This window comes from Nicotiana tabacum, chromosome 1 (assembly GCF_000715075.1).
Source record: "Nicotiana tabacum cultivar K326 chromosome 1, ASM71507v2, whole genome shotgun sequence".
NCBI lineage: Eukaryota > Viridiplantae > Streptophyta > Magnoliopsida > Solanales > Solanaceae > Nicotiana > Nicotiana tabacum.
This window is the reverse complement of record NC_134080.1, coordinates 90,219,235-90,291,323: the sequence shown is the minus strand read 5'-3', so window position 1 is coordinate 90,291,323 and position 72,089 is coordinate 90,219,235.

Genomic DNA, 72,089 nt, shown 5'->3' with positions numbered 1-72,089 from the left:
CTAGACATGTGTCTGCTATACTAACTTCAAAACTGCAATACAAGACCACATCATGGGCGACCACAATACTAGGAACAAAGTGAGCTACTTGCTATGGGATGTCCAAAATTGACACGAAAGTTATACTAAGATGGCGACACAAGAACTTCCTATGACGAAAGTCTGAGGATCTCAATTTTCAGAGAGACTTTATGCACAAGGTGACCATTTCGATTGACATGTACTCATATGATAGGTGCTAAGTCCAAGGTATGCTCTTATATTACTAGAAAGTGAGAGGGTTTCATGATGATACTCACAAGAGAGTAGAATGACTGTTCAAACCATATAAGCCATATACACCAGTGAGAAAAAGACGGACTTGAGAAGGATCGCAACACTAGGATGCTTTACATGGAACTTGACACCACATAGGCAAATTTTACGACGGTGCATGCATAGGCACAAATGAGCATATGTTGTCCATTTAAATAAAAAGATTTTGTAAGAAATTAATCGGATACAGTCCCTTGTTGAGAATTTAGGAAAGAAAATGGGAAGTATTAATACTAGAATTATAACTCCATTCAAGGACATTTTTATAGAACTTAATTCCACAAGAGGATGTGATAATTTGTGATAGAGTGGATTCAAGAATAATACGTCTTGTTCAAAGAGTAGGTGCATGCAATGTTTTGTGATTCAACATCTTGTTAAGACCTTGTTTATGAGACCTCTTCACTATGGATGTACATGTACAACAAGTAGAAATTTTGTGTTGTTCATGTTGATGTACTAAGGATTTACATACCTGGTGACTTTAGGTTGATAGGGAAATAGCTTAATCGATACCCCTCGACTCCACATCCCTAACATACGTAGGTGACACACTTATATACTACATGATCTGGTGGTACAGAGACATTAATAGGAACAAGGGTACTCCCCTTACCAACAAGTTCTACAAATCCCCCCATGGCTCGATACATTCTTCTAACAAACTCTTGGGCAATCTCCCACAGATTCAATGGTGGGGTCATTCCCTCCTTACTCCTTCAAACTCGTGGATTATGGTTTTAAGATTACTCATCTTGATAGTAAGACATAGCGAGCAAATTAGCTCCCTATCTTGGGTTCTAGTGCACGATCTAGAGTATCAAAGAAGGGTGAAATTCCCTAATGTCCAAATAGCCTCTAACTTATAGATGTGGTCGACAACACACCGATAAGAATGACTCTACTAGACATAGCTCTGAGACATCCTAGGACACTTTAAAACCTTGGACTCTGATACCAAGTTTATCACGCCCCAAAAATCGAGGAGCGCGACCGGTACTCAACCGAGTAAACCCAACTGAGCAAGCCTGTTAGGTTTCATTCTACCCAAACTAATTCATGAAAAAAGAGGTGATGAACTCTATTAACCATATCTTGTAAATATATCATTAACGACTTCCATTTCATTTCCATTAGTAACTTCGTTCATAATCTTCAAAATATTACAACTTTTATACATCTTTGCCAAATATAAATATTTCTAATTCAATTCCCCATTATCAAACTCCACCCACAACCTGTCTACGGAGCCTCTAAATACAACTGAAGACTAATATGGAAATGCCGACAACAAGGCTCCGGCTATACCTCAAAATACAAAGTACATGATAAACAATGGTACAGGACCCCAAGATGAAGTGGGGCTTAGCAAGTTAGTTGAAATGAAGATACGTCACTAGCTGCGACCAACACTGCATGCTATGGAACCGCCTACATCCATTTAAAGGTGTAGTGCCCCCGGCAAAAGGGACGTTAGGGCCGTTGAATAGCCTTAGTATGTATAACTAAACACCATCTCATTAGAAAGAACTATCATATAAGAACAAAGAAACTATCATACAAGAACAAAGAAATCATAAACACCATCTGAATAGAAGGAACTATTATACAAGAATAAAGAAATCATAAACAACATCTCAATAGAAAGAACTATCATACAAGAACAAATAAATCATAAACACCATCTCAATAGAAGGAACTATCATACAAGAACAATGAAATCACAAAGATTCAACAAAAGCTTTAAACAATCACCACCTCATCAAATAACGGGAATCACATAGCTTTCATATAATTTCCATAGCTTTAGGTTGGGACATTTAATACTGTTGCACCATCATTCACAATACCACCGCCTTCTTGCATAGAGTCTGATCTCAGCCCGATAGGCTAAGACATCTCATTTAAGACATATACATCAATCATAATTTCATTCTCACTTTCCGGTTTTAATATCAGCACAATACCACCATGTGTGTAGCATGTCATCTGATCACGGCCCGATCGGCTAAGCTGTCTTACCAAGGCGTTACCCATTTTTATTAATCATCTCACTTCAATTTTTGTTTCAAATATATTAGTTCATCGGCACTTGAGGCCACAATAATCACATACTTGGCACTAGGCCACATTTCATAATTCGAGCTCTTTTCCCCAACATTTCACATCGATATCAATTTTAACAACAAGCCATTCAATCCAAGATGTCAAGTACATACGAGAGGAATCATGAATCATGGGCATATACAATATTTCATAAATCATACACCTCATATTTATTAGCAATGGAACTTTAAACACAAAGGATTCTTCCAAAAAGGAGGGGACACACCAAATAACAATAGAAACACACATCGAAGGCATAAACAAGCTATTACACCAATTATTCTTGAATTACTCTTTTCCAATCACGACAATATACAATTTCAACATCGAAGTATGTGACAACTCGGATCACATTGGATGTACTTATAAGCAAAACATTTTCTCGAACAACCACTTATGGGCATAAACTGTGTACAAAGCCTTTAGGTCACTTTATAATTGAAGTCATTTATGGAAAGCAGAGTCGAGGCTCATTTCATAATCTGTTTCATATTTTCTCATGCCATAGGCATCACCAGCCACAATTATAATTCAAGTTCTCGGCACGTTGGCCACACTCTATTTCCCAAATTTATTTGATTTATTTCAAACATCTTTATACATAGAGGATTTCACATAGTTAGGCATAACAAATTCAATTTAAACTTGACTTGAAATCTAGGCATTTTAGCACATAGTTCACATTCTTCACAAACCCTCAATTTACCAAGAATAGCATACTTAACACATTGAGATACACCTTTCAAATATATCTTGCAACACCAATTCCTTTGAAATAACAAGTACTACATCAATCAAATTTCGGACTTAGAATATTTGCATGGACACCATGGGAGCTCGATTTCTAAGAAGAGGGGGTTTTAGCCATACATACCTTGTTTAAGCTTTTCTTAAGTTACTATAATGCACCAACATCTATAGTGGTAATAATCCGGAAGATATTGAGCTAGAGATTAGCATGCTTGATCTTTGAGGGTTTGTGCAAAATTGATGATTAGGAGGCTAGGTTCCCTCTTTCTCTCTCGAAAATGCTCTCACCTCTCTCTAGATTTAGTATAAAATCGTCCCAAATGAAGCCCTAAAGATTATTTATCAAAGTGGGTTCGGATATGAAAATTTCTAATAATGACCTCCGATGTCAAATATATGGTGCAATTATGTTATAGCATAATCAAAATATGGACAACATTCTTGCAGCAAAATCATTATGCGATAGAATAATCGATCATGCTACAACATAATCAACATGAGACAACATAATATTTTGCCTCACACTACTTCATTATGCGATGCATATGCAGTCCGCATGGTCGTTTTGCGATCGCAAAATTGGACGCTAATCCAATCTTTGGCAATTTGACCATAACTTTGCGTAGGAATGTCCAAATGACGAACAGTTTAAGCGTTAGAAACTAGACTCGAAGACCTTTCATTTGACAGGTTGTTCACCGCATAAAACCTTATATATGTATAGATATTCTCGTCCAAAGTGTGGAATTGTGCGAACTTATTTGGAATTTTAGCCTATTATGAAATTTTCCAATTTGACTTAGACTTAGGCCTGCCATTAGATCCCACATTACACATTACAAGACTTATACACTTATTTACCAAATCCAATTGATGCCCCTCATGTTAATAGCACATAAATATTATAATTAGCGTGTCTGGCACTACGAAATCCTAAATTACTTAGTGAAATTTTTTGGGGCCGTACACTTTGAACATATCCTCCAGTGATAGAATGGCATTATAAAAGCATGTGGAACACATATTCACCATATATCTTTCGACACAATTTTACTCGGTATAGCCAATTTCACAATGATCAACTCGGGTCTTACATAACTTACATGAATGTCATGGAATTCAATTATAAGAAAGGGGGTTTAGCCAACATACCTCAATTGAGCTTCCTTAAAATCTAAAATATTCTGAAATTTCTTAGCAACTTTAATCTATTTTAGAAATTTAACAAATTGAACCAAAATTAGGAAAATGATCTTTGCACATTTTATTAAACATTAGGTGTACATTATGGTTTCAAGGTCCTCCTATAGTAGATCCACCATCCCTAACCCATTATTTTACTAATTACCAAATTCTAGATAAAATTCGAAATTGAGGGTTAGGATGAAGACCTTGTGGGGTTTCCTTGTTAATCTTTCAAGATTGGAGAAAGAATTGAATATAAATTGTTGGGGAACACTTTTCCACTACAGGACACTCTCTCACTCTAAAAACATTAGATTTTAGCTCAAGAAATGGTCCATTACTTCTATTTAATGAAATGAGGGTGGAGTTATAAAGAAAACATGAATTTGAAATGGAGATACAATTCTCTAAGCATTTCATTATCCTTTTTCCTTACTTTGAAGAGGTCCGACTTCCTAGTTTCGACCTTGATAGCCCCAACGTGTGCTTTCATAAAAGTGTATGCAAGCATAGCAAATGAGCCAATAGAATTAGGGGTAAGTTATACTATATCATAGCTCCCTTTGATAGGGTTTCTCTGAATTTCTTCAGCAAGACATACTCGATGTCATCATCCTCCAAGTCATTTCCATTTATGGTGCATGTGTGTGAAGTGACATGCTCATTTGGGTCAGTCAATCCGTTGTACTTAGAAATCTCGGGCATGCGGAATTTTTTGGGGATCGGTTTTGGAGCTATACTCGGAGGGAAAGATTTCTGTACAACTTTCTTGGAATCCAACCCTTTTAGTATCGACGACTCCCGGAATCTGGTCGACCATGGAAGTGTAGGTTTCCACCTTTTGGTCGTTTGCTTCGATTTTCTTCTCCCCGTATTCCATTTGTTTTGTCAGCCACTTGAGCATTTTTATGATCTTGAGGTTGCCCGACTCATTTCCATTCGGCCTCTCTGTGACCATTTCCTCCCTGTGGGTGATCTCTCGAGATGGACTAGGCTCAATTTTTCTGGGTACGCGCCTTTGGTTTTATAACTAAGCTATCACCAATTGTTGAGCCTATAACATTTCGAAGACCATCTATAGATCGATACCCTCTCCTCCATTGTTTTGTGTATTTTGTGTTGTCGACTGGTATCCACCACGAATGTTATTCTCGGGGTCAGAAGGGAAGCTTGTGTTGATAGCCACATGCAAATTAGCGTCCAACGGGTCCGCAATTGGAATTTCGATGGCATCAACGGGAGGTACATTATTACAGGCCACTATGTTATTGTTTTCACCGTGGTGACCTGACTCGTTGTGAGCATGTAGAGGTGCTAATTGTGAGTTTGACATTTTGAACATAATCCTGAAATCAGAGACACTTTAAAGAACAAGTGTAAAATAGTGTGTATAATGAAAATTTGTATCAAATTGTTACACCCCATATCTTCGAATGAAATAGTATTTGTAAGTCAATTGATGTAAACTTAGAAATGAGATCATCTTTGAGAGTACATAAAGTAAGTTAATCATGTTACCGTGGAGGTTACAAATATTTATGATCATGAATACCAAGTGTCAATAGGGTTTGAAGGCTTATAAGCTAAACGAATTGAAGAAAATAAGTTTCGTCGAATGTCGACAAGTTGGGAATGTTATAGCATGTACTTTTGGTGTGAGAATAGGGTTCTTAAAATTTTAAGGAGATTATTTTTGAGTCATTTTAGTCGTATGATAAATGTGTGTTATGTTTTTAAGTCAAGCGAGTTGTGGAACAAAATTTGAAAAGGTCATCACAAGTTATATTCATAAATGAGTTGAATCTTAGGTCAAATGTAGCTGAGTTTTTCTCCCAATATACTTGGAATTTGGGGATGATCTACCTACCAAATTGAATATCTATGAGTAGATAGATATTTGTTGTTTTGCGAGACTACGCAGACTGCATAGGTGACAAGTAGGTCTGTCACTAAATCTTTTTGAGCAATACATTTTGTATGTTACATAAAGTCTTTTTGGGACATATTATAAACCAAATTGAAATTCTTGTAATGTAGTTTCTACCACTCTTAACCGTTTGTTCATACGATATACGGATAAAAATATATAAGCGTCAGAAGAAGGGCCAATGCCAAGGTGTCAAGCTAGAACCTCTTCGACTTTTCAAAAGTTGATATATATATATATGGTTTTAAATCCTTTTTCTCTTCATTTTTCGTAGAACACGACCAGAGAATCCCCAAAAACATACCCATAAGATCTGTACAAGGGTTCCAAAGAAGATTAACTTTACGGGTACGAAATCAAGAAGCGATAACATTAGAACGATCCCTACGACGTAAGTATCGCTATATCACCTCTCTTTTTCTTTGTAGTTTGAATTTTGAAAGGTACTTCATAGTTATGAAAATGCCTAATTTCTTTATTTAAGCTTTTTAATTTCAAGGAATGTTGATAATTCGTTTCCTAATAGTTAGAATTTACGGGACAGTGATCGGAAGCTGTGAGTTCGATTTATTTCACTTTTAGTGAATTGTTTTGTAGTCCACTTGTGTTGGCCACTTGTTCTTGTGTTTTATGGAGTTTTTGAGGAGAAAACATGTGTACAAACACCATTTTAATTATGTAAAGGTGGGTTGGTCGTTCAACGTTACATTGTTTAGGTTTTTTGGCACTACTTTGGTTGTCGTTTTATATATGAAATGATTAGGGTGTGTGCGCTATTTTGTGGTATATTCTGATTGAGATAATGTTTGAAAATGATGAATAGATGTTGTTATTGTTGTGTTCTTTTTTTTGTAGGTATATGGTATTGGAGTAGGACCTTGTTATAGGGGAGACACTATCCAAATTTACATACAACGAACTACTAGCTTAAGTTACAGACTTAGCCTTTACTCGACACTAATTTTAAATCCCCTTATGCTATGGTAGACTAAGTTGAGTTGTTAGAAGAGTCGCTCTAAAGATATTAAGGATTCAGCGAGCGAGCCTACTACGGCAGCGTAGTTACAAATACCGAGACTTATAAGGTCGGACATCTATTTTACTTACTATATATAGAGAGTTGAGTTAGTATCAACAAGTAAGCATATCTCCAGATTATCTTTGACTCCCAGTTACTTACAGTTATTATATTATTGGTTCAGTTTCAGCTTTCAGTTATTCTGTTTCCTTACATACTCGGTACATATTTCGTAGTGATATCCATTTTGTCAGGGACGTTGTATTTCCTGCTTGCAGACCCTGATTGAGAGTTGGACAACCCTCAAAGTAGACACACTCAAACATTAGCTTGGTTAGTAAGCTCCACTTCCTCGGAGTTACCGGGTCTATACCTTGGAGTCCATTTTATATATACAGGTTTGATGGGTAGGCCAAGGCTTTGTCCCGACCATGGTACAGTTCATTTATCTCTAGAGGCTTGTAGACGAGTCCTATATATTTTGTATATCAGTAGATGTTCATGGCGGCTTCGTCGGCCTGCATAGTTATATATATCAACTTTTAGGTATGTTTACCCCACAGATGAGAGGGACATTATTTTCAAACTATTCAAAATATGGCCTCATCGGCCTAAGTTGAGGGTTACCCTCCAGAGTTCACAGTTACAGAGTGGTACGATCGGGCCAAGTACGGCATCGGGTGCCCGCCATGCCTCTTCAGGTTTGGGGCGTGACACAAATAACCACTATTATCCTTATCCCCACGGTGGGTGCCAAGCTGTTTACCCTCAAAATCAGATAACGATTGAATTTATAAGTGGTTTTAAGGATATGTGGACTAATTTCACACAAAGCGATAAATTGAATTATAAATAAAGCGGACAACAATAATGTAAATTAAAATCGTGTGACTTGAATAATTATAGCCTTGGAAAATAAGACTTACTCGAACTGGATGTAATTCAAATGATATCAAATTCAAAAGAACAGTAGCTTCCAGAAAGAAAATAATATTATAATTCTTTGGGATGCATGTTACAATGTACTTTACAAATAATTAGACCCTCTTTATATAGTAGGGGAGTCTTACTTTAGGTACAATTCTATATAAGGTAAAAAATCTCATGATTTTCTAATTAATCCATTTCACATTGACATGTGCCAAGATTCCCGCCGTAATATCTGATCGGTTAAAGATATTTCATCCTTACGTTACTTGGTCCGATAATATTTCCTCAAGATCATTCGTAATTGGGGTCGGTTCCGCAGTAACGGACTCGATGATCTCAAAGACGTATGTTCTAACCTTGTACCTTGGTTCGATGGAACCGGGGGTCGATCTTCAATCCATTACATTTCAGTCCCGATCTGTCATGTAATAGAGGAGCCCATTTTTGACCATATATATATGTGCTTACAATGTTAATATTATTATACCTAATTCACATGATTCTCAGCCCAAAACCTCATAAGAATAATCTTCAAAATAGTCCACGCCCCTAGCACCATAACTTTTATTGTCAATCATTTGTTTTTCATGTTTTGTCCTTCAGTCAACTTAATTAACACCTAAATAAGCTTTACAACAGCGGTCATAATATTATTAAATTATTTCTCATAATTTATAGCCACCAGAAATCATATATGTAACCGCAAAATAGTCCAAAAGAAAAAATAACCATGTCTTATGTTCTTTCAAGTGCTATCTTATGATTTTTTACTCAAACAACACAACCAACACATGATTATCTTAGGAAAAATCAAGAAGATGTTATTCATAGATTGGAAAAAATATATAATTTGAAACCTCGGCAAAACATAGCTCACAATAGCCCTCAATCACACCACAACGTCATGGAAGCATTCTCTTGTAGTCTTTAACACTTTTGATGATGATTTGAGTTATTTTCCCTTTATATTAGTTCTTTTATCTTGGAGATATATTAGAGAGGGTTTTTAAGATATTGTGTAAACATTTTGGGTGAAAAATGACAAAAAGAGTGGCTGCAACATCTTTTAAAAGAAGTAAATTCGGTGGCGGCCTCAAGTTGGCCCCAACAGAACTGCCTTTGTAGTCACACAAAAACGTGAATATCTCTCTATTCTAATGTTTTATTGACAATATGTTTAATGCGTTGGGAACTAGACTTGTATACCTTTAACTTTGTGGTGGTTCACCTTGTAACTACAAGAATATTGTGAGAAATACTCAGTGACATTAGACTTACATTTTAGTAAAATTATGAACGTAACTTGCAATAGCTTTTGCCGACTTTTGTTTTACAACATGTTTGACTTCAAAACCTAGCATACAATATTATATGATTAAATTACCTTAAAACACGACCTTCTTGGAATATTAATTACTCGTAGTTTTACCCCAAAAGTATGGGTTATAAAATCTTTGATGCATCTAGCCTCTAGCCCTCATGATACTTCCTTAACACTTGTTTTAACCCATCATTATCTTCGTAAAGGTCCTTAAACTCTTTAGCTCATAATGATTCACTCAAGATGCATTCTAATATGAAAGTACGGGGTGTAATATGTTATTCATGATACGGGTAGACTTTAGGCTATCATGCATTGTTTTGCTAACATGCCCCTTTGTTATTATGTTTTCTCCACTTGTATGACTACATGAGCTATTATTCATTATAGGAATCATGTATAGGCTATGTCCTTACATGTTTGAGAAGTTGTAGGGCAATGATTTCTATGTTGAATTTTTTGCCTTAGTTGTAGTCATACCCTCCGTCATGATATTATTTCCTCGTGTTATATATAATGTTTTCAAAAGGCTGATCTTGAGCCGCCATCCAAGCATGATTACCTTCGTATAAGAGAATATTTTTGGTTTAGAAAGTCTCAAATTCAGGATCTTTCTCTACGCGCATTTCTTTAGACACAAAGTCATAGGAATGTAGGTTCTAGAAGTTGATTTGGTACCTTCCTCAAAGTACTCAAACACTAGAGTCATCTCCCTTTCCGCTTTTAGCTTTAGTCGATCAAGTAGCCCGCCCCTTTAATTTATGTACCGAAGGAAATGATATTTGGTCCCATAATACAATCTTATTCTATATCTATTTAGCAAAGCAATGGCATAAGCTACTTAGCCACATTTCCAAGTTGTTGATTAGAATAAAATTGGATGTGTCGGGCTTGGTTGCTTGCTCGAAGGAAGGGCTAGTCTATGTATCTGTGCACTCTTTATATGTTATCTCACATGTTTTTGATGTACTAATATGTGTGACACATTTGAGCTAAGTATTGTGAGACATAAGCATTAAAGACTTGAGTGGTTGATGACTGATCTTGGGTCGTATAGCCGATTTGAAATTGATAGTTAGGTGACGCGTGCAACAGGCACCACATTGGGCTGAGTGGTATTAATTGTAAGGTGACGCATACTCCAGGCCCTTATATTAATCTAAGAATGGGGTAGGACCCGCCCATTCGGGGTAAGGTATTAACTAGTTGGTGTAGGAACATTGGTCATATATGTGTTTGGTGAGGGATTCATGTCATGCATTCATACAATGCTAAGTGTATTTGTGTGTGATAATTGAAGGGTATTTGTTCCAGGCATTATACATATGTTGATATTTTTTATACTTGATAATCTAACTACGATATTGTTGATTTTGGCATGTATACTTACCATGCGGGTATATCATTGTGTTTATTCCCTCATGATAATTGGTACTTGGTGTCTCTAAATGATATGTGTAACTTTGAGCTACAATTAAATTTATAAAACCATGTATAGGTGATTTATGTAAAAGAATTTATGCCTTAACTGTTATTCTTGAAAAGTATGCTTATTTCTCTTCTTATCTTGAAACAATTGATTTTGATATTACTTGAGCCATTTTTCCTTTTACCGTCTTTATAATGTTCTTGTTGCTATTGGTTAATTGGAAATGAATGTTGGACCTTGCCAAGCTCGTCACTCTTTCAGCCCGAGGTTAGGCTCATTACTTATTATTACATGGGGTCGGTTTTACTCGTACTATACTCTGCACTTTTTTTGTAGACCTAGGTGCTGCTAAGAGAGGTGATTGCTAAAGAGTGGCATTAGTACCAATTTCGGAGATTTTGAAGTAGCAGTTGATCTATTCGCAATCGTTCTATCACTTTATTCTGAAAACTTCAACAAAACATTATTTCACTTATAGCTCCCCTTGCTTCATCTTACTAGCTCTTTAGGATGCCTAAATTTCTCTCCTTTTCCTTACTAGGGAGGGAGTCATACTAAGGTAAATATTTATCCCTTCTAGGATTCCACTTCATATCTTCTGAAATTTCTGAACATTCTAGTATTCATATTTGACTGTTCTATTCTAGAGTGCACCATTTGGGTGTCTCACAAGGAGATCTATTATCACATTTTCACTATCCTTCGAAAATGTTAGCTAATGATAACAATCCATCCACACTTTTAGGTTACTCTAACCCAACCAAGATCCTGATATCATATTTGTCTCTTAAACTATATTTGTTAGCTCCAATAGGGTATAAGTGAGATAGGTGTGGTTAATTGTATATATCTCTGTTACTGTTGAATGTAACTCAAAATGTTTATATTTCTCTGCCTGAATTGTAAATACTGATAATCTTCACTATCTCGGTACCTCATACCCTTCTTTATCTTGCTTCTTTTACTTGTTGAAACTTGTATCTACCTTTTGATTCTCTCGTTGCTTTAAACCATATGGCTTTATATATATTTATGCATTAGGGATCATTATCAAGAAGCTTACACGTCTTACTACACACATGATCTAAAAGAGACATCACATTTACTCACCACAAGCATGATGCAAAATTGAGTTCCTCAGACTCAACTATTCCACAGCCACATTCAATGTCTTACCAGTTGTCTTTCTGGTGTAGGTAACGTTGGATTCGAATAAAATAAAATTTAGGTGTTTGAATTCATACAATTGAGCTTTACCGGATGATATTGAGTAAGAAGAAATAGTGACAGTCCTATATGCGTTGTATCTTCCTGCTTATAAGTGTGGTGCACAAAACACCCATAAATATGACTCTACTAGTCACATCTTGTAGACTCCCTAAGAATGAATTGCTTTGTTACCATTTTTGTCACGGCCCAAACCGATAGGCTGCTACGGGCGCCCAGTGCCTTACTTAACTAAGTACCTACGTAATGTATTTTTCTTATCATACTATAATCGGTAAATTAGTCTGAAGGGCCATCATGAGATAACCAGGATAAAATATTAGGGAATACTCGATATAAGACGACCCAACATGGAATACAAACTTATAGATGTAACATATGAGCCTATAAGATCAAAATGATCATTTGTACACTCGAAATGTAGGCTGACAAGGCCATACAATCATCCATATACATAGCATATGTATTCAAGACTCTAAGAGTACATAAATGTAATAAAAGTCGGGACAGGGCCCTGCCATACCAATATATACATGTCCAAAGCATACTGGCCAAATAGGCAACTCCGAAGCAAGTGGACTGCACCAACACCTTTCACTGAGCTGATACCCTACTAGGAGGATTGTAAACATGTCTATCGAGACCTTTAGGCATGAAACATAGTGTCCCCAGGCAAAAGGGACGTCAGAATAAATAAAGTACTGAGTATGTAATGCAAGAAAGTAGTATATAAAAGAGATGGAAGAAACATGAAGTAAAGAACTCAACCTGTAAGTCTGAATAGCTCTGTGAATCATGAAACATTTATAATGTCATGCATATGCGTATAAATTTCATATCATGCATAGGTGTATGTGTAGATAACACCAACAAGCCTTTGAGGGCATCCCATCATATCATCTCGGCCTCTGTGGGCAAAATCATCAACGTATACTAGTTGATCAGGTGGTGGTGCACATATAATAAAATAACCTTTCCCCATACCCAATATACATATAATATATGCGTATATAATTCCATATGGTCATGGGTCAATGTACATGTATAAATTAATGCAATGCATAAGAAGTAAGTCAATAAGGTCTCTCGGGATGTCATAAGATCATTATTCCTTCGATTAATATCATGAAATAAAATATATAAAATTACGTATTTTTAAGACCTATTAACAAATAATATAATAATAGGACACATGGGGAATCAAGAACAAAGGCACCCCTAATACTTCTATGAATAGAGTCATCTGTAAATGTTGCGTGTTTGCTCGTTTCGTTTTTATCATATGGATCATGCCAAAAGGAAAAAAGGGATAACCTAAGCATATATTAACTCCATTAAGTCCTTAATACATTCCAAGCAATTCTTCAAACAACTTAACTCATCTACCATAGCATAAGGAGATTCAAAAGCAGTGTTGAGTAAAGGCTACGTCCGCAACTTAAACTAGTAGCTCGTTTATGTAAATTTGGGCAGAAACTCCCCTGCAACAAGGGCCTCCACTAATACCATATACCAACAACAACAACCAAAGCCATGCAATAAGAACAACGTTAACAATAGGGTAACACATGATGGGGTGTAACACATGATGTTTAACAAGTTTCTTGATATGCTGAGCCAAATTCAATTAAATCTCCCATTGGTTGATGTGTTACATGAAATTCCAAAATATGCTAAGTACATCAAAGATTTATGGATAACAAAAGATGGTTGACTAAGTTTGAGACAATGGCACTTACTAAAGAGTGCACCTCAAGAATTCAAAGAAAGTTTCCCCAAAAGTTGAAGGGTCTGAGGAGCTTCATCGTACCTGTTCAAATTCCTGAGTAGATGTGCCATGGACACTCTATGATTTGGGGGCTAGCATAAATTTGATGCCCATTTCATTTTTAGTCAATTGGGGTTGGGCCCCTCAAGTCCAACCACTTTCATGTTGCAGCATGCTGATAGATCTATTGTCCATCCCGAAGGAGTGATATAAGATGTGCTACTATAAATTGGCAATTTATACTTCTAGCAGATTTCATTACACTGAACTATAAAGCTGATGAACACATCCTCTTCATCATGAGACGATCTCTCTAAGCCACCACGGATGTTGTGATAAAAGTTTGTGAAGGAGAATGATTCTCCGAGTTGATAATGTGGACGCAGTCTTCAATATGTACAAGGGAATTCAATTTCCAAGTCATTTTGAGGATCTAGCTATGATATCTGCGATTGAAAAAAATGATGTGGGTGCATATCTAGAAAGTACTTATGTTGATTGACATCATTGACTTGGACTACGAGGTGAAGGAGATGGTGCATCATCTGGATACATGTGCTTACCTCAAAGTATTGATCAATTTTGATCCTCTAGTTATATCAACTAGGCCATCCCCCAAGTCGTCTATCAAAGAAGCTCCCAAATTGGAACTCAAGCCCTTACCTAGTCATCATCATTATGCTTATTTGGGTGCTGATGAAACGGTCACAACCCAAATTAAAGGGCTGCAATGGGCACTTGGTGCCTTACTCAACCCAGTACCAATGTAACACATCTTTCGTATCATATCATTATGGATTAATGAGCCAGAAGGGGCGTCATGAGATAACCAGAATAAAACAAAAGGGAATACTCTACATAGGATGACCCAACATGTAATGCAAACTTATACATATGACATACGGGCCTATATGACCAAAATAATCGCTCGTACATTGAACATAGGCCGATAAGCCCATACAATCTTTCAAATACATAACATATATCTACAAACCTTTAAGAGGACATAAATGTGATAAAGGTTGGGGCAAGGACCCACCATACCAGTCAACATGTCTAAATTATACTGACCAAATAGGAAACTCTGAAGCAAGTGGAGTGCACAAACACCTTTTACTGAGCTGATAACCTACTAGGAGGACTCTCAACTTGCCTATCTGGACCTGCGGGCACGAAACGCAGTGTCCCCAGGAAAAAAGGATGTCAGTACAAAAAATGTACCGAGTATGTAAGGCATAAAAAGCAGTATATAATAGACATGAAAGAAACATGGAGTATGTGTACGGTGAAATTGGAAGACCAATTTCTCATTGGTAAATTGCTTTAGGAGGTCGCCTCGGAGGCTCGGGACCTCAAGCTGGTTACTTCCCTCAAGATTTGTCGATAACCAGCCAGGATAACATCGACCGAAACCCCAACGAATACGGAAAAACTCCGAAGAGTGCATCCATAGTCGATCAAGTCAAGCTAGGCAGCCTAACATTAACCTACATATACATCATAAATCTAGTTATCTTTCCCATCCCGTTTTCTTTATCACTCAACGTATCTTGTACTAAATTTGTACTCTCCCCTTTTATAAAAGGTGAGTCGTTAACACTTTGTAAGGAAGATCTCCAACTATTCCACACAAGATCAATAATATCTCTCTTTCTCTTTCTCTCTCTCCTTCTTCTGTTACTCGCTCGAGGCCACTCTTAGCACTTATTGTATTCATACTTGTTCTTCATTTTGCTCGATATTTCCCATAAAGAGCCTTCTTTAATTATATTATAACTGTTATCCCTATTCCGGCTACCCCCGATAGCTCGAGCTCGAACCAGACATCGACCCCGAGGCCCCTCATCGACCATTTCGAAGCCCAGGCGGCAAGGCCCTCAGTTTGATTACTTCCCCGTTTTAGCTCGTATCTCATCGTTAAAATTCACATTATTAGCATCAACTACTCTAACAACTAGCATAAAAATAGATCACATATTTTTAGAATCCCATTTACAAATTTTATTGTTGTTACCATTTTCACGGTAAACAGTTTGGCGCCCACCGTGGGGCTAAAAATAATAGTGATTATTTTCTTGCTAGTTTCATTACACAAACACAGGTTATCTTTCATGTTTTTTCTTGTTCGAGATCTTTGATTTTAGGTCAAAATCTCTGGCTCGGTAAACAGATTCGAGAACAACAACCTCGAGAACCACAGGGAAAATAACGTGGCTGTTTCGGCTATCGGTGCACCACCACAGAAAGCCGATAATGCGCCCGGACCGATTCTAGCAGACGCGGATTCACAGGATGCACAACAGGTCGATGAAACCTCACACACCGATAGAAGCATACGATATGGCGACCGACAGGGAGCCCAAAAAACCCCAGCCCGGGAAGAACAAGAAGTTAGTCTTCATGTTATTTTTGAAATGTTACAGGCACAACAGTTGGCCATCGCTCAATTACAAAGCCATCCGAAGACTCCCAGCACAGCAGTGCCGGAAAAAGCTCTTCTTGCCAAATAAGTACCCAAGAGGTCAAGCAATAACGGATCGGTAGCCGACCCTGCCATAGTAAAGATGCTTGAGGATCTCACCAGAAGGATCGAATCGGGTGAGAAAATGATAGCAGCTAATGATAAGAAGGTCAAAACCTACAACTCTAGGGTTGACCAGAATCCGAATGCACCCCTGATCCTCAAGGGCATGGATTCGAAGAAGTTCATACAAAGGTCGTTCCCCAAGGAAGCGGCCCCGAAACCCATTCCAAAGAAGTTCAGAATGCCCAAACAACCTAAGTACAACGGGACCACTGACCCTAATGAACATGTTACTTCCTTCACCTACGCGGTAAAAGGCAACGATATAAAGAATGACGAGATCGAGTCCGTATTACTAGAAAAATTTGGGAAACACTCTCGAAGGTGGACATGATGTGGTATCACAAATTGGCTCCTAATTCCATAGACTCATTCGCCATGCTAGTAGACTCCTTCATAAGGGCGCACGTCGGTACCATCAAGGTTACGATGAGGAAGTCCGACATTTTCAAAATCAAGCAAAAAGAGAACGAGATGCAGCGGGAATTTGTGTCTCGCTTTCAGATGGAGCGGATGGAGCTACCACCAGTCTTTGACGATAGGGAAGTGCAGGCCTTCACGAAAGAATGAAGCTCGGTGGCTTCAAAACAACTGAAACAAAACCTGATCGTGTATCCAGTCATAACCTGGTCGGACGTCCACAACTGGTACCAGTCGAAGATCAGGGCCGAGGATGACTAATTAGGAGCCCTTCGGGCTCAGTATACCCAAACAGGCTCCTGGCAAAGGAACCGAAAAAAAACAAAAAAAGGTATCAACCATACCTCGAGGATAGGAGGAACGCCCCGAGGCACAACCTACCTCGCAATGATCGGAGAGTGGATCGAGGATAGGACCCTCGAGGGCTCATCAACAGAGCTAGGTTCGACCGAAACGTGGTCCCAACGGGTGCGCCCCACCTGCCAGAATACAGCTTCAACATCAATGTGTCAGACATCGTGTTCGCCATCAGTAAAATCAGAGATGCCAAGTGGCCCAAACCTATACAGTCAGATCCTTCACAAAGGAATTATAACTTAGTATGCGAGTTTCACAACATACACGGCCACATGATCGAGGATTGTCATCAGCTACCGGAAGAGGTAGCTCGGCTGCTTAACAAAGGACATATTCGGGAATTCCTCAGCGTCGAGCCAAAAATTAGTTTCGAGAAAGGGAGGCAGCCAAGAAGAACGAGGCAAACAAGCCACGACATGTCATCCACATGATCATGGGGGGCACCCATACCCCGTAAGAACCAGTAATAAGAAGAACAAAAATATCCATCACTAGTGAAATTCGGACTCGGGGATATGACCGTGAAGACGCCCTCACGTTCAGCGAAAAGGACATCGAGACCCTGTCTCAACCCCACAACGACGCACTAGTAATCTCCTTCCTTGTAAATTCTTTTCAAATAAAACATGTACTCGTGAATCCAGGTAGTTTGGCTAATATTGCCCGGTCGAGGGTGATAGAGCAGCTCGGATTGCTCAACCAAATTTTGCCCGCCACTCAGGTTCTCAATGGGTTCAACTTTGAAAGAGAAACAACGAAAGGAGAAATCATCCTCCCAGTTACCGTGGCCGGTACGACCCAAGACACTAAATTCTATGTCATCGAAGGAGACATGAGGTATAATGCCTTATTCGGGCGACCATGGATACACCGCATGAGAGGAGTGCCATACACCCTTCACCAGATGATAAAATTCCAACAAAGGATGTAATTAAAACTGTCTACAGGGAACAGCACGCGGCGAGGGAAATGTTTGCAATACACGATATGGTACCAACGTTCGTGCCTCCGCCCCCGAATAAACCAAAGGGCAAATCGGGCCTCACCCTCGGTTGAACTTGACAAAACAAGGTAAAGAACCATACCGCATCTTCGCCTCAGGCAATTGCAACAGATCAGCCCTCACGATTGTAACAAATCAATCCCGAGGCATTGCCAACATATCTCACTTCAAAGTACGACCACCTCCCTTTTTGTTTCAAATTTAGGACTAACCCTTATGCAGGCACTCGACCGGAGAAGTCAGAATGCTAACATTGCCCGAAGACCTTGAGGCTCTAAAAACGCACCCGTTGTACTCTTTTTCTTCGACCGAGTTTTTGTCCCAAAAGAAGGGTTTTACCTGCAAGGTTTTTAACGAGGCAACGTCTGTGATCTGCCTAAGGAAAATTCCACAAATGCTCAAAACTTTTTTTGCAGACAACTTTGAACGATGAGGGGCATTTCCCCAAAAATCTACCTGCTCGGAAAGGTCTTGAAATGCCAAATGGGGTTTTTATAGGAAAGTAATATACCGGGCCAAATGGTCGAACGAACTGCGTCCATGTAGCTAGTCTCCTGTTGGCAAATATGTGTACTATTGTACCGAGCAATCAAAGAATACCTTTTGTCAAATACACCTTCGCAAAGTAAGATAGAAATCACTTCATCAAAAACGTCCCGAATACCTGGGGACTCACGCCAGCAATTTAACACTCGGACGGCCTCCGGGTGGAAGATCCAAAATCACAAAATTTCAGGTAAGGCAACGCAGAAATCGCCAAACATCACCAATATCAAAGGTACCTTGAGTACTCGGAGACTGTCGACCAGTCACCACACACTTAAAAACTCGAGGTGATAAGACCCTGAGCGAGTAAACTCGGTCTAGCAAAGTTCTATTCATACACAACAACACGTATTTATGTCAATCAATCAAAGAGTATCTTTCACCAAAAGCATCTAGTACTCAAAAAGAAAGTCCGGCATGCTCACGACAGGGATCCCCCTACCAAGTACATCCCGGAATAATCAGAGACTTAGCATCAACAATTTGTCACCCATACAGCCTCAGGGTCAGAACTCCAGACTCACAAGGCTCCAACAAGGCAATTCCAAGCTCACGAGTAATGGCCTTGGAGCCTAAACAAACTCGATGACTCGGAAATTACCATCAATCACCATACACTGGAAAACCAGAGGCCTTAAGACCCCGAGCGGGCAAACTCAATCTAGACAAATCCATTTTTCATAGCAACAAAAACTGTAAGACCTCAACATGGATGACAAAACTGTAAGACCTTAACAGGAATGACAAACTGTACGACCTCAACATGCATGAAAATTTTGTAAGACCTTACTATAGGCATAAAACTCAATCCCGAAGTTTAGGCTATATGTCGCATTTAAGACTCCCGAAAGGGCATACACTCGATGTAGATGCCTAAACTATCACTCGGGATCAAAAAATGGCTCCGGCCAAACACATATGACTATGGTCAAAATGGCTGCACCAGCCAAATTAACGTCACTTGGGGACGCCCGACCGTCGCTAACAAAATCACAGGCCATTACTTCAAATCTACTTCAAAAAATCCGGTTAAAACAGGCTACCCTCAACAGGAAAACGAGCTTCGACCATGTCAGCTCCAAATCACAAGGCTTCGAGCTACTCAGCCTACGAGCTAAGCTTTCCGAGGTGCTCGAACATTGCCACTAATGACTTGAAATCGAGGTTCCTACCGAACCGACGATGGGTCAGGAAAAATTATTTCAAACGGGCCAAACGCATAAGAGCTATTGTCACCAGCCAAACGGGCCTCAGGGTTGCACACTAAAAGGTCACAATGACCACTAGCGTAAGAGCCACTGTTGCCAGCTTGAAAATTGAAAACTTGAGGATTAAAATGAGCTCGAGTCGTAACCCGATTTGGAGACAGGATTCAAAATAGGTAACTACATATGCCTAAGGGCATAGTGTAAGAGCCATCTTCGCCAGCTCCACAAAGCCTCAGGGCCACATACTTGAAAGGTCACTTCGACCCGAGGCATAAAAGCCATTGTCGCTCGCCCATGCAGGCACAAAAAACTTGAGGGTCAATTAAAGCTCGAGTCGTAACACAACTCGGAGACTGAACCCAAAATAGTTAAAATACAAATGCCCAAGAGCAAGGCGTAATAACCAATATCGACCGCCCGTGCAGGCATAGGAGATTGAAGAGCATGTAAGCTCGAGTCAACGCCTAACTCGGTGACTTAGCACGAAACAGCTGGGAAAAGCAGAAGAGTTATAACGCCAGCTTGCACTAAAGGTAGCGTCTGCCGTGCGTACGAAAGCCTCCGGTCTTTCCTGATGAGCTCTGGAGCCGTATTACAAATCTAAGGGTTCCTGCCGAACTCCGAAACCAGCCCACCTGCTCAAAAGCAATACAAAGAGAGATACAAAGGAGATAAAGCTTCAAGTTTTATTTACAAGCACAAAAGGTGCATTCTCCATCTTCAAACATGCTCCAGCAAATACAAAATGGCAGAGTCCACGCTCCACTCCAAAAGGCTACGGCCTACCAGCCCCAACTTCACTCTCTGTGACGTCGGCAAGAAGTAACAAAGCATATCTCCTTGGGATCTACAATGAACGTATTCCTAGATTCTCTTCTCACGATCGAGGGCCCGCTCCAACTCAGATCGGGCATCAGTAATATCCTTCAAATGAATCACCGTCTCCTCGTCAACCTTGGTTCGACTCAATGCTACTTCATCCCAAGCATCGATTATTTCGACCCCGACCTTCGAGAGATCAGACTCAAGCTTCGCGATCATATCCACTTGAACTGAAGCTTGAGCCTACACCTGAGCCCTCAGCTTACCATAAGCATTCCTAACTTGGTCTGCTTTGCCCCTAAGGTACTCCAGAGCCTCCGTCTTTTTTTGGCAACTAAGACAAGAAAAAAGACTAACCTTAAGGGTTAAAAAAGAGAAACACTTGATACGAGAGGTTACCTGCCCCATCAAATAGCTCTCGTAATTCGAGCTCCGGTGCGCCTCATATCGCTAGTGCATCAACTCAACGTCCTTCTCCTCGCTAGGGAGCCTAAGGGAATTACCCTCATCTAGAGTTATCCGAAGCCTAGCCCCATGACAAAACAGCTCAGACCTGAGCCTATCAAAGTCGTGCAGAAGGAAAACTTGATAAGGAAGGGAAGACAAAATATGCGGAAGAACTATGTCGAAACTCACCACAAAGTGAAGCCAGTGGACTTCCTTGAAGGCTGATCACATCATGTTGGTCCAGCCCCCTAGACTTTGGAATAACCACCCTCGGTTGAAGCACGATCACTCGGAGGAACCACCGGTCTGAAACCAAAAACTTCAGGAACAACAGGCTTGGGCAATGTTCTCTCGCCAGAGACGCGGACCCGTTTAGCCCCGCTAAAGGCTCCATCACACTGCGAGTGCATATCCCATTTAGCGCCATCATCCCCTGGCTCGGAAGCTGGCAATTTCTCCCACTCTCCGGAGGAGCACATCGTCGCCCCTATGGGACCGTCTGATACCTACAACGCCCGTATAACCACTGCAGAAGAAGGAAGGAAGACACAGCTACTAAATCCGCTCTCGCCATAGGCAGAACTAGAAAAATGCGGGGCACACCACCTAAGAGTATTTCTCCATTTTCAACAGATAATGTGGGTTCCTAAGGTATTAAACCAACAGTCAGCACCCGTGCAAAGCGACTTGTCCATGTTCGGTCTCTGCCATCCCTGACAACAACGATTAAGGGCGTGATCGACTAGCACCATTGAGTCAGTAGACCCTGATGACCCCGAAAATCGGGGGAGGGGGGGAGCTTCCCTCCCTATCAGATTAATCACGACACTGCCGCCATTGCAGTCGTAAAGTTGAATGACTAAAAGGCAGAAAGGTGTACAGTCGTGCTAATACCGGAATTATGGTGCGGGAAATGGCAATTGCGTGAGATAGGGCAACCCCTAAGAAGGGGAAAATAGCCTTATGTTATATGTGGGAAGAGTGGAGACGATTCAAAGCCGACCGAAGACACTAACCAATAGCACCCTCTCCAGCCTTGAGGTGGTACCCGATTTTGAAGACCTCTATTATAGTAAGGCGGCGCTCCGGAAAGACAACAATGCCTTTTCCAACACAAGGGTGGCACGCAACTTCGAAGATCTCCATCAAAGGGGACCAGTCTATGAAGATATAAGCGATTTCTGAACGTCGCCCGTACGAACCAAGCTCCGAGTGTTGTCCAGAATGGTCCGAGTGCGAGTGAGCCTTCGCTCAGGGACTGCTTTCAAGAAATCATAAGCATCCCCCATCCACGAGTCCCCAAGCGAATTTCTTCTCAAAGGTTATTATGAGGCCAAAAGCATTATCCTCATTCTCAAGCAAAGTCAGGGTCCCGGCGGCCCGAGGTTATTGGCCTTATTCGGGTTCAGTCCGAGGAACCGCAAAGGGCCCCATGGGAAGCCATTTCCATCAACTGATGGCCGGAAGGAATACCAACATCCGGGTTCAAGATTAGAAACGACAAACAGGATCGTGCGTTCGAAGCCGCCGCAAACAAAAAGAAATACAACAAGCATCAAAGACAGGAGTCAAGAAAATATCTTTGTATTCATAAAATGTTCTCTTACAATGGACCTCGGAGGGTCCTTGCATATGATTACAAAAGCCCGCAAGGGGGTCTTTACATAGAAGCAAAGAAGTTCAAGGGAATGCATACAACAAAAGTCTAAGAATCTAGCCTATTCCCAAAATAGGGCATCTTCGGCATCATCTCCTTATACGTGCGACCTCAAAGGCAATATCTTCCAAGCTCGATCCCCTCGGGGACCTCATCTTGACCCTCCTAGAATGGCATCTTCAAAAGGAAGGATATAAAAGATGAAAGCGATGAAAAAGAGCAAAGTGACGAAGGAGAAGCCAAAGAAGACAAGAAGTGGCTAGGTAAAAAATCTGGCTAGCACGAACTCCTCCAGTAATACTATTATAAAGCCACTTCTTGAGACATTGCCTCGGCCAAGGAGGCGACAGCTAGTAGAGAGTGTCGCCACACCCCCAGGAATCTAAAGGGGGTGTAATACGATAAGCCGGGGAAAGAGGGTGAGCAGCGGTGTATAATCTGAGCCCCCGGGTTGTAGAAAATTGGCCCTTTGTTTCATCGCCTCGAGCCAACGGAGACAGCAACAACAATAGAAACAACAACAACAACAACAACAACAATAATAGCATCACAACAGCACAACTTCATCCGACCGGAGAAGGTTCGTGAGTTGGACCATAGTGTGCATGACGTTGGCATGAGACCTTGAGGCCATGGGCCTCAACCATGGTAAAACGGCAAAAAGCAAAAATAGCGAGAATAGAGGAAAGGATGTGTATCGAATGATGCTTGGATAAAAAAACTAAAGAAGCGCCATTTATATGGGGGAGGGAAAAGTAACTGATGGTGCCATTACTGCCCTCAAAAAGTGTAACAGCAGGTGCATTCAATGTGTTCATGGAAGCTGAATCGATGGAAACATTATGACCCCAAAGAACGAGGAGTCACAACATGTCAGATGACCCTGAAGAAGTGAAACAGTGAAACGCCTCAGCACTTGTAAAAGGGGCTGCATCATCAACACGACGTCGTTATGGGATCCCATAAGTGGGATGTCAAAATCATTTCTTATCTCTCCTCTCTTAGATATGCGGAGACTATCTGTGTACGGTGAAATCGGAAGACCAATTTCTCCTTTGCAAATTGCTTCAGGAAGTCACCTCAGAGGCTCGGGACCTCGAGTTGGTTACTTACCTCAAGATCTGTCGATACCTAGCCAAGGATAACATCAGCCAAAACCCCGACAAATACGGAAAACCTCCGAAGATTGCATCCGAAGTCGATCAAGTCTACCTGGGCAGCCTAACATTAGCCTACGTATACATAATAAAGTTAGTTATCTATCTCATCCCGTTTCCTTTATCACTCAACGTATCTTGTACTAAGTTTTGACTCACCCCCTCTTATAAAAGGGGAGTCGTTTACACTTTGTAATAAAGAGATCCAACTATTCCACACAAGATCAATAATATCTCTCTCTCTTTCTTCTCTTACTCGCTTGAGGCCACTCTTATCACTTATTGCTTTCATACCTGTTCTTCATTTATTGCTCGGTATTGGGCATAAAAGCCTTCTTTAATTATATTCTAACTATTATCCCATTCTTGATTACCCCCGATAACTCAACCTTGAGCCGGACATCGACCCCGAGGCCCCTCATCGACCATTCTAAAGCCTGGGCGACAAACCCCTCGGTTTGATTATTGCCCCGTTTTAGCTCGTATCTCATCGTTAAACTTCACATTCTTATCATCAACTGCTTTAACAACTAGCATAAAATAGATCAAGTATTTTTAGAATCCCATTTACAAATTTAATTGTTGTTACCATTTTCACGGTAAATAGAGTAATAGAGTCAACATGTAAGTTTGAATAGCTCTCTAAATCATGAGACATTTATAATGTCATGCATATATGTATAAATGTCATACCATGCAGAGGTATATGCGTACATAATATTATCAAGCCTTTAAGGCATCCCATCATATCTTCTCTGTCACTGTGGACTAAATTATCTACGCATACAAGCTAATCAAGTGGTGGTGCGTATATAACGTTATACCCTTTTCCCATGCCCCATAAACATATAATATACGTGTATATAATATCATCTGGTCATGGGTCAATGTACATGTATAAATGAATGCAATGCATAATAGGACACATGGGGAATCAAGAACATAGACGCCCCTAGTACTTCTATGAATAGAGTCATTTATGACAGTTGTACATTTGCTTGTTTCATTTGCATCACAAGGATCATGCCAAAAGGAAAGAAGGGATATCCTTAACATACCTTAACTCTTTTGATTCCTTAATACCATCCAAGCAATTCTTACAAACAACTCAACTCAATTTACCATAGCATAAGGAGATTCAAAACCAGTGCTGAGTAAAGGCTAAGTCAGCAACTTAAACTAGTAGCTCGTTTATGTAAATTTTGGAAGCATCTCACCTATTACAAGAGCCTCCTCCAATACTATATACCAACAACAACAACCATGGATATAAAATCAGAAATTTAGAAACAACATAACTACAATTCAGGACCTTTAATGCAACAAAACCCCCAAATATACCATAACACAGCCAATTAACAAGTTATCAAGTAGCATGAAACTGCAACGACGAGCGACCAGCCTACTACCCTACCACATGTGGAATTTCTCCATGCCCTTTTATCCTTCAAAACCCCATAAATCAGCAGCACAATACGTCAACATGTGTAGACTACAAAACAGACTATTAAAAGTGAAATAAATCAAACTCAAGGCTTCCGATCACCGTCCCGTGAGTTCTTACTATTAGGAAACGAATTTATCAACCTTCCTTTATATTTACAATATTAAATATAGAAAGTAGGTGTTTAATTAACCATGAAGTATTTTCCAAAACTCAAATTACAAAGAAAAAGAGAGGTGGTATAATGATACTTATGTCACAGTAATCGTTCTAATGTTATCGCTTCTTGATTTTGTGAAAGGGATGTTGATCATGCTTGGAATTTCTTGGACCAGTTCTTGGAGAGCATGAGAGTGTTTTGGTAAGTATTCTCTGTATTTTGACAAAATATAAGGGGACAAGACCAGTTATAAACCCACCACCTCAATTCTCCAAGCAGGTGGGTAAGCTGCCTCCTTGGCAGCTTCAGCAGTGCAACTTCAGACACTTGTATCTCTCTACTCCAATATCATATTGACAAAAGGTTTTCAATGTTAGAAACTAGACACATGAAATTTCATTCCATATAAAGATCTTCTGTAACTCTCAATATATTGGGAGTAAACTGTATCCCAACCTGGCCTATAAGCTGCTAGGTTTTCCGAAGTACGGCGGCGTGACTTGGCGACCCTACTTTAAAAATCCATATTTGTCTATATGGGTTCGACCGTTGAAAACTAGATTCCAAGACCTTCATTTTGGTATGATATATTTCCCAACAGTACATCACAAAGCTTATGAATTTTATTTCTCAAACTAGCTCGTTACAAGGCAATTCTTAACTCCATTTTTCCATAAGTTAAATTTAATTTTTTCCAAACTTTATATTTTATATCAAAACATAATATATAGTCATATTATAACTTTACAATCATTTAAATCATGATTAACAAGTCTGATTCATCCTAACTTACTTAACACTTCGATAAACCTTCCTTAGCCTTGTCGAAGGATTTCATCCTTTTTGAGCTTACATCAATTGACATACGACGTACTTTCTCATACGGAAACATGAGGTGTAACATAAACATTACCTATTGTTGTAGCTTATGAGTTATCTATTTTGTCTGAGGAATACTCTACGTCCTTAGAGAGTACACGCAGGGGATTGGATGGACCATGGATGACATTCGAGGTATTAGCCTAGTGTTTTGCATGCAAAACATTCTCATGGAGGACGGGAAAAAGCTGAGCCTGGAACACCAACTCTGTTTGAATCTAGTCATGAAGGAAATGGTAAGAAAGTTAGTCATAAAGTGGCTCGATGTAGGTATTATCTTTCCTATCTCTGACAGCAAGTGTGTGAGTCCAATATAGTGTGTGCCTAAATATTGTGTAATGAAGGTGGTCATAAAAGATAATACTAAATTAATTCCAACTAGGACTGTTACGGGTTGGAGAATTTGCATAGACTATCGGAATCTAAATTATGCAACTAGAAAGGACCCCCTTCCCCTTCCCTCCGTTGATCAGCGATTAGATAGGTTGGATGGACATGACTATTATTGTTTCCTTAATGGAAATTCTGGATATAACCAGATATCAATTGCATAAGAGTAGCAAGAGAAGACCACCTTCACTTTTCCTTATGGTAGTTACGTTTTTAAGCGAATGTCATTTGGGTTGTGCAATGCACCTGCGACTTTTCAAAGGTGCATGATGGAAATATTCACTAATATGGTAGATTTTTTTTGATGTATTTATGTATTAATGTATCTTCGGACCATGTTTTAATGAATGCTTAACGAATTTGAGTAAAGTGCTTGCCAGGTGTGAAGAGACAAACTTAGTGCTGAAATGGGAGAAGTGGCACTTTATGGTGCGAGAAGGAATAGTACTCGGGCACAAGGTGTCCAAATATGGTTTGGAGGTGGATAAGGCAAAAGTGGATGCGATTGACAAACTTCAACCTCCAATCTCGGTCAAAGGAGTTAGAAGGATGTTCCACCCCATATTTTCGTACGTACAAGTACGCCATAAAAAATTGATAAGAGCTGGGAAATGAGATGTTACAACCCGCATTTTTTGTACGTTAAAGTTTCGTCGTACGTTATTCGACGTAAGCTTGGGATTGAGATTATTTGGAAATTATAAGCATTATGGTATTTCAAACAAGTGATGAATAAATTTGTGAAGATGAGAGGGTACGCAAATCGAAGAAAAAAAATCTTCGTCAAAGTTTGACATTTGGGATAAAACACGGCCCGAGCTAAAATACCTAGTACTTATGGACTAGCACCATATAAGGTACCACATGACCATGATAGTAAGGTGTATAAGGTGTCTTAAAAGTGAGTAGTATTCTAGGCAATTTGAGATAATTCTTAATTATGTGAATAATTGTGGAGATAATTATAATATTAACTGGATAAGTGTATTTTGGGGGTTGCCGCATGGCGTAAACTAAGCCAAAGTGGCAAAATGCATAAAATGAGTCATAAGGCAAAAGGGGCTATTTTGTTTACACGTAAAGCTAATTGGTCTATCTATTAGTAAGTATAGAACTTTTCTAAGACTAAGTGAAATAACATTCCTATATTATCAAGAGAGAAATAAAAATGAGCCAACGTGAAGTTTCTGTGAAATCTTACAAGATCCAACATGAATGCTAATTCAAAGAAAGTCCGGTGCAATCTTTCTCAAGAATATCATCCGGATTTTTTCCTACATTGATCCGACGTTACATGTTTTTGCAAAAGAGATTCGGTTTGGTTTAAGGCTAAGTTCTTCCTTCATTTTGACATGATCTCATAATTATATGAGTTTGATAACAAGGCATAAAGAATAATTCATATCCCTGAATTTACATATATTTTCCTACTCTTGTAAGTTACAATATTCTCCTTATCGGGACTTTATATTCAATTGAGTATTTTCTTCTTTCAGTCAAGAGGGCAAAAAGTTTAACATACAGTATTAAAGTATTTTCATTACCATCGAGTTATAATCTATGTGCAGGCCCCTATTGGGCAACCTCTGATCAGATGGTAAGATATATACCGAGCCTACCATCGCCGAGCGCCTATGAGCGAGCCCAGTTAGCCGAGATACAAAGCCTAGTATGGTCGTGCGCCTATGAGGGGGCCTACTATGGCAGAGCAGTATATATATATATATATATATATATATATATATATATATATATATATATATATATATATATATATATATATATATATATATATATACACACTCTTATAGGGCCGGACAACTATTTTATTTACTATATTGAGAGAGTTGAGTCAGTATCAACAGGTGAGCATATCTTCAGATTCTCTTTGACTCCCATCTACTTTCAATTATTATATTATCAATTTAGTTTCAGCTTTCAATATATTGCCTTACATACTTTGTACATTATTTCGTATTGACTCCCCTTTCTGGGGGTGCTGCATTTCATCTGTGCAGGCTCAGACAGACAGATAGGTAGACCTCCTTATTATGTGTTGCCCGAGTTCAGCTTGATTGGTAAGCTCGATGCCCTTCAGAGTTGCTGGGTCTAGAGCTTTATGTACATCTTGTGTATATATGTATTCATGTTATGAGTAGGTCGGCACCCTGTTCCGATCACAGTATATCCATTAGTAGAGGCATGTAGACATATCATGTCAGTTAGTACAGTATGTATGCCTTGTATGTATTTTGATTGGTTTCTAGCTATAGTAGATATGACGGCCTTGTCGACCCAACTTTATATTGATGTTTAGTCAGCGATTTCAAATTGCCTTGCAATGTGGCCCATGGCCAAAGTATGACATTATATGTTCAGAGTCCCTTAGTCGCAAGTTGGTACACAAGGATAGGTGAGGCACCGGGTTCAGATCTCGCCCCCCAGGTTCGAGGCGTGACAGAAGCATTCTGGGACATACAGGTTTCTATCATAGAATCATTAAAGATTCTCTAAGATTTATACTCCCTTGTGCTAGTTGTTTGAAAAGGATATGCCTTTCAAGTTTGATGAGTGTTGCTTGAAGGTGTAGGAGGAGCTGAAAAAGAGATTGGTGACTGCACCGATTATCAGTGCCCCAGTCTAGGAGAGCCTTTTGAGTTGATGTGTGATGCAAGTGACACGGCAATTAGGGCAATACTGGGCGAGAGAAAAAATAAAGTATTCCACTTAATTTAATACGCTAGGAAAAATCTTAAACCATCTCGAATAAATTACACAATTATAGAAAAAGAGTTGCTGGCATAAGTATGGGCATTTGACAAATTTAGGGCCTAGACTGGTTCATTAGGTTCTTCTTTTACAATAATTTGACGTGGAAAAAATGATCAAAAAGGGATAGAAGATAATGTAGCAGACCATTTTTCGTGCTTGGGAATTCGCACACATGTTTGAGGAAGGGGGAAAATTCAGGAAAGTTTTCCTGATGAGCAATTTCTAGCCATCACAGCTGGTACCGCCCCATGGTATACTGACTATGCGAACTTCATTGTCAGTGGGGTGACTCATTCAGGGTTATCACGGGATAGTACGAGAAGATTCATGCATGATGTTAGATTTTATCTGTCACACCTCCTTTTTTACCTACAACCCGAGAAAGGGTATAGTATATAAGGGAGTTTTCCAATTAAAGGACAATCGAAACGGAATTTATTATTAAAAGATTCAGAGTCGTCAGGGAGATTTATGGTGTCCCAAGTCACCGATTCAAATCCCGAGTCGAGGAAAAGGTTGACTCTGTATTACAGTCTGCGAAACAGAAATCCTGGTAAGGAATTCTGTAAACTCGGAAGAAGGTGTTAGGCATTCCTGAATTCCGTGGTTCTAGCACGGTCGCTCAACTGTTACTATTGGCTTATTTATCTGATTTTTTTAAAAAAACTCTGAACCTATGTGCATTTTAATTTTAAATCGCTTTTAATTATTTTAAAGAAGACTTCAACGTCGTTCAAAACACGCCTTAGGATTGCGCCACGTGAAATGCACCGGCAATCCTAATCATATTTTATTCAACGTTTTAAGATTGGATTTGGTTCACATGAAATGCGCACCCGATTTTAGGAAGGTAAATTATTAAAATGCGCGCCTAAAGCAACTAACACAGTTGCAGCTTTGCGGGGGCCACGGAAAATCCACTAAATGGCATGCCTCGAATTCTAAGGATTAAACTATTAACTAAGCGAGGTCCATAGACTACTTGTACTATATCATGGCATATCAACAATTAAATAAGGGAAGCTAAAAGGACTCTAATTGTTTTGATTTGAAGACTTAGTCTTATGAGATAGACTGAACAATATACTAAAGATTCACAAGCCCAAAAGTATATCTTCAAAATAAATAAACGGACATTCAAACTTGGGAAGTCCCCGGGCTTTAGGCTTAAAGAGCCTAATTCATGATGAGAAAAGAGGTAAGGATGTGACCACATTTTTGTTTGGGCCTGCGTTAGGCCCAATCTTATGCCCCTACTTGCTGACCAAGAGTGCTAGTTAATGTACACAACATGGAATAGAGGATTGAATTGAAACAAATGCTTGTTTTGAATTAAAAGACCAAAACCCTGATCATGGAAGGAGTCTGAGCCTATTTTCGAACAAATTGAATTATGAGCATTACATGAAACTTAGCCAATGACAATGAAACAGAGCTAATAACAAAACCTCACAACTTTACACAAGCTTTGTGATTTGTTGAACCATACTCATCATTTGAATCACAATTCTCAAAAATGCAAATGTCACACGTGAACTCCACAAAACAAAATGCCAGAAGTTCGTGACACAATGTTCAAATTCTGAAGGCAGAACTAAGCTAAAAATAAACCCATTTAAGCTAAATCACATCTTAACAATTGCCAAAGGCAAACAGAACATTAATAATATGGAGACTTGCTACCCCAACCCAGCAAAACTATGACATTGTGCCATCCATTTAAAAGCTACAAAAATTGTCTTTAGCATATAGCCCAAAAATCGAATCCACTGCACTCAATCAAACCCATATACTAACCTTAAAACAAACAAGTAATATCAAAAACTACATTTGACAGCCAAACTCAAACCCATATACTAACCTTAAAACAAACAAGTAATATCAACAACTACATTTGACAGCCAAACTAAGGCAAACATTATCTAACATATGATGTTCAAAACTCAGATTTGAATTACAGATTATAGCTTGAAGGGCAGTAAATGCAGTTTTCTAAATAAAATGAAATGGGCAAATAAGCTAATCTACGACCAAACTTATTGAAGAATATGACTCAAAGTTCCAAATCTCCATTTCTTGATTCCAAATCAACTTTAAACTTAGAGAGAATACAGAAGTGTACCTGAGATTGATAGAATAAATAAATAAAGAGGGATCAACAGTGTCAACAACAGGGATTAACAACAGCAACTGCAGTAGAGCCCAGCAAAACAGAAAGTGAACCAACTGACCAATTTTTAAACCAGCAGATAAGATACAATAATCCAAACACTAATTTCAGTCACTCGATGGACCAGCAGACCTCAAGACAAACTCGACTTTAACCCATCTTTAAACCAGCTGACCAGAAAATTGTCTTAGCAGCAAGAAAACCTCAAAAATTACCAAAAAGAAATTAATGAAACAGTGTTGTTCTAAAGTTTTTAAGCCCTTTGTCTTTTCTCTCAGAACTTTAGCTCTTGAAGTCTATGAAATAGTAAAATTTATGCAGCTTCTGTATTTTCTGGATTTCCAACTCTTAAACTCTCCCTTGAAAGGCAAGAAAAGATACCTTTATAGGCAAGGAAATAGGGCAACAATAGGAAGCTCAGATTTGTATTTTTAGCCCTTTTTTAATTTTAATTTTTGCTAATTAATCCTTAGCTAATTTTCCTTTTTTCTGAACTACCCTTAATGTAATTATCAAATAATCACAACAGCCCCTAGTCCGACTTCCTAGAAGTTTCTGAATTCTATTACTCAAGATTTCTTTCCCCAATTTCCTAAATTACCCTTTTTAGCTACTGTTATTTACCCTCCCAACCCAATCCAACTATGGGTCAGGCCAAACCGAACAACCAGAACTCAAAGGTTGTTGTTGGGATGGGTCACAATAAATCGAGGGCCCAAGAAATTCACCCAGCCCATGAATATTCTGAGACCCAAAACTCTGACCCCAAACACACTATCATTTAAACGATGGCCCAAAGAGAGTCCAATCAATTTTAATACTAACAAACCGAATTAGTTTTATCCCTTTAACAAAATTAATTAAAGTTAACTCATGGATATTGCTTATACGAATTCAAACAAAAACAAAAGGAAAAATGAAAAGAAAAAGGCAAAATGAAGATGGAGGAGAAACACCAGAAAAAGAGTTAAATAATGAAATTGACGAGGAAGACGACGGAGAAGAGACGCAAAGAATACCTCTAAGGTCGCTCGGACAAAGCTTAATGAACTCTACGACTTCGATTTGATTCGAAACAAACATTATCCGTATGTTCTCAAAGAAAACAAACAGTCAATACCCGTTTCAAATCCTATCGTTCAAGGGAATTTGAAGGCTTGACGGATTCTTTTCTTCTTTGTTTTCAGATTCAAAACTGGACTGATTTGGTGGGGATTTGGGAAGAAATGGTGGTGGATTGTGGTTGAGGGAAGGGTGATGGCTGCATGGATGAAATTTGGGTGGTGTTCGAGCTCCACCGCCGGCTGGAAATGGCGAAGGGATGAAATGTGGCGTTAGGGTTTTGCAAGGAGATGAGAGACAGAGGTGATGAATAAAGGGGGGGTTCTGAGGGGGGAGGGATCTCATTCGGACACTTAAATAGCCTGGGGAGGCTACTTCCCAACCGTCGGATTAGTGGAGATTAACGGTTGGGATGCGCGGGAGACAAACGACGTCGTTTGGTTGGGAAGTGGGGCTGGATCGGGTTGGGGCGTGGGTTTGGGCTCAGATGGGGCGGGTATTTGGGGAATTTTAATTAGGCTGGGAAAAATGACTTAATTTTGGCCCAAAAAATCTGATCCTCTTTAAATCAAATTTTCTCTTTTTCCTTTTATTTTCAAAAATTCTTTTCCCTTCTTTTTTTCGAGAAAAATTAAAAATAACACCTAAATTACTCTATAAATCACATTATTCTACCAAATCAAATTAATTAACCCTGGATAATGATTACCCCAACTAATTAAATACCAAATTAAAGGAAAACCACCAAAATTCAAAACTAAAAATTTAAAATGCAAAAATAAGTTATTTTTGTGTTTTTTCCATTTTTATAAAATATTAAATTACTAATTAATTCAAGGATGCCAAAATTAGATCCTAAATGCAAATGCGGCATATTTATGTATTTTTCGTTAATTAAACAAAAATAAGAATGCACAGACAAATGCAAACAATTATCGGAACCACAAAAACTGCAAATAATGAAAAGAAATTATTTTGTTTTGAATTTATGGGAGTAATTCATATAGGGAAAAAATGACGTGCTCACAACTGCCCCTCTTTTCCCGGAAACACGAAGAGTTTTCGTGCAAAGATAAAGTAAGCGGATACGAGCGACTTTTTCCCGTTTGAATACTTCGTGGGAAGAATTTTCTAAAGATTTGACCGCACCTTGCTTCCGAGGTTGCCTACATATCCTTGGCTAAAAAGGAATCAGGTCAGTGTAGTTTAGGAATGTTTGGTATCTAAGACTACATATCCTACACACCCTGCTACTGCTGCTACTACTTACTGCATCTCCTTATTACACCATGATAAAATAAAAAGAAGTTAGACTATGCTATGATCTATGCATTACAAAATCCTATCTATATCTGCAAACTTGCTCTTGTGGTTCTTGTTTCCTTGTTGACTTGTATTCTCCCGGTGGAATCCCTTTTTTGCTGCCTTGAATTGTAATCTGAGATGTTTTCCATTTCACCAGGTGGACACCTGACTGCCAACTACACTTTGAGACATTTTCTCTTTCTCCAAGTGGACACTTGACTGCTGAGCTTGAATGTATTCCCTTCTCTCCAGGCGGGCTCCTGATTGCTGAACTTGAAATGTATTCCCTGCTCTCCAAGCGGGCTCCTGAATTCAACCAAAATAGACGAAAACAAAGGAAATTTTTCTGCCCCAGTTTGGGTATCTGGGAACATATGTAAGTGTAAAACGAATCACATTACCAAATATCAATAAGAACTTGAAAACTAAAACTTGAATTGTACTCCCTTGTTCTCCAGGCGGGCTCCTGACTGCTGAACTTGAATGTATTCCCTGCTCTCCAGACAGGCTCCTGACTGCTAACTTGAAATGTATTCCCTGCTCTCCAGGCGGGCTCCTGATTTCTAATCTTGAAACGTATTCCCTGCTCTCTAGGCGGGCTCCTGACGGCTGACTTGAATGTATTCCCTGCTTTCCAGGCGGGCTCCTGACTTCTAACCTTAAAATATATTCCCTGCTCTCCAGGCGGGCTCCTGACTTCAACGAAATGACAAAACAGAGGAACTTTTCTTCCCTAGTTTGGGTATTTGGGAACATATGTAAGGGTAAAACTAAATCGAACCACCAAATATTACTAAGAATTTGAAAGCTATATATCATTATTCAGGGGGATCCTGACAACTCTTAACTAAACGACAATTTTAAATATACATTATATCTTCTATAGGTGTGACTTCTGCTAAATATTGCTATCTAAGAGGATCTTTAAACTACTCCTCATTATCTAGGAGGGTCCTAAAACTCAAAGGTCAAATTTTATCTTAAGAGTGACAACTTTTATGGCTGAATTATACTATCCTACAGCAGATTACGCTAAATGTTGTTATCTGATCGAAATCTTAAAGTTAAGTCCCATTATTCAGGAGGGTCCTGGAAACTCCTAATTGAATCTTATCTCGAACATGGAAAATTCTAAACCTGCTTATACTCCTTTGGGATACATTTATGCTAGATTACGCTATTTCTAAACTTTACGCTAGGTCCCATTTTCTAGGAGGGTCCTGAAAATCAAAAATCAAACCTGTTTGGTGACTGGCTTTCTCTACGGAGGGTTTCTCCGAAACAACCGAAATTTCCTGCCCCTATTTTAATCAAAGAAAAATCTTGTTAGTTTAAAATGTGGTGGTTGGTTGATGGCATTCTTTGCTGAAGGTCTCTCCGCTGCATTGTTTTGTTTTGACAGGCTTCCCCGAACTGGCCCTAAACCGCTTGACTTTCCGACTGACTTTCAAAACCCTATGACCCTGAATGACCTGAGTGTTCTATACTTGAACCGTTATTTCACACCTCTGACCCCTTTAACTGAACCTCTGCATCCCCCATGAAATTACCAAATCATTTTGCCAATGGAACTCTTGCTGGTACTTTACCCCACTTTACATCATGCTATATTTGGTATGCTCTGGCCGTACTGTGCTTTGCAATCTTGAAGTTGGTAGTGAGATTTTAAATTCCTTCTTATTTGCTTAAATAGAACTGACATTGGGAACATCTTAGAGAAATAAACCCAAAGGAAATGAAATGCAATGACTTTCAGAGTTAAGGATAAGAAAATCCAAAACTAGAAGACTATCTGAAGAGGAAAAAGAAAAAACACTTATCTGAGTGGAGCAGCTGGTATCAATGATCATGACATGCATTTCGGATTAATCGGCCCAATCTGTCCAACCAATCAACTTCCAGTTGCCACACTTTGTTGGCCCGAAATTTCCATAACCAACCTGATTTCTTCATCCAGATCCCGACCTTATTTATCTTGCGGTGCCTTGAAAAAGTTTCACCAGCAGACCTCTTTCATTCATTCATCTGTCAACTCACTTTCGCCTTAAGGTGCCCGTGAGGGTTTTCACCAATAAAACTCTCTTATTTTTTGATTTCTCTTAGCTCCCATCGCCTTACAATGCCTGTGAAGGTTTTCACCAATAAGACTCTCTCATTTTTTGATTTCTCTCAGCTCCTGTCGCCTTACGGTGCCCGTGAGGGTTTTCACCAATAAGTCTCTCTCACTTTTGATTTCTATTCCCTCTTTGGACCAGAGTGTTGCCCCTGATGTGAATCACCGCTACCTGCTTGCCTTGGCATTTCTTGAAGACTGATTGGAAGGTCCTTTTTTGGACCGTGATGTGGGCTTTTGGATGGGATTAGAAAGAAAGGGCATAAAAGGCTCAAAACAACTCATCATGGGTTCAAAATTACAACTTTCAAAATCAGATTTCTTACAACAACCACAACTTCTGCCCCAGTTTCTTGCTTGGGGACTTTTGGATTTTTATTTTGATGGGACCGAACCATGAGGCTGCATACCTATCCTTAGAAGGAATCAAGTCAAACGTAGTTCATGACATAGGAATTACTTTGTTTGATGTGATTTTTCTTTTCTTTTTCTTTGTCTTCTTTTCTTCTTTTTGTTTTTCTTTTTGTTGTTTTTTTCCTCTCTTTTTTTCTTTTCATTATTTTCTTTCTCTTTTCATTCTTTCTTTTGCTTTTCATACTTTTCTTTCTCTTTTCTTTTCATTCTATTTTTCTCTCCTTCCTTTACTAATCTTTTACGCTTGTGTTTCTGATATTTGTTACTGATTCCGAAAGAGGGGTATGAAAGAAAACAAATAAGGCTCAAAAGGGGTGACAAGGGATAAAGTGTTTATATAGCAGAAAAAAATGCCTTCGTCATTTCAATATTCGAGACATGCCAAATACAAACAAGTACAATCAAAGAAAGAAATCATACATAGTATCTCTTGACTGCATCAGAATTGATAGCCATTTCTACACATTTGCCTTCTACATCTGTCAAACACAATGCACCATTGGACAACACTCTAGTTACAACTAACGGCCCCTGCCAATTTGGGGCAAATTTTCCTTTTGCTTCAACCTGATGAGGAAAAATGTGTTTCAATACTAACTGACCTACTTCAAACTTCCGTAGATGCACCTTCTTATTGTATGCTCTTGTCATTCTCTAATGATACAACTGGCCATGACACACTGCTGCTAGTCTCTTCTCATCGATCAAACTCAATTGTTCCAAGCGGGTTTTGACCTACTCCACATCATCGATCTCAGCCTCCGCGATAATTCGAAGGGATGGAATTTCTACTTCTATGGGTATCACTGCTTCGGTTCCATACACCAACAAATAAGGAGTCGCCCCTACTGAAGTACGGATAGTGCGATAACCCAGCAATGCAAACGGCAGCTTTTCATGCCACTGCCTAGAACCTTCCACCATTTTTCGAAGTATTTTCTTTATGTTCTTGTTAGCCGCCTTGACTGCTTCGTTTGCCTTGGGGCGATATGGGGTAGAATTGCGATGTGTAATATTGAATTGCTGACATACCTCTTTCATTAGATGACTATTGAGATTAGCCCCATTGTCTGTAATGATAACCTTTGGTATCCCGAACCAGCAAATGATATTTGAATGCACAAAATCAACCACCGCCTTCTTAGTTATAGACTTGAATGTTTTAGCCTCTACCCACTTGGTGAAATAATCAATAGCCACCAGAATAAACCTGTGCCCGTTGGATGCTGCTGGCTCGATTGGTCCAATGACATCCATTCCCCAAGCAACAAAAGGACATGATGCAGGCATTGTATGTAATTCAGATGGTGGAGAATGAATCGAATCTCCATGCATTTGGCACTGATGACATTTACGCACAAAACCGATACAATCTCGCTCTATAGTGATCCAATATTAACCTACTCGGAGAATCTTCTTTGCCAATATGTACCCACTCATGTGCGGTCCACAGACTCTAGAATGTACTTTGGTCATAATAGTTGTGGCCTGCCTAGCATCTATGCATCTCAGCAGTCCTAGATACGGAGTCCTTTTGTACAAAACTCCCCCACTAAAGAAAAATCCACCTGTCAAACGACGAATTGTCCTCTTCTGATCACCTGTAGCTTGCACTAGATATACTCCCATCCGGATGTATTCCTTGATATCGTGGAACTATGGTTCGCCATCGAGTTCTTCTTCCACCACGTTACAATAAGCATGCTGATCGCGGACTTGAATATGCAACGGGTCTACATAAGCCTTATCTGGATGATGTAACATTGATGTTAGAGTAGCCAAAGCATCGGCGACCTCATTGTGGATCCTTGGAATATGCCTGAACTCTATTGATTGAAACTGTTAACAAAGATCATGCAAACATTGCCGGTACGGTACGAGTTTTAAATCTCGTGTTTCCTATTCTACCTTAATCTACTGTACTAGAAGGTCCGAGTCACCCAAGACCAAGACTTCTTGGACACCCATATCCATAGCCATCCTCAAACCCAAAATACATGCCTCGTATTCCGCCATCTTATTAGTATAGCAGAACCGAAGCTGTGCTATAACAGGGTAATGATGCCCTATTTTAGAAACAAGTATCGCTCTTATCCCAACGCCTTTCATGTAAGCAGCACAATCAAAGAAAAGGTTCCATCCTGGCTTTTCAATCTGCTCCAACTCATCAATGTGCATTACCTCTTCATCAGGGAAGTACGTCTTCAAAGGTTCGTATTCTTCATCCATAGGATTCTCAGCCAAATGGTCGACCAGTGATTGTGCTTTCATCACAGTACGGGTCACGTAGACAATGTCAAATTCCCGTGGGCATAGGCTTCTGGAAGTTATACTTCAACGGATCCAAGCGAGATATGAGGTAAGTAGTATAAGATGACAAATAGTATTTCAGCTTCTAGGCTACCCAAGTTAGGGCGCAACACGTCCTCTCAAGATGAGTGTACTTAACCTCGTAAGCTGTCTATTTCTTACTGAGATAATATATGGCCTGCTCCTTCCTGCCGGTGATGTCATGTTGTCCCAATACACATCCAAATGAATTGTCCAAGACTGTCAAATACAGAATCAAAGGTCTCCTTGGTTCTGGAGGGACCAACACAGGTGGGTTTGACAAATACCCCTTTATCTTATCAAATGCTTCCTAACATTCATCTGTCCACTTGACCGCAACATCTTTCTTTAACAGTTTGAAAATGGGCTCACAAGTTGTCGTGAGCTGAGCAATAAACCGACTGATGTAGTTCAATCTCCCTGACAGACTCATCACCACAGTCTTGTTCTTTGGAGGTAGCAACTCCTGGATAGATTTGATCTTTGACGGGTCTAATTCAATACCTCAGCGACTGACTATGAATCCCAACAACTTTCCAGACGGAACACCGAATGCGCATTTTTCAGGATTAAGCTTAAGATTGTACCTGCGAAGCCTTTGGAAGAACTTTCTTAGGTCTCTAACATGATCAGACTACTTTCTAGTCGTGGAATATGGTTGTATCATGTCGTGGAATATGGTCGTCATTGCCCTCATGTAGGTTGCCCTAGCATTTTTCAAACCAAATGGCATGACCCGATAACAGTACGTTCCCCAGGGCGTGATGAATGTTGTCTTCTATGCATCCTCCTCATCCATTAAGATTTGGTGGTAGCCCGCATAACAATCTACAAAAGAATCAATCTCATGTTTGGCACAATTATCGATCAATATATGGATGTTCGGCAATGGGAAGTTATCTTTGGGACTTGCCTTGTTGAGGTCTCGAAAATCAACACACACCCTGGTCTTGCCATCCTTCTTTGGCACATGCACTACATTGGCTAACCAAGTGGGATACCGAGTGACCCGAATGACCTTGGCCTCAAACTGTTTGGTGACATCTTCCTTAATATTCACACTCATATCAGTCTTAAATTTCCTCAGCTTTTGCTTGACCGGGGGGAATGCCGGATCAATGGGCAATTTGTGAACCACCAAGCCAGTGCTTAGACCTGGCATGTCGTCATAGGACCATGCAAAAACATCTTTATACTCGAACAGTGTTTTAATTATCTCCTCTCTGAGTTGTGGTTCAAGATGGACACTTATTTTAGTTTCCTGGACATTATCTTGGTCTCCTAAATTGATTGCTTCTGTATCACTCAGGTTAGGCTTGGGTTTTTCTTTAAAGTGGCTTAATTCTTTACTAATCTCTTCAAAGGCTTCATCCTTGTAATATTCTGATTCAACATCACACTCTATTTCTTGAATTACTATTTCAGAATTAGATTGGCTTTTAAGACTGGGCCGGAGATTCCGTATGCATGTCATATCATTGAAGCCAGCATAAAAAGAACTGTACAAGGAAGAAAAGAAAAACAAAAATAAAACTATCAGGAAGGGAGAAAAAAGGAAATTGCATTTCATTGAAATTAGAGATAACAAGGTCTATACATCCAAACATACGGAACATAGAATCTGAACTACAACCCTAGGATAATCCAGATAAACTGAAAGAAAATCAAAGCAAACTACCAAAACTCCTTCCTGGTGGGGAGAGGAGCAGCTTCCCAATTGTTAATCTTTGCACTGGGCCCAACAAATTGCACATCTGCCTTGCTAGAACCCTCTCCAGCTTCCGCCGTGTTCACTTCATCGAATATCCTCTCGAACTTTTCCATCATATCTCTATCCATATCAACCACCGAACTGGGAACCGTCGTCACTAGGTGCTTTCTAGAACCAGGCCTAACAAATGATCTAGAAAGACACGGGACTGGCTTTGGAAGGGCTCATGCTCTTTGTTTCATTTTTCTGGCTCTTCTCACGTCTGCGACCGTGGGCTTGAATCCCAGACCAAATGTATCCAAGTTTTTAGGAAGAGAAACCGGTTGTACGATACCTTGTAGAGATGCACCCAAACCCTTGCCCGGTACAAAACCATTTTTCAATATTTCAACTGATGCAGCAGCTACCCTTGGAGTCGGCATGCGTTTCCCTTCAGGAATTTTCTCTACCGATACCGTATCCAAAACCTGATAAACCCATGTCCCCTTTTCCTCTTCAAACTAGATGAACGAAACAAAGGCATCACAGGGAACACACGAATTATCTTCGCCATGCACAACAATTTCCTGTCTATCCCATTCAAACTTAACCATTTGATGCAGAGTGGACGGGACCGCTTTGGCACCATGAATCCAGGGTCGACCTAACAACAGATTGTAAGAAACAGCCACATCGAGCACCTGCAATTCCATAGTAAATTTAACTGTCCCTATTGTAAGCTCAAGCACTATGTCCCCGACTGAATCTTTCCTTCAACATCGAATCCCCGAGATACTGTTCTTGTGAATTCTTTCATCATCCACCTTCAACTTGTTTAGAGTGGAAAGAGGGCAAATATTTTCAGTGGAACCATTATCAACCAGTACCCGAGTAACCACGGAATCTTCAAATTTCACCGTCAGATAGAGGGCTCTATTATACTCAGTACCCTCCACGGGCAACTCATCATCATAAAAAGTGACTATGTTTACCTCAAATATCTTGTTAGCTATCTTTTCCAAGTGGTTTACTGAGATTTTGTCAGGAACATGGGCTTCGTTCAAGATCTTCATCAAAGCCCAACGGTGCTCGTATAAATGGATCAATAATGATAAGAGCGAGATATGAGCTGGTGTCTTCCTTAAGTGCTCTACAATGGAATAGTCTTGTACTTTCATCTTTCTCAGAAATTCTTCTGCTTCTTCCTCGGTCACAGCTTTCTTCACCAACACTAGGTTATCTTTTGAGGTCTTAGCTTTTCTCAACTCTTCGGGAGAAAAGCATCTCCCCGATCGAGTCAAACCATGGATCTCACACACTTCTTCTTTAACCTCATTCCCCTTGTAAGTCACTGTCACTCATTCATAATTCTATGGGGCTGCCTTGCTATTGACTATCGGTAATTGAGTTACCGGTTTGATAATGACAGGATCTATGCAGGCGCCTTCACAATTACCACAGGCTTGTTCGTCACTCCTGGCACAACCACTTTTGCTCTTTCATGTTTCCCTGCAACGTCACTTGAGGACCTCTTCTTGACCTCTACAGATGGTTCATTATTTGCCCCGTTCAACTTGATCACAAACTTCTCACTTGTTGACTTTTCAAATGGCTTGGCTTCACTAGCTCGAATCATCATGACGGTTTGCGAAGGCTTCTTACGCTCCCCTCCCTTATGCACTATCTCAATCATATTTGTCTCATGATGGACCGGCAACGGGTTTTGGCTGATGTTGGGTGCTTCCGGGGCGTAGACCTCAATCCGATTAGTATCAATGAGCTCTTGAATAACTGTTTTCAATTTCCAGCATTTCTTTGTGTCATGACCCGGGGTCCCTGAACAATACTCACAACTCACTAAGCGGTCAAGATTTTTGGGAGGGGGATTTGGCAGTTTAGCCTCGATCGAATTCAACATACCCAACTGTCTCAATCTGTGGAATAGGCTAGTATATGATTCTCCCAAAGGAGTGAAAGTCTTCTGTTTCTAAAACCTCTCATTCTTAAAGGCTTGATTGGGCCGAAAACCTGTTCTAGGGGATTTTTTGTAGGCTCTTGGGGGTGGATGGGCATTTTATGGAGCTAGATATGGACTTTGTGGAGCTGGCGCACGCCATTGAGTGTAAGCAGGAGGATGGGTATAGGTTTGTGCGTGATGGACGGAAAAATGGGGATCGGGCGGTGGGTAGTAGTGTTGTGGTGGGCTATATGGAATGTGGGGGTAAGTTTGATGATAGGGTCGAGGCTGGTTATAGTAACGTGTAGGGCCCCTAGACCGACCGAAGCTCCAGACTCAATTGTTGCAACATCCTCTTTCTTCTTTTTCCCGAGTACACCCCCAGTACCATTTTGAATGGCCTGGGTGGTCGCTTTGATTGCTAAATAACTCATGATTTTGTTGGACTTGAGTCCCTCCTTAACCATGCCTCCAATTTTTACAACTTCATTAAAGGACTTGCCCACTATTGACACCAAGTGACCAAAATAAGTGGGTTCCAAAGCCTGGAAGAAATAATCAACCATCTCACTTTCTTTCATCGGTGGGTCAACTCACGCTGCTTGCTCTGTCCACCGGAATCCATATTCCCTGAAACTCTCACCGGGCTTCTTCTCAATCTTTGTTAATGACAGATTGTTTGGGATAATTTCAAGATTGTACCGAAAATGGCAGGCAAAGGCTTGGGCCAAATCGTCCCACGTGTACCAAACTGCTGTGATCTTGTCTGGTATACCATTCTAATGCCGATCCACTCAAACTTTGGCTGAAATATGCCATCAGCAATTCATCTCTTCCTCCTGCTCCTCTCATCTTGCTACAAAATCCTCTTAAGTGTGCTACTGGGTCACCATGCCCGTCGTACAGATCAAACATGGGAATTTTGAACCCTGCTGGTAACTGAACATCTGGGAACAGACATAAATCTTTATAGGCCACACTTACTTGACCTCCCAACCCCCTCATATCTCTGAACGATTGTTCTAAGCTTTTGACCTTTCTGATCATCTCTTCATGCTCGGGATTTTTGGGTTGCTTCTCGGTCTCTACTGGGAAATCAAGATGAGGGGTGTAATAACATGGCTCCAGAATTTTGAAGGTAGGTTCAGGGGGATAATACTATTGTCGTGAGTCTGGAATAGAGGTTCACTGGAAGATCGGTGTAATACAGCGGGCAGAGGTGCCACCAAAACAGGAGTGATTGGTGGAGGAGGGTATGGGACTTGTTTGGGTGGTGGAGCTTGAGAGGTATGGGAAGTGGTTCCATAGCATTGTTGGTAGAGGGGAAATGCTGGAGATGAGTTCATAGTGGGAGGCTCCTGAGGTTGGGCCGATGGTGGGATATAAGCAGGGTTGGCAGGATAAACCGGTGGTGGATTCCCCTTTGCCCAGGCTTGGTACATTTCAGCCATATGCTGCTTTAACTTATACATTTCTTCCTTCATTGCATTAACATCAAGTTCTTCAACCTCTTTTGACGGGTCAACAATACTTGCCTCCGATTATTGGTTGGCCATGTTCATCTTGTCTTTTGATCGGGTATTGTATGAGTGAGTTGCCAGAATGCCGATAAACTAACCACCTGCCTGAATTCAATACATCAACAACAACCTTGTTAGTGGTTAGGGCTTTAACAAATTGGTAACCGCACATTTGGGGAATCAATGCACCTAAGCAGTTAACCATTTTCTATCATGCATTTGATCGGTTGCTTGCCTCATCCCGGCTTTTCCACTTACAACTTTTCTTCTTTTTCTCTTTCTTTTCATTCTGGCCTTTGCTCTTCTTTTCTCATTTCCCTCTTGTTTTACCGTTGTTTCTTTTTCTCTTATTTTCTTTCTTTTTCTTTTCCTTTTTTTTCTCTTTTTTTTCTCTCTCTCTTTTTTCTTCTTCCCCTTTTTTTCTTTTGGTTATGGTCGAATCCTTTGGAGATTGCCTACGTATCATGACCCCGCATAAATCAAACCGAGCGTAATTCTGGGAGATAAGCGTGAAATTAAATAAAACATTTTGGAATTTTCAGTTTTCATAAAAGCAACTGCTTTGATTACAAGGACTCAAAAACGACAAACCCCAAAAGAAACTAAAGACGAAATATAGACTCTGAATGTGAACTATCATACTCCAACAAAAGAAGATACGGAATTAAAACAACTGACAAACTCCGGCAGAAAGAGAAATACAAACTTAACACAACTGACAGACTCTTACGAAAAAGGAAATACAGACTCAAATGAGAAATCATTAATACATTAATGCTCCTAGTGCCCGCGGGACATCATTCGGTCTTGCCGCGTGCCTATATGCAAGATCCCTTTGAAGTCGGTCCAAGTCACTCATTATCTGCTTAATAAATGTCATCACTACCGCGAAGAAAGTAGTGTGAGTCATATCCTCACATACTTGGCACTTCATAACAATGTAATCAACGATATTTATAATTCTCTCTCTTATGACACCTTTTTCTTGTAGCAACCGCCCGATCTGCTGGGCTCTGGCTTCCAAAGTTTGCTCGGCCACATGATTCTGCTCCTGAAGTTGTTGCAAATCTATTTCTAATTGTGCCAATGATGTATAACAATATTCTCTTTCAACCTTGAAGTCTTTCACCTGTTTGATCATTTTGTTTTCCGTGGCGATGACCCTTTTCTTTAATCCCGCGACCTCATTATCGTACTTTTCTTTCAATTGCTTAACCAGGCATGCTCGTTCATCTGCATTTTTAGCCAACTATTTTTGAGCCTTGGTGCTTTGTTCAAATCAAAACTATAGTCACTCACTTTATGCCTCAAGTTAGCTATGAGTTTCTCATCTTTGGCACTTCGGGCTGGGTTATCTGCCGCTATTTTCATTTTCTGGATCTGGGCTCGAAGGGCCTCATTTTATATGGATAGCTTTTTCTTTCCTCCTTCATCTGCCACGGCTTGCAAGCTATTTTCAAACTGAAGGTCCGTGACTTGTTTTTCCAATTTGCTTATGGTATCCCTATACTCGTTTTCTTTGGCCAACCAGTCCCATAGCACTTGTGCTCCGTTAGTGAACTGTTGGACATGGGGTCTTTTTGCAGGCCTTTCGGGCTCATGTAGAACTCGAGACCTTTTACTACACCAAGCAGTATAACTAGGCACTACCTCACCTCTAGATAGATCTCGTACTTGAGTATTAGGCCCTAAGAATCTGCACTGATGCCAAATCTGACGCACTCTTTCTTCTGGGAAGGCAGCTTTTGGCTCTAACTCAATGACCTGCCGACTCAAATCTTCATCGTGTGGGATGGTTGGGTATTGTCCTAACTAACGTAGGACTATGTGCTGAGCATAAGGCTGAATACTCCAAAGACCCATCAACAACAAAAAACATGCCTCAGCCGACATATAGATTACTTCACTGATCGAAAGCCACCCGATCGACCATTCGATCTTGTCTGCACTCAGAGATCTCAAATGAGCAATTCCATGCTTCTGTACCATCCGGGAACTCATAACCCTCTACCCGCTTTTCATGTTTTTCGATGCATTCAAGGCCAGTCATACTACAATTCAAGTATCCAGGACGGTGGCAAAGGTGTTCATCCATAGTTGTAGCAGCATATTGCACCCTTCAACGAACCTTTCTCCTTCTCGACAGTGGGTTAGAGCTCAGTAAATTTCCGCCAAGATCAGCGGCTATAGTCCTATTTGCCTTTTTCATCATAAAATCGGCTATCCCTACAAGTCCCAACTCTATGTTCCCGTCTTTTCTAGGGCAAACCAAAATACCCAGGAACGCTGCTATGAAAGCTAATCCTCTATGAGCTCCCACTTGTCTTGGTTTCCCGCGTGAGTAAGACCGGTATCTGGAATTTCGAAGCCACGGGGATTCCCGTAACGTCGATACAGAAAGTAGAAGGTACAGAATCCTTTGGCCAAATTTCCGTCTCGGATGTCACGACCGATGCTTAACAAGTCCAAAAATTTATGAGGGGTTACTGTTCTCGGCGCCACCGGGTATTGACTTCTAAAATTCCTTTCGAAACCGGCATAGCCTTCTATATCTTATAGTGTAAGAGTTAACTCGAAATCAGCAAAGTGAAATACATTATGCGCTGGGTCCCAGAATGGTATCAAGGCCTCAATCACGTCTTTTGTTGGCTTAACCTTCAAGAGCCCGATAAGACCACCCAATGCTTTTGTCACAGCCTTTCTGCTATCTTCTCCCAAATCATGCCACCACATATGTAGCTCCAAAGGGATTTCTTCACGGACTGAGAAAGGTTCATTTTGAATTGTGCTCATCCTGCACATTTATTAAGGTGATTTTAATTAAAAGGAAACTATGACTCGTTTTGACTCAAGAAAAATGACCATCTTTTTTTTCCAAAATTTTCTCACAAATATCCGCCTTTGCCAATACAGCCTTTTAGCACTTCGAAAACGAAGATTTTAAGGTTGTGTCGGCTAACCAGCCAAAACCTTTAAAAGTGACTAAAAGTGACTGTTCTTGCAAAAATAGCCTTCCGGCGCCCTTTTAGGGACATTTGGCTATTTTTGACAAGAATGGCATCACCCTAATTATTTTCAAATTAAAGTAAAATTTTTGTTCTTTTGTGTTATTTTTGCAAAAAGAAAGTTGGGCCCCATGGGGGTTGCCTACATATCTCACACCCTGTGAGAATCAAACTGGCGTAGTTCGGGAAAATTTTTTAAGAAAATAAACCCAACTTCTTTTTCTTTTCCTAAAAACACAAAGATATTTTTTCTATTTTTCTTTAAAATCCACAAAATTCCCCTCTTTTTATTCAAATTTTTAGCAGAGTTTCAGTATACATTAGGGACATTGGTTTTCACCACAGGTAATTACCTCGCACTGCTATTTTCTTTTCCAAATTCTCTAGGTTTTATTCAAAAGCCGGTCAACATGCAAATCCGAAGCAAATAAATGCACAAGTAGCAAGTAAGATGCATCAGGATGGTCTTTTTATTTCAGGTGCACCTGTCCTAGACAGACCCAACCCCTGTGTTGAGTCTCCAAAGTCAAAATGCACATGTGGCAAACAAACGTTCCTACTAGGGATCCGTCATGAGGTATTGTTATACTAGGTTTAAAAACCTGGGTTTATTTGTTCTAGACTTGGCTTACCCGAGCGGACAGCTCGAGCCGGGGGGGGGGGCAGCGTACCGGGAATACAGAAGCTTCACCGGCTTTGCAACTTATCCGAACCTCGTTCAAAATTTGGAATATGACTTTAACAAAAAATAAGTCACACGAAGTGCACACTTCTTCATGATTTAGAAGACTCAGAGAGAAGAGGGATTTTGCAACAGTTTATATACAGTTCATGGAATATCAAAGCAATCAATTAACACATTAGACCTAAATCATGTAACAAAATCAGATAATGGATAAATCCAACTATAACAATTATTCTAAGCTCAAATTCTTGAACCCTGAACCAGAGATTCTGGGTTCGATCCCTAGCAGAGTCGCCAGAGCTGTCACACCTCCTTTTTTACCTATACCTCGTAAAGGGTATAGTATATAAGGGAGTTTTTCCAATTAAAAGACAATCGAAACGGGATTTATTATTAAAAGATTCAGAGTCACCACTTGGGAGATTTATGGCGTCCCAAGTCACCGATTCAAATCCCGAGTCGAGGAAAAGGTTGACTCTATATTACAGTCTGCGAACCAGAAATCCGGGTAAGGAATTTTGTTAACCCGGGAGAAGGTGTTAGGCATTCCCGAGTTCCGTGGTTCTAGCACGGTCGCTCAACTATTACTATTGGATTATTTAACTTTAAATCACTTATAATTATTTTAAAGAAGATTTCAATGTCGTTCAAAACACGTCTTTGGATCCGCCGCATGAAATGCACCCACAATCCTATACATATTTTATTCAACGTTTTAAGATTGGATTTGGGTCACATGAAATGCGCACCCGAGTTTAGGAAGGTAAATTATTAAAATGCGCGCCTAAAGCAACTAACGCATTTGCAGCTTTGCGAGGGCCATGGGAAATCCGCTAAATGGCACGCCTCAAATTCTAAAGATTAAACTATTAACTAAGCGAGGGCCATAGACTACTTGTACTATATCATGGAATACCAACAATTAAATAAGGGAATCTAAAAGGATTCTAATTGTTTTGATTTGAAGACTTGGTCTTATTAGATAGACTGAACAATATACTAAATATTCAGAAGCCCAAAAGCATCTCTTCAAAATAAATAAACGGACATTCCAACTTGGGAAGTCCCCGGGCTTTAGGCTTAAAGAGCCTAATTCATGATGAGAAAAGAGGTAAGGATGTGACCACATTTTTGTTTGGGCCTGCGTTAGGCCCAATCTTATGCCCCTACTTGCTGACCAAGAGTGCTAGTTAATGTACACAACATGGAATAGAGGATTGAATTGAAACAAATGCTTGTTTTGAATTAAAAGACCGAAACCCTAATCATGGAAGGAGTCTGAGCCTATGTTCGAACAAATTGAATTATTAGTATTACATGAAACTTAGCCAATGACAATGAAACAAATCTAATAACAAAACCTCACAACATTACACAAGCTTTGTGATTTGTTGAACCATACTCATCATTTGAATCACAATTCTCAAAAATGCAAATGTCACACGTGAACTCTACAAAACAAAACGCCAGAAGTTCGTGACACAATGTTCAAATTCTGAAGGCAGAACTAAGCTAAAAATAAACCCATTTAAGCTAAATCACATCTTAACAATTGCCAAAGGCAAACAGAACATTAATAATATGGATACTTGCTACCCCAACCCAGCAAAACTATGACATTATGCCATCCATTTAAAAGCTACAAAAATTGTCTTTAGCATATGGCCCAAAAATCGAATCCACTGCACTCAATCAAACCCATATACTAACCTTAAAACAAACAAGTAATATCAACAACTACATTTGACAGCCAAACTAAGGCAGACATTATCTAACATATGATGTTCAGAACTCAGATTTGAATTACAGATTATAGCTTGAAGGGCAGTAAATGCAGTTTTCTAAATAAAATAAAATGGGAAAATAAGCTAATCTACGACCAAACTTGTTGAAGAATATATCTCAAAGTTCCAAATCTCCATTTCTTGATTCCAAATCAACTTTACACTTAGAGGGAATGTAGAAGTGTACCTAAGATTGAGAGAATAAAGAAATAAAGAGGGATCAGCAGTGTCAACAATAGGGATTAACAACAGCAACAGCAGTAGAGCCCAGCAAAACAGAAAGTGAACCAACAGACCAATTTTTAAACCAGCAGATAAGATACAATAATCCAAACACTAATTTCAGACACTCGATGGACCAGCAGACCTCAAGACAAACTCGACTTTAACCCATCTTAAAACCAGCTAACCAGAAAATTGTCTTAGCACCAAGAAAAAATCAAAAATCACCAAAAAGAAATCAATGAAACAGTGTTATTCTAAAGTTTTTCAGCCCTTTGTCTTTTTCTCTCAGAACTTTAGCTCTTGAAGTCAATGAATTAGTAAAATTTATGCAGCTTCTGTATTTTCTGGATTTCCAGCTCTCAAACTCTACCTTACAATGAAAGAAAAGATGCCTCTATAGGCAAGGAAATAGGGCAACAATAGGAAGCTCAGATTTGCATTTTTAACCCTTTTTGAATTTTGGTTTTTGCTACTTAATCCTTAGCTAATTTCCTTTTTTCTGAACTACCCTTAATGTAATTATCAAATTATCACAACAACCCCCAGTCCCACTTCCTAGAAGTTTCTGAATTCTGTTACTCAAGATTCCCTTCTCCTATTTCCTAAATTACCCTTTTTAGCTACTGTTATTTCCCCTCCCAACCCAATCCAACTATGGGTTAGGCAAAACCGTACAACCAGAACTCTAAGGCTATTGTTGGGATGGGTCACAATAAATCGAGGGCCCAAGAAATTCACCCAGCCGATGAATATTCTGAGACCCAAAACTCTGACCCCAAACACATTATCATTTAAACGATGGCCCTAAGAGAGTCCAATCAATTTTAATACTAACAAACCGAATTAGTTCTATCCCTTTAACAAAATTAATTAAAGTTAACTCATGGCTATTACTTGTACGAATTTAAACAGAAACAAAAGGATTAATGAAAAGAAAAAGGCAAAATGAAGATGGAGGAGAAACACCAGAAAAAGAGTTAAATAATGAAACTTACGAGGAAGACGACAGATAAGAGACGGAAAGAATACCTCTAAGGTCGCCCGGACAAAGCTTGATGAACTATACGACTTCGATTTGATTCGAAACAAGCATTAACCGTATGTTCTCAAAGAAAACAAACGGTCAATACCCGTTTCAAACCCTATCGTTCAAGGGAATTTGAAGGCTTGACAGATTTTTTTCTTATTTGTTTTCAGATTCAAAACTGGACTGATTTGGTGGGGACTTGGGAAGAAATGGTGGTGGATTGGGGTTAAGGGAAGGGCGATGGTTTCATAGATGAAATTTGGGTGGTGTTCGAGCTCCACCGCCGGCCGGAAATGGTGAAGGGATGAAAGGTGGCGTTGGGGTTTGGCAAGGAGATGAGAGACAGAGGTGATGAACATAAGGGGTGGTTCTCAGAGGGGAGAGATCTCATTCGGACACTTAAATAGCCTGGGAAGGCTACTTCCCAACCATCGGATTAGTGGAAATTAACGGATGGGATCCGGTGGAGACAAACGATGTCGTTTGGTTGGGAAATGGGGCTGGACCAGGTTAGGGCGCGGGTTTGGTCTCAGATGGGGCGGGTGTTTGGGGAATTTTAATTGAGCTGGTAAAAAAGACTTAATTTTGGCCCAAAAAATCTGATCCTCTTTAAATCAAATTTTCTCTTTTTCTTTTTATTTTCCAAAATTCTTTTCCCTTCTTTTTTTCGAGAAAAATTAAAAATAACACCTAAATTACTCTCTAAATAACATTATGCTACCAAATCAAATTAATTAACCCTAGATAATGATTACCCCAACTATATAAAAACCAAATTAAAGAAAACCCACCAAAATTTGAAACTAAAAATTTAAAAATGCAAAAATAAGTTATTTTTGTGATTTTTCCATTTTTATAAAACACTAAATTACTAATTAATTCAAGGATACCAAAATTAGATCCTAAATGCAAATGCAGCATATTTTTGTATTTTTTGTCAACTAAACAAAAATAAGAATGCACAGACAAATGCAAACAATTATCGGAAAATGCCACAAAATTCACAAAAATTGCAAATAATGAAAAGTAATTATTTTGTTTTGAATTTATGGGAGTAATTCATATAGGGAAAAAATCACGTGCTCACATTATCTATCGGATGGTCCATTTTTCTTTAAGCGTTGTGCAGATCAGTTGGCACGCCGTTGTGTCCCTGAGGAGGAGATGGAAGAAATTTTATATGATTTTCATGCATCACTATATGGAGGGCACCATGGTGGAGACAAAATGGTTTCAAAGGTGTTGCAGTCGGGTTTCTATTATGTAAAGCCACATGAATTTCTATATCTAAATAAAGCAATTTCAAGCTTAGGAATACAATTTAATGTAGACCCGAACTACGTGAGAAATTACTGGAGTGGATAAAGTTATTTGGTGTCATGACCCAAACCGAAGGGCCACGACGGGCACCCGGTACCTTACTCAACCGAGTACAAACGTAACATATCTTTCTTATTGTACTATCATTGGGAAATGGGCCAAAAGGGCCGTCATGAGATAATCAGAATAAAATATAAGGGAATACAGGACAAAAGATGACCCAACATGATATAGAAACTTATACATGTGACATATGAGCCTATAAGGCTGACATGATCATTTGTAAACACAAAACATAGGCCGACAAGGCCATACAAGTGTCTATATATCTGACATATGTCTACAAGCCTCTAAGAGTACATAAATATCATAAAGGTCGGGATAGGTCCCCGCCATACCAATCAATACATGTCCAAATCATACTGATCAAATAGGCAACTCCGGAGCAAGTGGAGTGCACCAACACCTTTCGCTGAGCTGAGCCTACTAGGAAGACTGTCAACCTATCTTTCGGGACCTGCGGGCATGAAACGCAGCACCCCCGGAAATGGGACATCAGTACAAATAATGTACCGAGTATGTAAGGAATGAAAAGTAGTATATAAAATATATGAAAGAAATATGGAGTAAGTAATCAACCTGTAAGTTTTAGTAGCTCTGTGAATCATAAAACATTTATAATGTCAGGCATGTGCATGTAAATATTATATCATGCATAAGTATATACGTACATAACATCATCAAGCCTCTGAGGGCATCCAATCATATTATCACTGCCTCTGTGGGAAAAATCATCAACGTATACGAACTGATCAGGTGGTGGTGTGTAACCCATATACATTTATTATACGCGTATATAACGCCATCTGGTCATGGGTCAATATAATGTATAAATGTATGCAATGTATAATGAAGTAAGTCAATAATATCTCTCAAAATTTTATGAGACCCATGAACAGACGATATGATAGTAGCACATATGGAAAATTAAGAACATAGGCAACCCTAGTACTTATAAGAATAGAATCATTTGTGAAGTTTACGTGCTTGCTCATTTCGTTGTATCATTTGGATAATGCCAAAAGAAAAGAGGGTATAGCCTTAACATACCTGTATGATATCTTCCCTATTACTCGACCAAGCTCAACACAACGTCTTGCAACTACAACAAGTGAAATGATATTGTCGTAAACATATAATGTCGTACCATCGTATTTGTCTAGTCGTATGGCTTAAGGAAAATTGGGCAGCAATTCACCTATTTTTAATATATCACAAATACCACTATCAATAGCCCTACAAAAACAACTATAACCAACAATATCAACAACAACAATATAATTCAATATGAGTTTCTCTGATTAACATAACAATCATATTGAGCGGCAATCTCATTTTTTTTACTCATAACAAGATTGAATTGAATCCAACTCATATTCCATAAATTAGTTTACAACCTTCAGAACCTCATACTTATATATACCATATTATTTCTAGTTTAAAACATTCATAAAATTCCTTCCAAAACAGCCTCATACGTCAAGCACCTTAATTTTTATCGGCAATCACTTATTTTTCATCTTTTCTTCTTCAATCAACTTAATTAACATCTAAAAATCTTAACAACAGCAGCCAAAACATTATCAAATTATTTATCACAACTTCCAGCCACCACAAACCATATTTGTAACCACAAAATAGTCCAACCAAAATGACAACTGTATCCAATGTTCCTTCAAGTGCATCTTATGGTTTTTCACTCAAACAACACAACCAACACAAGATTAACCTTGGGAAAAATCAAGTAGATGCTATACATCCCTTTCACAATAGCTAAAACTCGAAGCCTCATCCCAACATAGCTCACAATAGCCCTCAATCACACCACAACATTATAGAAGTATTCTCTTGTAGTCTTTAACATCTTTGATGAGGATTTTTGTTGATTACTCTTGAGTTTAGTTATTGAAACCTTGGACAAGTTTTTGGAGAGTTTGAGAGTGTTTTGCAGTAATTTATCTATGGATATTGATGAAATTAAATGGATAACTCCAACTTATAAGTCCACCGTCTCAATTCTCCAAGCAGATGGGTAAGCTGCCTGCTTGGCAGTTTAAGCAGTGCCACTTTGGACACTTGTATCTCTCTACTCTAATATCGTATTGACAAAAGGTTTGTAGCATTTGAAACTAGACAAATAGGAATTTAATTTCATCTAAATATATCCATGTAACTCTCAATATATTGGGAGAAAACTGTGTCGCAACTTGGCCTATAAACCTGCCAGCTTCTCCGAAGTGCAACAACGTGACTTGGTGACCCTTACTTTAAAAATCCATATTTCTCTACCCCGATGTCTTATGAATAAATGGTTTGTTCCATTAGAAACTAGGTTCCAAGGCCTTCATTTTTGTATGATATATGTCACAAAATGACATCATAAATCTTACAAATTTAATTTCTCAAAATGGCTCATTACAAGGCAAATTTTAACTCGATTTTTCCGTAAGTTAAATACAATTTTTCCAAAACATTATATTTCATATCCAAACATCATATATAGTCATATAATGACTTTAAAGCATTTAAATCATTATTAATAAGTCTCATATTCATCTTACTTAAGACTTCAGTAAACCTTTCTTATCCATGTGGAAGGGTTTCGTCCTTTTTAGTTTACATTAGATAATCCTATAATGATAGTGACATATGAAGTATGGGGTGTAACAACATTAAATCAATTTATATACTTTCACAGAAGATCTCATTTTCGAGCTTACATCAATTGACTTATGACATACTTTTACGTACAGAAATATGGGGTGTAACATCATTCCTCCCTTTGGAACATTCGTCCTCGAATGTTGACTGATGTGCTTATAAGTATCATAACCTATATCTCTCATGAATATTTAAATATTGTCCTTGCCATCTGGCCAACTACTTTGTGAACAAATCCAAAGGTCAGGGCATTCCTTCCCATTTAGGCCTCTTTCTGACACCACGACTCGTAGTCGGAAACCTTACGATCTCGTAACTATTGCTACCTTCTATCATGCAGCCTATACCACTTTTTCCTTGTATGTTCGCCTATACGATTCTTCCCTCAAGATTTTTCCTCTAGTTTTTAGCCAATCTCTAGGCCTCACCTTGTAAACATATATAGAGCTTGACAAGATGTCCCTCTGGGCATCCATAGGTATACTGAAGTTCTTCGCTCGATATTTTGATGAACTTATGAATATTGCTATACCTTACTTCATGGACCCGGTTATCCATCCATATGACTTTACCGCATCTAGGTAGGTCATACTGTAATTACTGAGGCATGCCACCAAACTCCAGGTTATTCTTGTTGCTTATCCTATATGCATAAACCTAAATCCTTTATTGCTTCCTCATTACTATTCATCCTAAGAATGACGGCCTAATCTCATCTTATACTTTGTAACTGTTGTCCATTCATTGTTGATTCACCTCAATATTGATCTACAATTTACCACAGATAACATGAAACTTATTACGTAATAACTATGGCCCATGTTGCATCGAGGAACATCTGGAGTAATTTCCATAACCGTTTTTCATAGCACCCCAATGTGATTCACCTTACGTGGTTGTGTCAATCATGTACAATTAATAAAATCTCCCCCTTTTTTCAAATAATTACTCAATCAAAGGCCCAAATGTTATCACTTATTTATCACAACTACATCCTCATTCTATTACCAGGGCAGCATTTTATCTCTTCTAAATGCTACTAGTCTTAGACTCCTTTGAGTTTTTTCAGGCTATACTGAGCTTTCTATAGCTTACAGACACCATCAGCTCTTTTGTTTTCCTGATCTTAATTCCAAGGACTTATCCATTTCTCGTTACCTTCTTATTCGCCATTTCTTGTCATTACTCATGTCTTCCTAAAACCTATCGCTTCACTATACTTTAGCTTGCGACTTATACATGTCTATTTATAGTGCTCGAAACCTTCCTTCAACTTGCTTGTACCATAGATTTCCTTGTGTTATTCTGGATCATTGTTCGAATAAATCGTTTCGTTTGTTCTCAGCTTTCTTTAAACGTAGGCTATTATTTTTCCTAGTCTTTCTGCCCCCTTCTAGCATGCGTACTTAGCTTTTCTTAGTTCCCACACATGACACAATTTCTGTGCAACTCACATGATCTCGAATCCTACTTTATTATAGAGTGCATACAATGTTATAGTGAGACTGTTGTTACGAGACCATGTCCTCTTTAGGTCAATGTGCTTAGGTTGAAGCCTTCTTCCTTATTTCCTTAGCTAGTCTTTTATTGTAATACTTAGGGAGGACCCTCTGATTCTTGCAAGGCTGCGAGCTTATTACACCATTTACCTGGCGGGATTTTTGATGTTCTTTCTTACTTGTAATTATCCTTACATACTTACCTTCATTCTCTTTTGCTCATAGGGTAGCTTCTAAGATGATATTTTGACTGTCTTCCCAGTGGTACTCTCTTTTATCTCCAAAACATTCATACGGTACGTTTAACTACCCCAACTCCTATCTTAATATTTCTCAAGGTTACGATGTCATATCTGTGAGACTGAATTTTCCATGTTGGGATTTACTATGTTTATCTTGCATGATTTATTGATTTGTTTGTATCCCCTTATTTAGCCGTAACTAGGCTCTTGCTGAATCGTTTGCTAACTACTTGTTGGTCCATTCTCATATCAATATTCTGCATAATCTTTCTTAGGTTATTTCCTTTATCTTAACTTACGTCTCGTACTGGCCCTTTATTTATCAATAACATCCCGAGCAGGAACCCTTACTTCCTCTCCTTGACGTCGTGTTTGCATAATGTTCTGGAATCAGAGCATATTAGTAGGATTTGGATAAGTGCAATCTCATCCATTTTCCCATTTTTTATTGCATTCTTCCTTCACTATTCCAAAATTACTAGAACCAATTAATTCTGACGTAATGCCACATCATTCAATATTCCCCCTTTAGGGGAGTACTAAGGTTCAACATTACGACGATCTACCTATGGATGTTTTACCTCTTCATCTTTGGCGTCTTCTCACATCATCGATGACCCTTCAAGGCTTCTAGTGCCTATCTTTGTAATACTCGTGTCTAGCTGTACTATTCTAGAGTGCACCATTTGGGTGTCTCACAAGGAGATCTATTACCATATTTGCAATATCCTTTGGAAATGTCAACTAATGCAAACAATCCATCCATCATTTTGGGTTACTTTAACCCCAACCGGGTCCTGATTTCTCGTCCTTCTCTTAAACCATATATGTTAGCTCCCATAGGGCATAACTAAGATCGATGTGGCCAAACGTACATACCTCTGTTACTGTTGAAGGTAACTCAAAACACTTATATCTCTCTTCATGAATTGTAGATAATGTTCATCTTTACTAACTGGGTACCTTGTACCCTTCTTCACCCTTGCTTCTTTTACTTATTGAAACTTGTACCGTCTGATTCTCTCGTCGCTTTTCACCATATGGGTGGATAAATATTCATTCCTTAGGGCTCCTCAACAAGAAGCTTACATGTCTTAGTACACACATGATCTGCTGAAGACCTTACATTTACTCATTATAAGCATCATGAAGAATGAAATTCCTCTAAATCAACTCCTCCGCAGCCACCTTCAATCTCCTACCATATGTCTTTCTTAATGTAGATATCATTATATTACGAATAAAATAAAATTTAGGAGTTTGAATTCTTACAACTGAGCTCTACCACATGATATAGAGTAATAAGAAAGAGTGATAGTCCTAAATGCCCTGTAGCCTCCTTCTTATAAGTGTGGTGAACAATGCACCCATAAACAAGACTCTACAAGACAGGACCTGTAGATTCCCTAGGACAGAACTGCTCTGAAACTACTTTTGTTGCGACCCAAACCAAATGGCCATGACGGGAACCCGGTACCTTACTCAATCGAGAACCAACATAACATATCTTTCTTGTCATATTATCATTGGGAAATGGGCCAAAATGGCCATCATGAGATAATCAGAATAAAACATAAGGGAATACTAGACATAGGACGACCCAACATGATATAGAAACTTATACATGTGGAATACGGGCCTATAAGGCTGACATGATCATTTGTAAACTCACAATATAGGCCGAAAAGGCCATACAAGTATCTATATACCTGACATTTGTCTACAAGCCTTTAAGAGTATATAAATATCATAAAGGTCGGGACAGGGCCCTGCCATACCAGTCAATACATGTCCAAATAATACTGATCAAATAGGAAACTTCAGAGCAAGTGGATTGCAACAACACCTTTCGCTGAGCTGAGCCTACTAGGACGACTGTCAACCTGTCTTCAGGACCTGCTGGCATGAAACGTAGCATCCCCGGCAAAAGGGACGTCATTACAAATAATGTACCGAGTATGTAAGAAATGAAAAGTAGTATATAAAAGACATGAAAGAAATATAAGTAAGTATTCAACCTGTAAGTTTGAGTAGCTCTGTGAATCATAAAACTTTTATAATGTCATGCATAAGTATATGCGTACATAACACCATCAAGCATCTAAAGGAATCCCATCATATCATCTCAGCCTCTGTGGGAAAAATCATCAACGTATACCAATTGGTCAGGTGGTGGTGCATATATAATGCCATAACCTTTTCCCATACCCCTGATACATATGTTATACGTGTATATAACGTCATCTGGTCATGGATCAATATAATGTATAAATGAATGCAATGCATAATGAAGTAAGTCAATAAGATCTCTCAAAATGTCATGAGACCCATGAACAGACGATATGATAGTAGGACATATGTGTATACAGCTAAAATCGGGAAGACGAATTTTACAATCGGCAAAGATTGTGCCACCTCGCCTTGAAGGTCCCGGAGGATAGCCTGGGGTTCGATGCCTTCGAGGAGTCTTCATGTCCGATATTGGGGCAGAATAGACCAGTGTTTATCACCGATAAGCGGGAAGTTCCCTAGGAGCTGTATATGCTGACAAACGCCTGCACAAATAGTGGCAGTCTACACCAGGCTGGTTGAGTGGTTGTACCAGCTACTTTATGTAATAATTTTACACGTATTTGTACTATGCTGGGTTTCCCCTTCATATATAAAGGGGACCCGTGCCATTTTGGAGACATATGATACTCAATATTAAATACACAAGAATATTCTCTCTGCTCCCTAACATATTCTCTTGATCTCATTACTTCCATTTATTGTTTATATTCATTGTGTTCTATTTATTGTTCATAATTTATTGTTTATCACTGATCATAAAGAGACATCATCATAGCTCTCATAACTGTTAGTCCTTCCTCTATCATATCATTTTTAAGCTATAATCTTGCTTTCTAATCTTTTACGTAGCATCCATTGCCTAACAACTAGCATAAAAAAGATCACGTATTTTTAGAACCACAAAATCAACTTTTTGTTATTACCATTTTCACGGTAAACTGTTTGGCGCCCACCGTAGGGCTAAAAATAATAGTGATTATTTTTTTGCCGGTTTAGTCCGTAATGTAAGTTATCTTTCACACTTTTTCTTGTCCAAGATCTTCGATTTCAGGTCAAAATGTCTAACTCAATAAATGGATATGAAAATAATGGTCTTGAGAACCACGGAGAGAATGGTGTAGCCGTTCCAGGTATTGGTGCACCATCACTAAACCCTGAAGGCGCGCCAGAGCCGATCCCCGCAGATGCACTCTCACACGATACCCAACATGTCGATATAAGTTCCCGCACTAATAGGAGCCTACACCAAGGAGACCAACAAGAAGCTTAGAAAACCCCAGCTAGGGAAGAACCGGAGGTTAGCCTTCACGTTATTTTTAAAATGTTACATGCACAATAGTTGGCGATTGCTCAGTAGCAAAGTCACCAGAAAACTCCCAGCACTGTAGTAGCGAGAACAGCTTCCCCAGTCGAGAAGGTACTGGAAAGATCAAGCAACAACGGGTCGAAAACCGATCCCATCCTCATAAAGATGCTCGAGGACCTCACAAAGAGGATCGAGTCGTGCGAGAAAAAGATAGAAGCCAACGATAAGAAGGTAGAGACCTACAATTCTAGGGTCGACCAAATTTCGGGTGCACCCCCGGTTCTGAAGGGTGTGGATTCAAATAAGTTCGTACAAAAGCCATTCCCGCAGGAAGTGTCTCCAAAACTCATTCCAAAAAATTTTCAGAATGCCAGACCTTTCGAAGTGTAATAGAACCTCAGGCCCCAATGAGCACGTCACTGCTTACACTTGACAGTACTCTATTCTTGAGGGAAAAAGGTAAGGATCTTCTTGTGGTACAAATATATGTTGATGACATAATTTTTGGGGCAACCACTGACAAACTAAGTAAGGATTTTACCAAATTAATGGGGAGTGAGTTTGAAATGAGTATGATGGGTGAGCTTAACTTTTTCTTAGGCTTACAGATCAAACAAAACCCAAATGGAACCATTATCCATCGCATAAATATGCAAAAGAGTTAATTAAGAAGTTTAAAATGGATGAATCAAAGGAAATAGACACACCCATTGCAACAACTACTAAATTAGACATAGATGAACCCGGTTCATCTATTGATCAGAAGTTGTATAGGCGTTGTCGCACCTCCTTTTTACCGCGCCCGCGGGGCGCATGGGGAGTTTTCTCCAATTGAAGGACAGTCGAAACGGGATTTATTTAATTATTTCAGAGTCTCCACCTGGGAATTTTAAGGCGTCCCAAGTCACCGGTTTTAATCCCTGAATCGAGGAGAATATGACTCTGTTATTTATTCTGCGAACCAGAAATCCTGAGTAAGGAATTCTGTTAATCCGGAAGAAGGTGTTAGGCATTTCCGAATTCCGTGGTTCTTGCACGGTCGCTCAACTGTTTTTATTATTGGCTTAATTATCTTGATTTTTACTAAATACGTTTTTATTGCCTGATTTTACTACCGCTTTTACTTATTGTTTATGACGAATTACGCGTTCATATATTCGTATTATATATCTTTTATAATTACAGAGGATCATGCCACGCATACGTGTACACGATAAAATTTTCCATGTTATAGTTTTATTAAAAAATATATGTTCGAAATTTATAATAAAATCAAGAACATCATCACCCTTGTATTTAGACAATGAACTGCACATCTCGGGTTATATTGAAATTATTTTTGACATCCGCGGAGAAATCCTTTTTATTAAAATATTCGCTCGAAATTGCGCGTACGCATAATCCGAATTTGCTTTTAAAATATAATCAGGGTACGCGAACGCATCCCTAATTGTGCAAAATATTTGTAATGGTATTATGGATTTTCCACAAATTATTTATTATATCTACACATTTTATATGAAAATCCTGAGAAATTCACATTTTAAGGATGCCTTTAAATTATTTTTTTAAAAAGGATTCACAATTTATTAAATGCTGCCCGTCGATTATAATTTCCGGGTATAGATTATATTCATCCCAACTATTCAAATTCAAAGTAAAGAATAGGAACATGATTAATACTATTCTTCACAAACACATTATATACATATACCAAAGGATGAATTGCATATGAAACTTATAAAAATGATTTATGAAGGGAAGAAGTAATTTTGAACAACTTTTTTTTATTTATTTAGTGCAAATTCTATCTCTAATTGTCATTGATATAAAGTGTTGCAATTTGTGCTTGTACATCTCATCTTATTCTCATATATTTGCTTTTAATCTAACAGGCCTAATTATTTAGTTGATTCTGCTTATGGTTAAACGTAAGATATATATATAATCAAACCGATTGGATTCTCAATTTATGAGAACCCTTGTTACTAACTTTTACATTATAACATTCCTAGGTCATTTGTTATTTTAAGAAAGAGAACAAATCTACCTAATTGACTTAATAAAGTAATATTGCATACAACATTATTCACCCTATTTTGACGTTTGCAAACATAGTGGAGGATACTAATGCAACTTCCAACTATTGATGTTAACCATAATCATTATTACGCCATATATGAATAAAATACAACCAATCATCATCTAGCCTTAATCCACAACCAAACAATCGAAATACACTAACCACTCATTTTCTTGATATTCCCGGAATACTTTATACCTGTCTAACAATGTCGTAAGACTTAATTAATAGCCAACTTCATGCCATATTCCCTATCTTAACAATTCAACCATAACTATACCTTAATGAAATTCTGGAATAGGTAATATTATTACAACACTTGTATGAATTTCAAAAGAGAATGATCAACTGATAATTAACATGTCAAGCATACTTCTATATGAAACAACATGAAACGAGAACTGAAATTTATAATAACAAACTTAGATAAATTGAAAAATAGAACTGCAATTCAAGCTTCATTGATTTATCATGCTGCTCTTTCCAACATAGAATTTAAGAGATAAGTACCTGGAAATGAAGGTAGAAGAAGTAAATTTTCAGCAGTTGCAGCAGTAACAAAACCAGCAGAATATACCAATAACACAGCAAGTCTGAACAAGACCCGTTAACCCAGATGAACAGTGACAGAAACTTGAGGGAAAGATTTCAGATTCAGACTGAATAATATCCACAAAAACAAACAACGGACAGATTCTAGAAGGATAACATTTTTTTTCAGATTTTCAGTTTCTTCCTGTTTCGGATTCCTATTTCTGATTTTTTTTCTGTTTCTGTTTTCTTTTCAAATTTCTGTTTCTGATTTTTTCTCTCTTTCCTCTTCTTACAAAATAATCTGATTTCCTTTTCTTTTTCTTCCTAATCTGAATTTCAAAATCAGTTTCCTAAAAAAATCTGCCCCTCTCTTAAAAAAACTCTCTCTCAAACTCTTATCTTCAGTCTTAAAATCTGATCTTCAAATCAGATTTTTCTCCTAATATGACCTTAAAATCTCTGTTTGAAAACTGATTTCTCTCCTCCTATTCCCTCCTAAAATCTGATCTTAAAATCTGATTTTTCCTCTTCAATCTCACACTCTCTTTTTCTTCTTAAAATCTGCTTTCAAATCTGATTTTTTTCTCCGTTAAAGTCTGTCCAGCCCCCTCTATTTATACAGGGCTGCCCCTTTCTTTTTTAAGTGCTGGATGGACCCTTTTCTCCTTTTAAAATCAAAAAGTTTCCATTAAAAACTGCTTTTGAATAATTTAAATTATCCTATCCTGATTTAAGCAGCCCATTACCCTTTGTTTCCCATTATCCCACTAAATTAAAAGCCATTAACAATCCATTTTCATTCCACTATTATATCATATTACCCTTACTGTTTTATCCCAGAAATGTCCCTGACCTACTGTTTTCTACTGTTATTACTGCCTTAAATTCATAATCTAACAATACAGATTTAAAAATCTGTTTAAACAGCTATAACCAATCCTAGGATTAACACAGATAAAAGAAAAACATTGGATACCATGTCAGAATTGTTCTTACAGAGTTTAATAGGGTAATTAACAATCAAAAATTAAAACCAAACAGAATGTTGAAAATGATTCAGTTTATACAGACAGAATAATCAATGAAACTTAATCAGATGATTGTAGTTGACATTGATCAGCAAATAATGAAAGCAAGCAAATCAAATAACTTTAGGATTATTGCTAGACTCAAGGATTTTACAGAAACTGATTAATTGACACCAATCATTAATCGACCGATTAATTACCATAATTGACAAACAATCAGTTCTTCAAGTAGATCAACAGGCTGGGTCAATCAATATTAGTGGCAATAAGAATTCACAAAACAACTAATCGACGAATTTAATCGAGTCGATTACACTTATTAGAAACACTCATAATCAACAGAAACAATGATATATTTTTGATCAACTAATGGAGTACAAGGTAGAATCACAGAATTAACTAAACAAATATGAAAAATTAAACGAGCTACTGAAACAGGCAATAATTTATACATAGGATACAAAAGAAATCAGAAGAATACCTTTGAATCTTCAAATCTATACGGACAAAAGCTTAACTTTGAATTCGGATCTTTTTGAGGTTGAACATACTTTATTCGAGGTATTCTCAATTGAGAAAACCTCGATTAAATTCTCTTAGACCTCAAACCTTCAATTAACTCGGACAAACCCCACGAGTTGGTATTTCAGTGTTTCACTTTTCTCAGATTTAGGGTTCGACCAAATTTGGGTAGATTCGAAGGAAACTAAGGATGACTCAAAGGTGAGGGAGGCTTAGGGGTCATTTGGTGTAAGTGTGGTACTGATTAGAATGGCGCCGCCACCAGGGCATTTCATGGCGGCGCTAGGGTTCTTGATTTTGATTCGATATTTGAGGGGTTCCAGGCTGATTCGAAGGAAACTCATAAGGCTCTAGTGGTGAGAGAGGTCCGGAGGTTGAAAGGTGTGAGTTTGGTAGCTATTAGATGAACTAGGTTTTGGACTGCATCTTCGATCGGAGATTCGAAGACGTTGGCTGACATTTGGAGGATAAGGTTTAGGGATCTAGGATTGGGAAGTTGAGGTGAGTTCGGGGTGTGAAAATGGGGAGGTATGGTCATCGTTCTCCGCCGTGAGGGCGGTGGCTTGAGTTCCGATCCTTTGGAGACTCGGGGAAGAAGAAAGGAGAGGGGGGTCTTGCCTGGGGTGTGGGGTGGGATTTTTGAGTTTATATACTAGGGTAATCAGTGGATCTTGGCCGTTAGATCAAATGCAATTTACGGCTGGGATTGCTTATTGAAATGAAACGACATCGTTTCATTTCCTTTAAGACCGGATCGGTCTATGACGGGAAACGGGTCGGGTGGACAGTAATGCTTTCGGACCGTTGATCAATTTGAAATCAACGGCCTTCATCAAAGTTTCCCAAAACGGCGTCGTTTGGGGTATTTTTGAGACGGACCGGACCTGGGGTCGTTTGGTTTGGGCTGAGGGGGGTAACTTGGTTTTGGGCCTGGATTTTAATCCAGGTCCAATTTTTATTTTACAACTTGTATATTTTTTATTTTCTAATTTTATTATTAATCAAAATCAAAAAAAAAATATATCCTAATAAAAATTATAAAACAATTTTGAATCTTACACAAAATATTAATTACTTTATAACATCTATTTAACACATAGTCAAAACATTAATCACACAGTGACATATTTAAAATGGAACTAATGCATATTTTTTTTGTGATTTTATTTAAATTATCTTTCAAATGCATAATTAAATCCTATATGCATGCAACATGTATTTTATTTTAATTTTCATTTTATTATGACAAAGTAAACATTTAAGGACATAACACAAATATTTAACACCACGCAAATTCAAAAATTACACAGTAAAAGAAATTTATTTTATTTTTTGATTTATTTTGGAGTAGTTTTCGTAAGGCAAAAATCACGTGCTCACAGCTGCCCCTCTTTGTGCGGAAACTCGAAGGGTTTTCGTGCAAAGATAAAGTGAGCGGATACGAGCGATTTTTGCCCGTTCGAATACTCCGTGGGAAGCATTTTTTGAAAGATTTGACCGAACCTCTGCTTCAAAGGTTTCCTACATATCTTTGGCTATAAAGAAATCAGATCAATGTAGTTCAGGAAGTTTTGGGTAGCTGGGACTACCATGGGACTGTGATGTTACTGCTGCTTCGTGCTGTTTTTACTGCTTGCTGACCTCCTTATTACACCTTACTTCCAAGGTAATACAAAAAGCTAAACTAGACTATGGTACATGAATTATAAAATCTTATCTAGATTATGCCCTTGCGTTTCTTGTTGTCTTGATTTCTTGGTGACTCTTGGGCGTTTGGCTTATTCCGTATTCCTTTTCATTGTGTCCCGTATTTCTTTCATCTGTTTGGGACTCTTGTTGTTTCTTGTTGGGGATTTTGTTGGATTCCTCTGCTTTATTGATTCTAAGTGTGCTCCTTTCTTATATGAGCGGGCTTTTGACTTCAATACTTCAATTGTATTCCCTTGTTCTCCAGGTGGGTGCCTGACTGCTTCTTTTCTTTCTTCATCCTCATTCTCCAGATGGACGCCTGACTTCTTTTTAACTTCTTCATCCTCATTCTCCAGGTGGACGCCTGACTTCTTCAATTCTTCATCCTCATTCTCCAGGTGGACGCCTGACTTCTTCTTTTCTCATCCTCATTCTCCAGGTGGACGCCTGACTTCTTTAATTCTCATCCTCATTCTCCAGGTGGACGCCTGACTTCTTCTTTTCTCATCCTCATTCTCCAGGTGGACGCCTGACTTCTTCTTTTCTCATCCTCATTCTCCAGGTGGACGCCTGACTTCTTCTTTTCTCATCCTCATTCTCCAGGTGGACGCCTGACTTCTTCTTTTCTCATCCTCATTCTCCAGGTGGACGCCTGACTTCTTCTTTTCTCATCCTCATTCTCCAGGTGGACGCCTGACTTCTTCTTTTCTCATCCTCATTCTCCAGGTGGACGCCTGACTTCTTTAATTCTCATCCTCATTCTCCAGGTGGACGCCTGACTTCTTTAATTCTCATCCTCATTCTCCAGGTGGACGCCTGACTTCTTCTTTTCTCATCCTCATTCTCCAGGTGGACGCCTGACTTCTTCTTTTCTCATCCTCATTCTCCAGGTGGACGCCTGACTTCTTCAATTCTCATCCTCATTCTCCAGGTGGACGCCTGACTTCTTCAATTCTCATCCTCATTCTCCAGGTGGACGCCTGATTTCTTCAATTCTCATCCTCATTCTCCAGGTGGACGCCTGACTTCTTCAATTCTCATCCTCATTCTCCAGGTGGACGCCTGACTTCTTTGATTCTCATCCTCATTCTCCAGGTGGACGCCTGACTTCTTCTTTTCTCATCCTCATTCTCCAGGTGGACACCTGACTTTTTTAATTCTCATCCTCATTCTCCGGGTGGACGCCTGACTTCTTTAATTCTCATCCTCATTCTCCAGGTGGACGCCTGACTTCTTCAATTCTCATCCTCATTCTCCAGGTGGACGCCTGACTTCTTCTTTTCTCATCCTCATTCTCCAGGTGGACGCCTGACTTCTTTAATTCTCATCCTCATTCTCCAGGTGGACGCCTGACTTCTTTAATTCTCATCCTCATTCTCCAGGTGGACGCCTGACTTCTTTAATTCTCATCCTCATTCTCCAGGTGGACGCCTGACTTCTTTAATTCTTTTATCCTCATTCTCCAGGTGGACGCCTAACTTTTCAATTCTCATCCTCATTCTCTAGGTGGACGCCTGATTTCTTCATTAATGTCTCCTGATACAAATATTGTCTTTGCCCCTGTTTTAAATCAAAGAAAACTTCGTTAGTTTAAAGCAGGGTGGTTAACTGGGGTATTTTTGCCGATGGTGAGGCTTCCCTTCGTCTCTTTTTATTGCCTTGGAATGGTTGAAAAGACTGTTTTGTCCTTGTAATTGATCCTGGATTATAGGATTCCCCTCTGTATGTTTTCCTTCAAACCCTTTTAACTGTAATCATATGTCCCTTCTGACTTTGCTGATCCACTTTTGATTTCACTTTTCTTACACCCATATCTTTTTATCTCCCGCCTTTCATGGCCGCATTTTTCATCATATAACCTTGAATCTTGGTAGTATACCTTGACATTCCTTCTTATTTGTTTGGAATAAAACTTATCTCAAAGCTTTTAGAAAAGTAAGATTATTAGCGACGAAACACACTGATTTCGACAATTATAGAATGAAAAGAAAAATCCAAGTTTGGATGACTGTTGGAGAAAGAATAAAAACTTATCTGATTGGAGTTACTGGCACCAATGATCAGGGTATGCATTTCGGATTAATCAACCCAGTCTTTTAATCAATCTCCTTTCAATTGTCTCATTTTTATTTTCCCCCAAAATTTCGTAATTGAGTCCTTTATTTTTTTCATTTTGCAGACCTGTTGGACTTGTAGTATCTCAAAGAGTTTTCACCGATAAACCCTCCTCATTTGTTCATTTCTCACTTCCTTTTCGCCTTATGGTGCCTACAAAGGTTTTCACCAATAAGACTCTCTCATTTTACTTTTCTCTCAACTTCCGTCGCCTTATGGTGCCCGTGTGGGTTTTCACCTATAAGACTCTCTCATTTTTACTTTCTTTTCTTGTTTGTACCAGAGTGTTATGAACCATCTTCATTTGCTTGTCTCAGCATTTTTCTAAGATTGATCGAAAGGTCTTTCTGGTATGGGGTTAGAAATGGAAAAGGTATTAAAAGCTAAACAGTTCTGGTATGGGTTTAAAATTACAACTCTTGGAATCTTTTTCTTATTTCCAATACAATTTTTTGGCCCAGTTTCTTGATTGGGGTCGCTTGATGTTTCTTTTTGTGCACATTGTGTATGTCGTGCACCCTATGATCGAGCCGTGAGGCGCCTACGTATCCTTTTTTGAGGAATCAGGTCAAACGTAGTTCACTAAATGATAGTGATTTTTTTTTTACATATTTGACTTTCATTGATTCCAAGAGAGGGTAGGAAAGAAACAAGTGTGGCTCAAAGGGGAAACAAAGGGTACAGTGTTTGGATAGCAGAATAAATTGCCTTTGTCATTCCAATCTTCGAAACAATGCTTAATACAATCATTCAAAAAGTTATGCATAATATCTCTTTACCGCGTCAGAATTGATTGCCATGTCTATGCATTTGCCTTCAATATCTGTTAAACATAGTGCACCATTCGACAATACTCTGGTCACAATGAATGGTCCTTGCCAATTCGGGGCAAATTTGCCTTTTGCCTCAACCTGATGTGGAAGAATACGTTTCAGCACATGCTGACCCACTTCAAATTTTCGTGGACGCACCTTTTTGTTGTATGCTCTTTCTATTCTTCTTTGATATAATTGACCATGACATACTGTGGCCAATCGTTTTTCATCAATCAAGTTTAACTGTTCCAGACGGATTTTGACCCATTCATCATCATCAATCTTTGCTTCGGCGATGATCCGAAGGGAAGGAATCTCAACTTCTGCAGGAATTACTGCTTCAGTGCCATATACCAACAAATAAGGAGTTGCTCCTACTGAAGTGCGAACAGTAGTGCGATATCCCAATAATGCAAATGGTAATTTTTCATGCCATTGTTTTTAACCTTCTACCATTTTCCGAAGTATCTTCTTTATGTTTTTGTTGGCTGCTTCTACTGCTCCATTCGCCTTGGGCCGATATGGGGTAGAGTTGCGATGTGTAATCTTAAACTATTGACATACTTCCTTCATTAAGTTTCTGTTAAGATTAGCACCGTTATCTGTGATGATCACCTTTGGGATTCCGAATTGACATATGATATTTGAGTGGACAAAATCGACCACAGCTTTCTTGGTCACTGATTTGAATGTCTTGGCCTCAACCCATTTGGTAAAATAATCAATAGCTACCAGAATGGACCTGTGCCCATTGGATGCTGCCGGCTCAATTGGTCCAATCACATCCATGCTCCAGGCAACGAAGGGCCAAGGTGCCGACATTGTGTGCAACTCGGATGGTGGAGAATGAATCAAATCTCCGTGTATTTGGCATTGATCACACTTGCGCACAAAACTGATACAATCTCGTTCCATGGTAAGCCAATAGTAACCAACTCGGAGGATTTTCTTTGCCAACACATATCCACTCATGTGGGGTCCGCAAACTCCTGAATTTACTTCAGACATGACTGCTGTAGCTTGTCTGGCATCTATGCATCTTAATAATCCAAGATCTGGTGTTCTTTTATACAAAACTCCTCCGCTTAAGAAGAATCCATTTGCCAATCGCCTAATGGTCCTTTTTTGATCTCCTGTGGCTTGTGTGGGATATATCCCCATTCTGATATACTCCTTGATGTCGTGGAACCACGGTTCACCGTCCAATTCCTCTTCAACCATATTGCAATAAGCGTGCTGATCGTTGACTTGAATATGTATCGGATCTACATAAGCTTTGTCCGGATGGTGCAACATTGATGTCAGGGTAGCCAATGCATAGGCAACCTCATTATGGATTCTTGGGATATGTTGGAATTCCACTGATTGAAACCGCTGACAAAGATCATGTAGACATTGTCGGTATGGTATGAGTTTCAAGTCTCGGGTTTCCCATTCTCCTTTAATTTGATGTACCAAAAGATCTGAATCTCCCATGACTAAGATTTCTCAGATACCCATATCTGCGGCTAGCCTTAACCCCAAAATGCAAGCTTCATATTCAGCCATATTATTGGTGCAATAAAATCGCAATTGAGCCGTAACAGGATAGTGATGCCCTGTTTCAGAAATGATTACAGCTCCTATCCCGACTCCTTTCATGTTAGCGGCTCCATCAAAGAAAAGTTTCCAGCCACGTTTTTCAGTTCGCTCCACCTCATCGATATGCATTGTTTCTTCATCAGGAAAATAAGTTTTCAACGGCTCATATTCCTCATCGACCGGGTTTTCGGCTAAATGATCGGCCAGTGCTTGAGACTTCATTGCAGTTCGAGTCACATAGATGATGTCAAATTCTGTGAGCAATATCTGCCACTTTGCAAGTCTTCCCATTGGCATAGGTTTTGAAAAATGTATTTCAATGGATCCAACCGAGAAATGAGGTAAGTAGTGTAGGATGACAAATAGTGTTTCAATTTTTGAGCTACCCATGTTAGGGCGCAACATGTCTTTTCCAGATGAGTATACTTAACCTCATAAGCTGTGAACTTCTTGCTAAGGTAGTAGATGGCCTGTTCTTTTCTGCCAGTGAGGTCATGTTGCCCCAATACACAACCAAATGAATTTTCCAAAACCATCAAGTAAAGAATCAAAGGTCTTCCTGGCTCTGGCGGGACCAACACGGGTGGGTTCGACAAGTACCCTTTTATTTTATAGAACACTTCTTGACATTCATCGGTCCATTTGACCGCAGCATCCTTTTTTAACAATTTGAAAATTGGCTCACAGGTTGTTGTGAGCTGAGCAATAAACCTGCTGATGTAATTTAATCTTCCCAACAAACTCATTACTTCAGTTTTGTTTCTTGGAGGTGGCAGTTCTTGGATGGCTTTGATTTTTGATGGGTCTAGCTCGATGCCTCGTCGACTGACTATGAATCCCAGCAACTTTCCATATGGAACTCCAAATGCGCACTTGGCAGGGTTAAGATTGAGGTTGTACCTGCGGAGTCTTAAGAAGAACTTCCTCAAATCCCCAATGTGGTCGGCCTGATGCTTTGATTTTATAATCACATCGTCCACGTATACCTCAATCTCCTTGTGTATCATATCATGAAACACTATGGTCATCGCTCTCATGTAAGTTGCCCCGGCATTTTTTAAACTGAATGGCATTACCCGGTAGCAATAAGTTCCCCATGGTGTGATGAATGCCGTCTTTTCTGCGTCTTCTTCATCCATTAGAATTTGATGATACCCGGCATAACAATCCACGAAAGACCCTATATCATGCTTGGCACAATTATCGATCAGAATATGGATATTGGGTAATGGGAAATTATCCTTTGGACTTGCTTTGTTGAGATTGCGGTAGTCGACGCATACTCTAATTTTGCCGTCTTTCTTTGGTACAGGAACGATATTAGCCAGCCAAACAGGATATCGAGTGACTCGAATGACCTTTGCTTCCAATTGTTTGGTGATTTCTTCCTTAATTCTCACACTCATATCAGGCTTGAATTTTCTCAGCCTCTGCTTGACAGGAGGCACCGT